Here is a 72089-nt window from a genome sequence, read left to right on the forward strand (position 1 = left end):
AGGTGTCAATGCGGGCATGAACCCACTATCGAGCATAAGTACTCCCTCTTGGAGTTAAAAGTAAAAACTTGGCCGAGCCTCTACTAGAAACGGAGAGCATGCAAGATCATAAATAACACATGTATAATAACTTGATAATTAACATGACATGGTATTCTCTATCCATCGGATCCCGACAAACACAACATATAGAATTACGGATAGATGATCTTGATCATGTTAGGCAGCTCACAAGATCCAACAATGAAGCACAATGAGGAGAAGACAACCATCTAGCTACTGCTATGGACCCATAGTCCAGGGGTGAACTACTCACTCATCACTCCGGAGGCGACCATGGCGGTGTAGAGTCCTCCGGGAGATGAATCCCCTCTCCGGCAGGGTGCCGGAGGAGATCTCCGAATCCCCGAGATGGGATCGGCGGCGACGGCGTCTCGGCAAGGTTTTCCGTATCGTGGTTTTTCGCATCGGGGGTTTCGCGACGGAGGCTTTAAGTAGGCGGAAGGGCAGAGTCGGGGGGCTAACGAGGGGCCCACACTATAGGTCGGCGCGGCCGGGCTTGGGCCGCGCCGCCCTATAGCCTCGGCCACCTCGTGGCCCCACTTCGTGTGTTCTTCGGTCTTCCGGAAGCTCCGTGGAAAAATAGGGCCCCGGGTCTTCGTTTCGTCCAATTCCGAGAATATTTCGTTACTAGGATTTCGAAACCAAAAACAGCGAGAAAACGAGAACTGGCACTTCGGCATCTTGTTAATAGGTTAGTTCCAGAAAATGCACGAATATGACATAAAGTGTGCATAAAACATGTAGGTATCATCAATAATATGGCATAGAACATAAGAAATTATCGATACGTCGGAGACGTATCAAGGGCGTCTCAGCGGGAGGTGGCTGGAAGGGCGTCTCAGCTGGAGGTGGCTGGCAGTGCTCAGAAATTGCAGAGAAATTTATGTGGACATCAAATCAAAACTTCTCTCGAGCAATTTTTGTAACATCACCGGCAATCTTCTCTTTGTGTGATTTAATGACAGAACCAACAATTTTCTGTACCTGAATGGAAAAATGAAGATAGTTACGACAAATTCTCTAGAGGAGAAAATATACTAAAGCAACATAGATACCAATTGCACAAAAATAAACTAGACAATAAAGATGCAAGCAGGAAAAGAACTAAAAACACATCTGCATGTAAAAAAGCTTCAAGTATTTAAATGTAGAAACATGCTACAAAATAAGGTGCATGAGAGAGAATATATCCGAAAATAATAGTAAAAAAATATGTAAGAGGAACTGACATGAGTATGCCTAATGGGAATGTCACGTGTATACCCGTGGTTTATGTTTTCAGGTATCTTAGGAGTTGAAGGCCTATGGACCCGAAGGTTTGGAGGCCCATGAAGCCGAAGATATGCGGTTTGAGGGAGTAGAGTCAATATAGGGAAACTTGTAGCAACATATGGAAAGGCCCAATCACGGCCCGATGTTTGTATACTTGTACATCACGAAAAGCCTTGGTTTCGCCTCCTATATAAGGGCGAAGCGGAGGTCGAAGAAAGGATCGATCATTGTTAAACCCTAGCCACCGTTTCTTTTTAGTTAGGCGCCTTTGTTCGTCTAACTACCTTCGATTTCTACTTGCCCTCTACTTCCACAAAACCCTAAGTCTACAATCTATAGGCAAGTTGAACTTGGCACATTTAAACCATAACCAAGCGAAGACAATACTAACTGCTGCCTCTTGGACTGCTTTTCCAAGAATTCTTTAAATTCACGATTACTGTATGGAGTACACGACTTCTCCCTAAACTGCACATTGAAAGAAAGGCTTACATCAATTGCTCCGAAAACAAATCTCCCTGAAGATTGAATTCTATCAAACTGAGTAACAAGCTTGAAGTCAACATTGTTAACATGGAATACCCTTGGAACACCATAGTCAATACTGTGCTGAATAGAACATGGGTTTAGTTACTGATTTGGTAGGAGAATATTAAGAACATAAAATCACCATAATTAGTGCCTAATTGCGCCTAGTAGAAAGCAAGCAAATACATAAACAACGGCTAGAACCCTAATTAACAATACATAAACAACGACTAGAACCCTAATATGCAACAAGTATGATAGAAATCTAACCTCCCATAGGTACCGGCGAAGAAAAGGAGAATCAATTCCAACTGCGACGGGAAGCAACGAGAATTCCGGCGAGACGGGAAGCAGCGCGGTGGAGGTGCTCGACGGGGACGGGAAACAATGCGACGCAGGACGCGGGGCCGCAGGAGAAACGCAAGAAGTGGGCGAGCGGAGGAGAAACGCCGAAAGCGGGCGTGCGGAGGAGACACGCCGGAATGCGGGGCGCGGTGGCGGAGACACGCCGGAAAAGTGGGGCGCGGAAGCGGTGGTGGCGGCGAGGAGAGACGCCTCCCGGAGCAGAATGAGCGGCGAAGAAAGAAGAAGGAACAAAGGAACAATGGAGGAACAAGTTCTGTCCGAAGGAAACAACAGAAAAGAAACATACCTCGAACACGAAAATGAGCCTATCCCACAAACTAAAACCCTTCAGCGAACCGGTACTCGGTAGCACGCGCACACTAGCGAGCAATTTCCAGGAGGACCCGTCTATACTCTCTACTCTTCACCAGAGCTAACGTGGCGAAAGTGTGATGGGCCTTCTCTTTGGTTAACAACAAGCCCGGCTTCATATTCTTTGTGGACTTTTGGAACATTGTTTTTTCTCGGAAGAACGTCTTGGACTCTCGGGTAAGGAGCAAGAATGGTAATGTCAAAATATGCAGGTGTCTTAGGTTTGGCTATTTAACCTCGCAAAACTGCACAACAAGCATGGTGGGAGCCTTCTTCTGGATCTGGAGGGGTGGTAAAACTACATGTTGCTCACCATAGGGATGCTGTTGGAGTGGTGTCTCGCATCATAATGTATGACAATGTGATTGATCCTGTGATATTGGAAGCTCAAGCGCCTACGGAAGTCCTTTATATTTTTAAATACAATGTATAGACACTCTTTTTTAAAGCAGTGTATTTTTTCTATCACAATACCATACAATCCAGCGTAGACACTTTTTCTAAATGCAATACCGTAGAATCCAACAAGACACTTTTTTTTTTGTAAATCAATGTATTTTTGTATGCACCATACAAATATATTAGCTCACCCTTTTTATCATAGTTATGGAATGGGTGCCTAGAGGTGTTTTACGAGGCACATTTGTAAGACAGTTCATAAACCAGCCTTATGCCTTATGTTATTACTATAGACATGTGTTGATGCATTATTTACAATGTAAAGAGGCATCTTCCATATCCCCAAGGTACTAAATGGACTAGATTTAGATGTGCGCCTTGGCGCACGACCCCGTAAAATTCACGCTGATTTACAGTTAGTTTAACAACGATGAAAATAAGGTGTGCAAATATAGAACTTTTTTTTAGGTTTTACAAAACAAAATTAATAGGTTGAAATTAGGATAAAACACATGAAGTTACGAACGAAGCAGCAAACGGTTCTATACAATCGGAGGAATTTAGGAATATATTACATTAACTAACACAGGATGGTTCTTTTCAAGAGCAATAGAAGTAAGGAAAGAACAACAAAAGCAACATCTGCATAAGATTATTGCAGCATGGTCTTTAGAGGCCACGACACTTACAAAATGTAGTTCTAATAGATACTTGCACCTCCAAATGTTAACACGGTTGCAAATGAGAAGATAAATTAACCAACAATTAAATGTGCGAAAAATAAAAGATAAAAAATGGTAAGAGTAGAAGATTAACTCATGTTCGGTACAATAAAATCACGATTATCTACGTTGGCTCTTGATCTGAGAGAAGTAATTCTTTCTTGTTTTCTCCAAATGCTTTCCAGAATGTTTAAGCCTCGAAACTCAAGTCTTCAAGTTAATAAGGAATTTGTTCCAAATTGGGTCAATGCGGTCTCATCCCCGGCACCTCACAACAAGAAACCCGCCTCTAGTAAGATTCTTTCTCTATAGTGTTCTTCTTCTAGCAACCTTGGCGCATGTTTCCTAACTTCCGCACCGAAAAAACGATTCAGAAATCGTTATATTAATCGTGCATGAGAATCTAGTGAATGTAAGCTATAAGTGAAGAACAACTTTGTCGTATGGAACTCAATGGAAGGAAGTACACGGACAATTGAGCACAAAAGAATGCCAAAAGCAACATGCATGTAGAGAACCAACCTGAGGTTGGGTGGTTAGAACGGTGGTTGTACCCCCAGCCCACCAGAATTCAAACCCCGGTTTGACATCTCGTGTGTCTCATAAGGCGGAAATATTCATTCGAGTGGGAGGCGACGTTCCCGTCGACAGACGAGATGCATGTGGTGACTTCGTCAATTTCAAGATTCAATCCTCATAGAGGTAGGATGTGTGTGCATTCATAGGGGTGAGTGTATGTGCATGTATGTGAGCATCTATGTCTGAAGTGTGTTTCTAAAAAAAGCAACATGCATGTAATAAAGTGTGAGTCGGCCTGGTGGATGCTGAATGTTTATATTAAAAATAACTAATTGAAGAAAAAAGAAACGAGGAGGAGGCCAGTTTTATTCTTTATCTATAATAAAGTGGCCTAGCTATAGTAATAATATTGGGCCTTCTTCTCTGTTGGTAGGCCATATTGATGGGGCAGGCTGAATAAAATAGTCTATACGTTGTTCTCCTCTTTTTTTTGCTTGGTCACTATTCACTTCTTCTTGCGTTCAGCACCGGAGAATCGAAAAGAGCTAGCCGTAGAAAAGGAACTAAAGTGTTGCAGCTTGTCGACAAATACTGGGAAGGGAATCCCCTCTTTTTCTCTAGCTAACCGACAATGCTTCCCATCTCCTTGGCGATGTGTTTTTCGTCGTTCTCTAGAACTCGTGTCGCCATGTTCAAGGCCTGGCCTCGTCGGCAAGATAGCAGAAAGGGGAGCAATATGCGGGGAGAAGCGGCATTGCGCCGATTTCCCGAGGCCGCCATGGAATTGCGCCGCCGTGCGGCCTCGTGAGGGTGCTGGGGCGGAGGTAGCTGCTCTAATGGTGGGTTTGCATCGTTCCTCCCATCCAAAGCTTCCAACGCTGCTGCACCAATGGTGGTGTCTCAGGCCTGCTCCGCTTCTATCACGGTCACCCGTTCAAGTCCCTGCTGCCAGTGGCTGCAAGCGTCAGCCCCGTCCACAACCGCGCCTAGTTCGTCTGGGGCCGGCAGATCCGCCCAGCCGTCCTCCTCCCCGTCGCCATGATCCCTTCCCAAGCCTCCAAGAGGATGCCGCTCCGCCCGGCCGCCGCTTCCGCCTCCTCTCGAGACCACCGGGTGAGTGCTCGATAGTTCTTTTCGGCGCATCTCGAGTCTAGAGATTAAACGCGTCGTCGGTCGGTTTGGTTAGACTCGGAGGAAGAGCGATACTGTTCGAGTCCTTGCAAGGCTTTCTAGACCTTTCAGTTTTGTTATATATTTCATAATTTTTTTCACCGATTTGATAAATCGGTTTGTTGATGCGGATGAGCAAAGCTTTCTCTATTCGTAGTATCCTGATTTTGCCAGGTCATGTCTTTACCCGAACATGAAACGCAACTTCCGTTCCACATTTTATATTGCTGTTGTTGGTCTTTACATGCTCACCAATAAGGTTATACTCTAATTCACACACCGATCATGTATTTGTATTACCGACCACCGATCCCCTATTAGTGTATCATGAATTTGTACACTATTTAGACTTATGCATTAATTACAGCCCTGTTTGGCGGTTAAGCATTTCCAGGAAACCTTCAGATGTGTAACCATTAACTTGTGATCTGAAGTTACAGGCTACACACTCGGGTACACGGATTTCAGATGTTGCTCCTAAAGAAAGCACTACATTTAATGAATACGAGAGATTTCTTGGCTACAGCAGCAACACTACAGGTACAGAGCTTGTTCTTTCCATTGATGTCACATGTTATAGATGCGTCTCAAGCTACGATCGGACATAAAAGTATGTTTTTTCTCCGAAACTTCCGCAAGACACAAGTATCTGCATAGTAGATGCATAACATAATGAACCAAGTTTTCACGAAAATATGCTCAAAATTCCACGACGTTAGAACCTGGAAGATAAAACGAAATCAACAATCATATGTATCAATGCAAACCAGCTCACTCTTATTTTTTATGAAACCAATCTGCTTCTTTAAACGAACAAAGATGAAATTTAAAAAACTGCTTACACTTGCAGTGTCAAGAACAGTCTGTTCAAACATGAAAATAGTACAACAATGTTCCGGAAAAGATGTACCAAGTGATTCATTGTCCGCAGAAACCCCTCCGCTTGAATATTAGTCAGTCGACAACGTTTCAACCTTGTGATATCACAAGGTCAATTTGCGATAAATGGAAAAGCATCCCATACTTTATTACAGAGTGGGGATATTATACATATAGATCTGGTGACTTGTGATAAACAATAGTGACTCACTTATATCCAGCATCAACATCCTCTCTGATTTATTGTATGAAGCGGTAGGAGACAACTCAGTAGTAGCAAAAAATGAATATTTGAACTTGCATAGTCAAGGACGCCTCGTGTGACCAGCATTGCCATACGTTGTGGCATATATGTTTATCCATTTCTGATTTCTCAGGCCATATTCCTCGGTTCCGACAGGTGTCGTAGTGCCGAGAACGCCAACATTCTAGCTAGGTCATCAGCCATATCTTCACTTGCATGATATATCCGTAAGCGGACTAATCAATATAATAGCACAACGAGTAATGTTCAACAAATTTGAATAACTCAGGCGGCATTAGAAGAACACGATGCTACAATTTAAAGGACACTAAAACATATAAAAACTGTATAGCTCCAAATATAGGTAAACAATGATAGTTGACATTTGGATGGCACTAAAACCAGCGATTCACATAGGAAAACAAAAAAATTATATGCGGAATCATTTGCCAAATAATTATGGCTTCCATGACAAGGTATTATTAATTATCCGACACCACTTTTGCTAAATCAAAGTCTAAGTCAACAAACTAATAGTATTTGCAACTTCAGTGTAGCCTAAAACAATGTAATTAACATGTGAAACTAATCAGGTATTTCCCCTTTGTTTCTTGTGTTGCAGCTCTAGCTGACAGTTCTATTCTTACTTCTTTTTGTGCATAATTGGTCATGTTGATTTGAACATAACATACAATGTTGACCATGAGTGATAGCTGATCCATTGGTTTGTTAAGAAATTTTGGACTATCTTTGGGTCTTGGCTGTCAAGCAGAAGTGTGGAACTACAAGGACTTGATACCTAGCTTGCACACCATGAGTCTGGTAAGAAAACAACGTAAAACGCATACCTACAGTTCAAACCTCTCTTGATTAACGCGGTGGAGATGCCTATAGATAAACCAATGCTTCAAGTGACATGCACAGTCTGCAAATAAATCATGTCGGATAGTTTCTTCTTTCAGAACTGAAAAAAATATACCGGATAAGTACCATTCATCTCTTCTCCAAAGTTGCGTAGTCCGAATATGTGAACAGCCTCTGCCGACATAAACAAGTGCCCAAAAACCCCTTTAGAAGACCATAAAATTGTAAGGTTGGCTTCTCAACCTATCATTGCACGACACATGAAAAACAAGTATAAATATAGAAGGAAATACAATCCCGTAAGTAAACTAATGGAATGCTTATGATAAATAATAGATAAACATCCAATGCAGGAACCATAATAGTTGTTCAGTAAAAGATAAGTTACCAGGTGGAAACAGGAGTAGCTTAGAGCCTCGTCATCCACATGGGATCTAACTTTATCTTTGCATTCTAGGCAAACTTGTTGAAAGAAGCTATTACTCTTCCCTCCATACTTATGAAATACATCCAGTTGTTCCATCCACCCGATTAGACAAAATCTCATGGCCATTTTGGGGATGTCCATTCATCTTAGAGAATCGACGATAAACAGTCAACGAACAAGTATACTTAGAGAATGTAGAGAACTCTACTACACTCAGCAATGGCCGACAAAATCCATTGTAATTTTAGCACATATATAAGCAGGTAATACGCAGGTACACGAAATAAGTAGGTATTTTTTCTTCGAAGAGAACAAGATGAATAATTCTTAGTGCTTACCGATGTGCAAGAACCCTGGTCTGGAGCATAAGTATTTCATGCATCAGTATACGCTTTATTGGACAACAAAATCACAACCCAGAATTTAGCAAACAACAAAATGGAGAAACTAAATATCCAAAACTGTGTGTATCCCATTTATCTGTATTCATATGAAGCAGACCGAGGTGTGGAAAAACAGAGTTGATGAATTCTTTTTTTAACCATAAAGAATTTTGTTACTTCGCAAACCAAGCAAGACATTACAGAGTAAAAACAATAAAATCATAAATAAGAGTGGTTTCTCGCTCTTCTTTCAGGACATACTAATACACTGGTCGCATAAAGACACTAACTATTAAGCTAGCATTCCAAAGATAAGTATGCATCCTTTGATTAGCTTATGAAGTGCGGAGTAGAACACTCAACCTTTATATACATCTTTCCAATATGAACTAACAGACATCCTACCACATATGAAAACAAATAGTTTGCTCATCCACTATTTAATTAAATGAGATGTACCTTTACTGTACCATTCATATCCAGTATCTAGAGTAAATTGTCCATGTTGAAAAATTTGCACTTCATCCATGTTTTCGATGATATATAAAGGAGCTTTGATGATATATGCTGTTATAGTTTTCGTTATCTAAAGGATGAGTTAGTATGAATAAATAATTTGATGATAAGGCCATGCTAAGTTGCTAACTCATGGACCTCATGTGTAGGTAATGATGGAGGGATCGAGTATCTCAATGTTCAGAAGGTACCAGTTTGCTCCACAATAATGAACCCTAGTTCAGAGACATTTTGTTCTTGATCCATGTTCTCCCGGATCTGGGATATGCGCACAACAACATTCCTCTGAGACCCTCGAGGTATGAATTCTTTCACTCAGATTGCTTGCATTGCCACTTTCCTAGGTTTCCGCAGCATAATATTTTCGGTCGGTTCCAATAGGCATGAACACTGGTAGAAATTGCATCCTGGAGAATGCGGAGAATCGACATATTAGAGTGACTAACCTAAACCTACGCATAAGCCACCAGAAAGATTCAAATTACAAAAGAAATGCAGGTAAAAAGTAAATAGAAGAAGAGAAAAACATTGCGAGAACAAACAACCTAAATCGGTGCATTGGCTAGTAGCTAGATAGAGCCAAACTAAGAAAGAAGTGTAAGGCAGAAGGCAAAGAAATAAGCAAGCCAATGGAGTTGGAAAATAGGAAGAAAGACCCATGGTCAGTTCCAGTAATTCCATGATAGATTTTCAATTACGTGTGCAACGGAAACTTGGATCATTCCCTGTACTTAAGTTGGTCTCGAGATAATTTAGGCAATAGTTCATCCTCCCGATAAATTGCATGAGGTGTCTCAGTTTAACAACGGCAGCTTCGAATGTATTTTTTGAGTCGGTTATAGTAGGGGGAAAGGAGAAAATATATTTGCATTAAACCAAGAGATAGCTTGTCACCTCGTCGACACATGCATATCTAGCTTGACTTTGCTTCCACCATGTAGAAACCAAGTCAGAGAAATAATATATGCCTTTGAGCATGGCATACAAAGAAATATGGTGTCCCGAAAACATAGTATATCATTGACATTATATATGCTTGAAATGTAATACACAACATGCAAGATTGTACAGAGAATTAGTTAGAAGATTTTTCTTGTACCAAAATAGGAAACAAATACCAACCACTTTCCGTACTTAAAACACTTTACGTACTTAAACAACGTACCTAAAACGATAGAGAAATGGAAGATCCATCAGTTCAGTATTATCCAGCTGATAGAGCCCACATTTATGTATGATCTAGAACACAAACAATCAATGATTTTGGCAACCAATAACCATATCTAGGTAACAACCAGGTAAATCAGGTCCGAAAATAATCGGAGATGAGGGGAATGGTGAAAGAGATGTGCTATTTGTCTCTGCAGTCAAGGGGGACAACGAGGTTGGGGAGCAGCAGCGAGTAGAGAGGCGCAACTAACCCCAAATACATTATATGCCAACTTATTCTCAATCAAAATTCAAACTAAGGCGTGAGCTACTTATATAAACTATACAAACAGGTCAGAAATTGCTCTAGTAACAAAGCTGTGATACGGATAAGCTAGCATATAGATAGGAAGAGCTCATAAAGCTCGTAAGTGAAGAAATAATAACATATAAGTAAAATTATAATTAGGTCGCCCATTTACCTATACGAATATCAATAGCTTTGAAGGGTCATATCTGAATAACCATTCATTGTAATTCTTTTTATGCACCTGAAAAATAAAATAGGGCAAAGAAGTTTCTCAAAGGGGATCCCCATAAATTGGAGAATGCAAAACTTGTACAAAATAACAACCATGATTCACGAATCTTAATGATTGAATTACCGGATTGTAATTCATGCTATTGACCAAACTGAAACTTTCATATAGATGTGCATGCTCTCATCTACTGTCTATACCGACCATACTCGTAATATAAACTTCAGAAATATAAGTTCAATCTTTGTCGAAGGCCTTGATGCAAACATCAGCAGAAATATAAAGAATAGGTCAGGTATAGACATTATATTTCTGAAACCATATAAGTACATGTCAGCAGGTCGGAAGGCCTTGGCGAGATCATTGATTGGAGTTAGAGCATACATTCATAGGGGGTAGTCCATAAGGCTATCATTTATCTCCTGTGCAGATGTGTATCTGCCATATCCAGTACAAAACATATTAGATGGTGAACAATATTTAATTACATTCAAGGCAAATTATCACTTTGGAGGGCAAATTTCTGGGAAAATCCTTTACAATAATAAATAAGTCTCTGTAATCAAATGACCCGAACAAAATTAAATATCCACCAAGAGGGAAAAATTATCATACTTTAACAAAATTAAATATCACCAAGATAGAGCGCAGCAGCAAAGCATGGCCTCGGTGGCCAAGCAAATAACCATTTTTCTAAATAGATCATGCATGTATACCTGCCATATAGCAGAGAGAATTAACAATAAAATTAGATCTAAAATTTTAACAAATATAAATTGGTCTGCAAAAGGTAAACAATCCTCAAAGTTGCATGGATAATCTTATGTAAACACCCAGGAAGAAATCATATGTCAGCCGCTTTCTAAATTTGTACAGTATTACTGTATTAGGGAACAAATTGTATGTAATTTCAGAGATGACAAGCATTGAAAAGATGGAACTCACCATAATCATAAATTAACGCTGGACTTGCGCACATCACAACAACAAACATATTCTCTCCCATGTGGTAATGTAACCATCCTACAACTGATTAGTTCTTTTCTTCATAGCCATCTTCAAAGGAGAGAGATTCATCTCGTGCCAGAAAATATGACTACTAAATATATTTCACGAGCCAAACTTTCCAACACATTAAGCGGTACAACAAAACTGTATGGGACATGATGTAAATGATACTTGCAACAAATTTCAGAGAAGAATGAAGCTCTCAAATACAAATGGAGAAGGTCCACTTGGATCAAACAATTAGGAACTTCGAACAAAAATCATGCACAAAAAAACAGCCAAATAACCAATCTGGATTCATGACATGTGAGAAAGAATGGAGCTAAAAACTTATCACGAGAGTATGTAACCTGCATATGCAAAAGTCATGTCGAGACATGGTATCAAAGACTAAGAGAGGCGTCGAGGAGCTCCTGTTTGTAGAAGCTGGGGCCATGATGACAGGTGATAATCTCTCACGGTATACAATATGGCATAAAAAGAACCAATCCGTACTGCAGAGTGCTTGGATTTTACTCAAATACCTTATATGCATAGATACAAAACATCTACACAAGCAAATCTGAGAAATTATGGGGAGTGGATGGGAGAGGGAGGAGACAAATCAACAAGCAGAAAAATTACACAGGAGGCTACGAGTGCCCTTACCCGGCTTGTGTTGGTCGAGTATGACCTTGGCGGGGAGAGGGTGAAAGGGATGGGTTTGAAGGTTGGCCGCGCGAGCGGAGGCGGCGCTGCTCCCGGTGAGGATGACGGCGCAAGATCAAGGTGAAGCTCGACGCGGAAGGCGGTACGTCGAGGCGCCGCGCCGCCCGCGCGCCTTCGCAGGGCCGCTCCATCGCCGTCGCCGTCCGCCATCGCCGTCGAGGGCGGAGCTCCGGCAGCCCCTCTTGCCTCGACGAGCTCGGAGGTGCCTGGGAGCGCGAGAGAGCACGTCGACGCCCTCCCCGCGCGCTCGATGGCCTGCGGAGGTCGCCCTCGCTGCCTCCCCACGCCGCCCCTACAAGGACCGGTCGCGCCGCCCCTTGCCCGCGCCGGCGGCGCCTCGCCGGAGGTCGCCCGCGCCGGGGAGGAGCCGGAGCAGGGATCGGCGGCGCCGTGAGGGAGGAGAGGCGCGCGAGATGCCATGTCGTCCTCCGCCTCGATGGGGGGATGGAGAGGCGGAGCACAGCAGCGAGCCCGCCGCGCACGAGCCCCTCACCACCGTCACCCGCCGGCCTCGCCTTGGTCACCAGCCCGCCCCGCATGCCCTTGCACGCTCGCGTGCGCGCCTCGCTCGAGGAACCGTGGAAAGGGGAGGAGGCGTCGCGTCGCCGGCTTCGCTCCATTGGAGCCGAGGAACGAGAGGGGCGGGAGCCGGCGGCGAGCGGGGTCGGGATTGGCCTAGGGTTGAGGAATTGGGAGAAGAACCATGGGGATTGGGGAAGAGGAACCGTGAGTGGGGATTGGGGGAGAGAGAAACGTGTGAGTGGGGATTGGGTGGGCAGCCAACCCCTTACGCCCGCAGCCACACGTAACTAATCGGAAACCCACCCAAGCGACCGACGAGTGGACCGGACGAGCTGCGGGTCCCAAATACGAAGGAGGCGGGTAGAAATTGGCTGTTACATGGCTTCATCTAGGAAGGTCTCGGCCCGGAATGAATGGACGAGATCGACTAAGTGAACCCAGCTAGCAAGATCCAACGGCCACGAAGCTGAAATCGCTGTGAGAGCCCCATGGGGGTGCAACAATCATACCTTTAGATGCCTAGAGGATGTTGTCTTGTGTAGTTGCGAAAAGATCACCAAATCGGGTGGTAATGCACTTTACAGCTATAGCATGCTTCTGAAAGAGATACTAAAGGAGAGGAGGGCACTTCACTTCATTGTTGTAGAGAAGGCAATGGCAATGCTCATAGTGTTGCCTTGGGTCAAGGACTAACACATATGTTCATTGAATGATATCTAAAGTACCTTGTATTCGCCGAAAGTGTCTGCAACCTATAATAAGTGAATATCTTCGTACCATTGATAGGAGTGAGTTCCCAAGGGCGAATCTTCATAGGTAGAGGAAACTTGACAATAGTGATAGCTGCCGTTAGAAACAAAGATGAAGAAAGTGACTACCTGATATAATTGAACATGTTAGCATAATGGTGAATCCGATAATACCAAAACATACGCGCACACACTCATGGAGAAATCCAAACAACATATAGATGATGGATGTGCATGTCGCGCGAACCTTAAAAACCAAGCACCAAAATGTGACAGGTGTGGCAGCCGCCTGATATTGCATTGACACGGTGGTGGTTAGTTCCTGAAAAACACGAAAATAAGAAAGCATTTTGCCTTGAAATAAAAAGAAAGGATTTGCTAGTTCTCTAGCTTCGTGCTCAGTCAAGTCTTACGTCATTTGATTTACATCGTGATTCGAGTTAGTCATAAGTTCCAACATGACTTGCAAGTGAAATTTAATGAAATTATCTAAATAAGAACGAAGTTAGTTCTGACTTAGTCTGAGAAATAGTACACCCCAACAAAAATAAGAAAGCGACGGAGATATATATCTACGCGCACGTTCGTCTAGAAACGAGTTTCTTAATAATTGAATCTGACCAAATTCGAAGCATTTTTCTTCCGAGTTTTGTTTGGACGATCCATCGTCTCTCCCCGCGGTTCTCACTTCTCACACGCGATACACATTCCCATTTCCCCTCTCTCTGCTCGGCCACTCCGGCTTCCCCCACCTACCCTGCCCACCACCACCAGCACGATGGACGCACCCGGCCGCCGCCTCCGCGCCGTCTCCGCCCACCTCCAGCCGCCCGAAACCGCCGCCCGCCGCAGCTCCGACGGCCTCGCCGCCAATCCCACGGCAGGGGAGTACGCCCACGGTACGTACGTAATTCCCGTCCTCCTTTCCTCCCTGCCGTACCCGCGCACGGTACTGCCGCAGTAGCTCCCATGCGAGCAGGCATGGATCACGCCCCAATTTTGGAACCTTTCCCCTTGGTAGTTGGTACTTTCTTCCAAAAATAGCTTAGTGAGAACAAACTATCATCAGAATTCAGAAACTCACTGCGCATACTTTCTCCAGTTATGGGCTACAGCGCCGTCCTCCCTGAGAAGCTGCAGACCGGAAAGTGGAACGTGTACCGGTATGTTACAGTGTCTTATAGCAGAGGTGTATTATCATGATGCATTTTGCTGCCATCGTGGCTCATGGTTTCTCTTCTCGTCCTTTTTGCAGATCTGCAAAGTCGCCCATAAGCCTGGTAGACAGGTTTCCAGACAATCCGGACATTGGGACGCTGCATGATAATTTCGTGTAAGGCTCCTCTCCAATCTCCCCTGAGCAGAACCTGGTATAATACTCCGGTTATTTATAAGTAAAAACAGAAATGAATGGTGGCTACGGGGAACTAACCAACCGGTTAAATTAAGCAGGAGTGAGGATTTCATCCCATTCCCAGGCCGGCTAGCTCGCCACCCATGGTGCTAGCCGGTAGAACTATGGCCGTAATTTCACTTCAGTTATTTTTCGCTGCAGTTCTTCCATTAGTTTTATACAGAATGTATGTTGGTGCGTTTCGTAGAAAAGAGTCTTACGACTAGTCAACTACACAGGGTGACATAGAGCTCACACGAAGCGTAAATCCCGAAACTGCCATCCAAGTGATTCTCACTTGCTTTTGTCTGTAATGACTAATGATTAGAAAATCTATGAGTTTGGCACAACCAATGCAACTTGAAACTGTCTTTATCTTTGCTTTCTCATATTTTTTGTTTTGCCAGGAGGGATTCCTGCCAAAGACCTAATAGTCCAATTGTATGGAAAATTTGCCTCTGTAAAAAACAAGACCTGCAAAATAACTTGAACATAACGTAGAAGCTTTCATCTGATGGTTTTTCTTAACACTCGAAGTTAAAGAGTTGGTGCAGCATAAGTGGTTGATAAGAAAATAAATATTTACAGAATGGGATGATAATTTTAGTCGTACATGTTTCTGAAAACTTCAGGCTGGTGAGCTGGTTGGCTAGATTGACCTTCAGTGGGATAATCAGTGTGCTATGTCAAAAATTCCTATACGGATTACTAGCCCAACAGATGCTCCTAATGTGTCTATATGGCTGTATTTAATATTCTTCCAGTTGTACTACTGTAAATCTCCTAATGTATGGTGTCCTTGGTATATCAGGTACGCAGTTGAGACTTTCAGAGATCATAGATACCTAGGTACAAGAGTCCATGCAGATGGAACAATTGGAGAGTAAGGATTGTTTATCTGATTCATGCCTTAGGATTACCTTCTGCAGTGTTGTTTTGTCTAAACCCTTGAGTGACAAAATAATATTACAGCTACAAATGGATGACATATGGTGAAGCTGGTACAAGCAGGACTGCAATAGGCTCTGGTCTTACTTGTCATGGAATACCTGAGGTGAGTCATCAGGGTCTGGAAGTCTTTTTCTTTCTAATCATCTATAAGCAGAAAAGGTCTCTAGATATTAATGTGTTAAAATAGACTTACATTCTCGGAACTTGTTTCCACTTACCATTGAGTATTCTTTTGATCTGAAACAGGGCGCACGTGTTGGTCTGTACTTTATAAACAGACCTGAATGGATCATAGTTGACAATGCTTGTTCTGCATATTCTTATGTTTCTGTGCCACTTTATGATACCCTTGGTATGTCCATGTTGCAGAATGATCATTGTTCACCCTTTAACCATTAGCGATTGATTTTATTCGTCTTACTTTCTGTAGGTCCAGATGCAGTTCAGTTCATTGTGAACCATGCAACAGTGGAAGCTATTTTCTGTGTTCCTCAAACCCTAAGCACTGTGAGCTTCAATTCCGTACCCCAATCTAGACAATTCACAATACTTAGCACTCATAGCAGAGCACCGAGTAACATATAACGTTACCATGTAATTGTGATATTCGTAGGAAGTGACCCTACCTTGCTTACTACTATTATTTTATTTTATTTTATTTTGGGGGGAGGGGGGATTTGGTGCTTTATGTATAGCTCTACTGAGACTCTCAGGAGTGCTTCATAGTCAAATGCTGTTAGTTCTGAACCATATCCACCTAGACACATCAATGATGTGGTGGGTACTAGGGTCCGGTCTTGCAATAGTCTTGACATGTGCTTTGATTCTAATTTAATTCTGCTCCGTAATATAAGATGCTAAATCATTATACACACTGTCTTGCATTCGACTTTACATTGCACCATGACATATACTCTGATAAGAAATTGCAATAGGCTTGACATGTGCTTTGTTTCTAATTTAATTCTGCTATGTAATATAAGATGCTAAATCATTGTACACACCGTCTTGCATTTGACTTTACATTGTACCATGACATATACTTTTATAAGAAAGTACATATGAACTGCGACTTATATTTGTCTGCTTATTTCAGTTGCTAAGCTTTATAACTCAAATGCCTTGTGTTCGCCTTATAGTGGTAAGTGTAGATCATTTATAATTAAGATATTTAATTTGGAAAACTCATGATTGTTAAAAATCTATGCTCTTTTTTTCCCTTTCTTTTTTGTATAGGTAGTTGGTGGAATCGATGAGAATTTGCCATCTTCACCTGCAGCTGCTGAAATGGAAATCATAACCTACTCCAGGCTACACAGTCAGGTGGGCTATCTGAATAACCATTTGAAATTTCCTGTACAAAACCATGGATGTGATGATCCTTAACACTTCTCATGAAATGTTGTAAGTCAACATGATACTATTTAAACTTGTTTGTAAATCATTGCCTATGTGTACATGGACTTGGGAAATCTTAATGTTATAGGCATTGCTGCTGACATCAATCTGGAATGTTTGTTAGAAACACTTTGCAGACAGGTGTAAAACTGACACAACATCTAGCTGGTGATTATGTTAGAATATGCATTTATTACGCAATTATTATGTGTTTATGCATTTGAGATTTTCGACCGGTGTCTTATTAAGCCCTGCAGTTGGCACATGATATGTGGTACTATTGTATTGGGCTCAACCAGAATGTGCAATTTATATCCTGATTAAACTTGTGTAATGTAATATGTAAGTGTGTGGAAACTGCAAACATATTGACTCTTTACTTCCATTTTGTATGTAATACACATGACCACATGAGTGTCTTGTACTATCTTTGCATGACTACAAATTGTGGTGGGTCTGTATATTAATTCGGCTGCAGATAGAGTTATATGTCTATGGTAAATTCTTTAAAAAATTCATTGATTTGTATCTGTGCATGCTGGACATTTGAGCTTCATTTAGTTTAGTATGAAATGTGAAACCTATGTGTAAAAAATATCTGTACATTATTTTTCAGTGGCTTTGATTTTGAATAAAGGATTTCACCTCTTCTAGTTTTCTGGTCATCTCTATCACTGTGCCCCATTTTTACTGTTGGACTTGTTTTATGCTTTAACTCAGGGACATATGAATCCCCAACCTTTTCGGCCTCCAAAACCTGAAGATGCTGCCACTATCTGCTATACAAGTGGCACTACTGGCACACCAAAGGTAAGCATTCATTCTTCTGATTATTTCATATTTGGGATTCTTGTACCCTTGTCTTTCAGATCTGTAAAGCTGGCTGCCTATCATTTTTTCTCAGGGAGCTGTTCTTTCTCATGCGAATTTCATTGCAAATGTAGCAGGATCAGACTTTGGAATTAAGTTTTACCCCTCCGACGTGTGAGATTTTCAATTGAATTTATAACTGTTGCTTTCGTATGTAGCTTTTAAGTTACACCAGTTCATATTTTTGACAATACTACTTGACACTCAGGTACATCTCATATCTACCTCTGGCACACATCTACGAGAGAACAAACCAAATATGGTTGCTTAATCGCGGTGTTGCCATTGGGTTCTACCAAGGGGTATGCAGATCTGGAATACTTAGAATAATATGTTTATGAATTGCTTTGTATAATCATTTAAATAACTGTGTAACATGTAGAACAATTATGGTAGTTCTTCTGTAAGTTATTGCCAGACTTAAGTTAGGATCGGATTATCCAGTTTCCTGTTTCACATTTGAGTAATTTCTAGTTTGTATAGTTCCTTAAACCAAACTTCTTGGCCATTCAATTATTAATCCTTAGAATGACCATTTGGCTTGAAGATAATATTTTAGTTGTACCTTGTCTGTTGGTTGCTACATCACCACCTCCATTAAAAAAAATCTTTTTTTCAAACCGTTTCACATTGCTATCCAGTGCCGACTTCTCTTGTCTGCACCAATCAACTGCCAATCTGTAAGAAGTGAGCACTTTTTGTCGCAGTTACAGATATGTATATTTATTTTACAATGCCATAATAATCTTATACCTTTAACCGTGAACTTCTTTTCATCTTTTTATGAGTAATTTCCATTAATTCCAGGATAGTTTGAAGCTGATGGATGATCTTGCTACTCTGAGACCAACAATATTTGCAAGTGTTCCCCGGTTATATAACAGAATTTATGCTGCGTAATACAGCTCTACTAGTAATTCTGAATTTTTGATATTTTCCTCTTTGGTATCATAGTGATAGTACCCTCACATATCTTTCCGGCTTATTTATGTAGAATTACAAATGCTGTGAAGGAGTCTGGTGGGTTGAAAGAACGGTTATTTAATGCTGCATATAATGCCAAGAGGCAAGCTATTATTAATGGTAAGGAATTAGCTAAAGTTTTTTTTGGTACTCGCATCTATAAATCTTAGCGTGGCCCCTTCAATTATCCATTATTAGTTTAGAATTGAGTTAACCGATAAATTGGGAGTTTACTGTTAATATAAAACAACCCGCTATGAAAATACATGTGTCAGTGCAGCATCAAGTCACCCTAAAGTTCTGAACTCAGAATTTGTATTTTCTCTTTCTCAAAATTAATTTTCGTATGACATAGTTGTAGTGATTACGGATTGTCAAATAAATTTATCAGGTAGAAACATAAGGTGCTGCACTGCTGCCAGTCATTTGGACTCTCATGTACAAATGATCTTCATGTAGGTCACTATTCGTAAAATGAAATGGGTTTATATGTGCGAGAAATGGAAGCTGGAAGCTTTTCAAATAACTTGAAAGTTTCGTAACATACATCACATATTATTAACTTACTATCTCATCTACATGACATCATTTGATACAATCTTTTTACCACCATTGTGTATAATGAATGAATATTTTATTCTTGATATCATTAGGACGGAATCCATCCCCAGTGTGGGATAAGCTGGTATTTAACAAAATAAAAGCTAGGCTTGGTGGACGAGTAAGACTTATGTCCTCAGGCGCTTCTCCATTGTCTCCAGATGTAATGGAATTCCTCAGAATGTAATCTAACTTCCTTTGCCCTCCATTAGTGCTGCATGATGATTACTTAGAACCTGTCTTTCTTAATCATAGTACTTTCTGCTATAGATGCTTTGGTGGTGAAATTCTTGAAGGCTATGGAATGACAGAAACATCTTGTGTCATTACTACAATGGATGTTGGTGATAAATTAATTGGTCATGTTGGATCTCCAAGTCCTGCTTGTGGTAAGCTCCATTTTGCAGGGACAGAATCAGATATGCTAGGCTGAAGTTCTGCTTTTAATGATGCCTCATGAGATCAATTTTATCCCCATATCATCTTTATTATGTAGTTTATGGTCCACATTTGTTTTGGGACTTATTTTTAAGTTTCTCAATTTGTTTGATTCTGCCATTAAGCAAGACACAAACATGCAAGTCAATTGGATGATGTTCTTCATGAATAAAGTTGGGCTAATTTTTGTGAAAGATGTATATATTCTTCTGTAACAAATGAAAATATGTTCCATCTTTATTTCATAATATTTGCATGGGAAAAAAGGCTTTGATGTTGTTTGTTGCACTGTAAGATTACATGCTTTCATGATGCAAATCTTGTTTTCATTTCCAGAGGTTAAACTTGTGGATGTCCCTGAAATGAACTACACATCTGAGGATCAACCATATCCTCGTGGAGAAATTTGTGTCCGGGGACCTATAATATTCCACGGTTACTATAAAGATGAAGTTCAAACGTAACTTTATATCCTCTCACCTCTTTTATGCATTTTTTAAGATTTATCATGTACCTTGTCATTTGATATTTAAATGGTGTGTTCTGTAAAATGCAGAAGAGAGGTCATTGATGAAGATGGTTGGTTGCATACTGGGGACATAGGTTTGTGGCTGCCTGGAGGTCGCCTAAAGATTATAGATAGGTAAAAATGAAAGATACACTCCATATTTCCATGATGCCTTTCTTTTGTAACCAAGATGACAATGTGTGATCTGTGCTTTTTATTTGGAGTGGTATATCTATTGCATCTGTCTGTTGCTTCTATACTCCATTAAATACCAACCATAATTATACAGAAGTTTCCATAGATTCGTCCAAGTTGGAATGGAGTGAATCCATTATCTAGCGAACTTTCAACTTGACTTGCACAATACATGATGAAAAAGGACAAGATAGCCAGTGCATTTCATTTAATATATACCCCCACCCCCACTGGACTCTGTTTGCTCTCTATAGTTCTCTGGCTTCTCTTCTAATTACTAATCAGTATATGTCCCTTCCTCAAGGAAAAAGAACATTTTCAAGCTAGCTCAAGGAGAATACATAGCTCCAGAGAAGATTGAGAATGTCTATGCCAAGTGCAAGTTCATTGCCCAGTCCTTTGTATATGGTAATACCACGATTTTCTATTTTTTGTTAACTACTAGGTCGTCCATGCATATTTTTAATATATTGGTTTTTGATGCAGGCGATAGCTTTAATTCTTCTCTAGTTGCCGTTATAGCAGTTGAGCCAGAGGTGTTGAAGGCTTGGGCTGTATCGGAAGGAATCCAGGTAATATTCTTTGATTGTTGCATGCATGCATCACTTTCTCTTCATCCCTTGGGAACACATAATAAGAGGAATCCTAACTAGAAAATCCCGGTTATATGGAAATGTAAACTGTCTAATATGTATTTCCCTCGTATGTCCGAAATTCCGGAATGGTGAATTATGTCTAATCCAGAAAATACTGATTCCACTTCAGTAAAAGTAGAACAACAAATAAGATTAAATATTTGCATTGCATGTGTATGCTCTAATCTGTCCTTGTTAACCTGTAGTATGATGAGTTAAGACAGCTATGTGCTGATCCTAGAGCAAGAGCTGCTGTGCTAGCGGACATGGATTCTATTGGGAAGGAAGCACAGGTCTCTCTTAACTGCTGATGTTGCATACTCTCTCCATCAGTAAAAAACTTTATTATGGACATGGTCGAATGTTCCCTAATAATACTTCTATGTTTATTGTTGTACCAGCTACGAGGTTTTGAGTTTGTCAAAGCTATTACTCTTGTCGCTGAACCATTCACGCTAGAAAATGGTCTCCTGACACCAACATTCAAGGTAGGCTCATCAATGCTGTTCGAGGGGATTGAAATACAGAAACGCGGACACTTCATTTTCATAATTTTATAGGTCAAAAGACCACAAGCAAAGGCGTATTTCGCAAAAGAAATCACCGACATGTATGCACAACTGAATGAGGCAGAGTCAGCTAGGCCCAAGTTGTGATTACTCAAGTAATGAACTAATGATCAACATAAGCAGTTAATCAAGGTAGGCTTCACAATTGTTCACTCCATATCATGAAAGGGCTGGTTGCCTTCTACTGACTCGGCAAGTAATTGTGATGGTAACTCTTGAACACATCTTCCCATGTGCAGGAACAGCCTGAGGCAGTGTTGGTGCAGTTAATTTGGTAATCGTGGTCAAATATAACTTAATGCCCAGCGTATGCATCTTTTAACTTGTTTTCATACAATATACACACATGTAATCCTCCCATTGTAAAGATACATATAGAATAACAGATTGGTGCCCTAAACAGTTCATAAGACATTACGTGCAAACAATCTTGGTATGCTACATGTGTAATATTACGAGAAAAGCAAGTGTATGTAAAATCTGGAATTAAGCTGCTATGGATTCTACATGATAACACTGCACTATATTCTAACAGCTAACTTGTTTTCTCCACATAGTGCACAACTAGTTACAACTTCAGTAATTCTGAATGTTGCTTCTTACCATATGACCTGACATCTATTTTAAATTTGAATAATCTAAAATATCTTGCAAAAGAGAAACTCTATAGTTTAGGCAATTAAAAAAAATACTGCTTAATAATACAAGACCGTAACTGCAAGATGGATGCAGTGTCCCATTAGTTTACTAACCTAGACTGCTAAATACTTGTCGCAAGGTGAATGAACCTAGACAGACTTTAGCCTACATTTTGCCAAAATCTACGACAATTATTTAGGGCCTGAGAGGAAGTAATAATACAAATATCACTCAAGTCTTAGAGATAAACGGCAGGCATAGTATTACTGTTCGTGCGTGAGCACAAAATGCAAAAGAGAACGATAAAGTGTTACTCTTCGTGCGTCTGCCAATAATAAACGCAGGTACTTCCCCTCCTAATTAGAATGATACAGTGCACATGTGGTGGCACAGCGGAAACAACTTTCCATATCCGCACCTTGATGTTCCCCACACACCCACTGGGCGCCATGCGGGCGCATGTGCAAAGCTTGGTTGCGCTCTTGATCTGGCAATCCCATTGCTACATCCCCATTGCCTGCAGGGTTATCATCAAAATTATGACCCAAGGTATCAAATGGATTGAACTGATTATCAGCAGCTGAACCATCATTTGTAGCCATTGTTGAGGCGCCACCATTCTTCATGCCGGCATCGCTGTGAGGGTTGTTTTCCGACGGTAGCGCAGGATCTGGCCCTCCGAGCACAGTGTCAGGACTTGTATCTGGAGGTTTACCCGATTCTGGTAGGAACTGTGGTAGGTTTTGCAATGTTCCCGTGATATCCCCGTGAAATCCTTGCGTTCCAAGCCCATACTGAAACTGGTACGGCAAAAACTGGAACTGCATGCTACCATATTGATACATGTGCAAAGTTTGGTTGTTCCCTTGATCTGGTAATGCCATTGCTGCATCGCTGCTACCACCGTTGCGTGCCAAATGAATTGGATCGAACTGATGATTAGCAGCTGGATCATAACTTGTCGCTTGGGGCACTACTGGGGAGGCGACGTCATTCATCGTGCCGGCATCACTGTCAAAGTAGGGATAGGCTTCTTCCGATGGCAGCCCAGGATCTGGCCCTCCATGAGGAGGCAACAACTCGTGTGTGTTGCATGGTTGCTGCTGTCGCTGATACTGGAACATTGGGTACTCTTGCTGCACTTCCTCCATAGCAGCGAACTCGTGTTCCAGCATGCACTCTTTATCTAGGGCGTGGAACTGTTCTTCTTCCATTAAAGCTTGGTAACCTTGCTGATGGTGCGTCATCAATGGTGGCTCACCAGGTCCATCCCATGGCGTTGTCTCCTGCGGCGTGGAGGCGTCGTGGCAATAAGGCTGATCTCCACCAATCGGGTCCCCATGTGGGGCAACAACTTGGATCACCGGGCTTGGCCCCTCAAACGCCATGACGCCTTCTTCAGCCTGCAAAGCTTGGTGATGATCACCTTGCTCGTGTCCTAGCAATGGTGGCGGACCGGAAGATATGGCAGGTGTGACCTCTTGCTGCTGTTGCTCTTGAGTTTCCTGTGGCTGGGAGGTGGCAGTCTTCTTCCTCTTGGTCGTCTTTGGCTCCACGCAAGTGTCAGTTCCCCTCTTGCGTTTCTCGTCTTTGCCACCACTGGCGTTCTTGTCTTTGTTTTGTTTTGCATTGCAGCGTTCCTTCTCCTTTATTGTGCAAAGGACCCACTGATTCGTCTGCAACCATTTAAAAGAACTGTTAGTAGTACCGTAATGTGATTAGTACGGCGCCACTATACTCCTAGTCTATCACTAGTAAGTACTTCTAGCACCTTAATGAATATCCATCCAGTTTTGTTTCAAAAGGACACCAGTTTGGATATTCATTGACATGGTCCACCAATATTATCATTGTTAATATTTTTTCAAAAGTTCAATCGAAGTTTACTTAGCTTGACTTTTTAAAAAGAATATGATAATATTGTATAAGATATCATATGAAAATATATTGTATGGTGTATCAAAAGATATTGATTTTTTATTGTACATGTTACTAATTTATTTTTAAAACTTGGTCAAACCTTACTTTGTTTGACTTTTCAAAAGAAATATAGGCCTTATTCAGCGCAGGTAGTACTACTTGTGAAACTCTGTAAGATAGAACTGTGACATAGTACAGCTAAAAAAAGGACTTTGACATAGAACAGCTCAAAACAAGGACTATCATACTGATACAGAACGAACGTGCCCGCATTAGGCATTAGCCTCTTTGTGCCGATGCATGCACACATGGGAAGAATAGTGGAGAGAGGGCATGCACACACAATTACTGACGCCTTAATCTCTGAGATCTTTTAACTCAAAACCTGATTTAGGCTTCATTTTCACTGCCGCCTTACTCACACGAGATCTTTCAAACTAAACTCCATTATGGTATGTTTCAACTGCTCTCTTTTTTCATCTTCAAAGTTGCCAACTGATGATTTATAAAGTTACCACTTGGAAAATTGTGCAAAATAGATTAGCAACTTCTATGTTACCGTTGTAGTAACAAAAGAGCACAAACATGTTAGTCAAAATTTTCCGATATGGATTTAGACTTGAAATCCTTATTGATACGAAACCAGCCCTGAAAAAAAAGGACTAAAAACAGACTGTAAATCGGAGAGATGATTTGAGCCACCAGAACTTCTTTGATTTCTATAATCATTAAATTTATTTTCTGTCTTTTCTCCATGTGCAAATAGCAATGTCATATTCCTTGTGTGCACCTACCAATATTAGTCTCCTATGCAATATTTATTTTTTGCTGCAAAGGGCCGTGCGTGATCACTAACAATGTAAGCTCATCATAATTTTGGCAACCCAGGTCAAAAAAATAATAATTTTGACACTTGATGCCATGGATGTATTTTTTGAGACAAATTGTAGTACATGTTATATTCCAAATATGTAACTAGTTAGACATTTGAAATCCCTAAAAACAGAAGGTATGTATTACATCACTAACAAAGCTTATATTTCTATTTGGGGTTGAAAAAAAAAATCGGTTAATCACTTCATCAGAACACAAACATTTGAAGAAGAGGCTAGACCAACAGAATTACACTTGACAGAGTTCTTGTTCTGGTCGATGAACTATGATCAACCGGACCCGGGAGATGATTAATTGTATGTGCAGGTCGGAGGTTAATCCCTCCACCTCACAATATAAGATGTTATTAAGAAATTCAATTCGGCTCCCGGACCCTATGGTCCCTCTTCCAAAAAGAAACATTTTTTTGAAGTATCGAAATTTTTTGATAAAAAATTCTACATCCACATCTCCATAATATATGTGTGTTTCGTTAAGTTTCGCAATAACCAATATTCTTTGTGGTCTATGTAAAAAAAAGTTATCTGTTAAAAGCCTTATTTTCAGCACCGAATTTGTCTTTTTTTACACACGCCGCTATAGGTCGAGTTTTCATGAAACGACTTTGTGGACGCTTAGCATGTGAAGATGTTCGTGCGAATTTTTTGTTTCACATTTTTTACATTTTAAAGTGTGTCTAAGATGCATTTCAAAATAGAGGAAGCATATGCTCAAAATTTGTCAAACATCTTATGTTATGAAGCAGAGACTAGTATATATACTCTATCTATGGTCCTCCCTCCGTCCCATGAAACTTGTCTGAGTTTTGTCAACAATTTAGATGTATCTAGATGCTATTAGTGTCTACATATATTCGAATTTAGACAAATTTTAGACAATTTTCATGGGACGAACTTTTGATTTCAAACGCGGAGGATAGGAATGCATGTTTAGCGTACGCACCTTGGATCCTTCCAAGACGTACTCCTTCATGGTGTACTCGTCCTCGTTGGGGCGGTTGGAGCTGTAGGTGAGCATCCTCATTGTCCCGACGGCCTCGTCCGTCCCAGGACGGTATATATTCTTCACGCCGCCCGTCGTCTTCCAGCTAGCCGCCAATCCCTCCACCCGCAGCTTCCGGCGCGGCTGGCCATCTTTGTTCGACGGCCACTCCTTCATCGTGAAGAAGAAATACCTATCCTCGCCGTAGGCCCTGCGCTCGGCTATGTTACATCAAAAATCAAATTAATCAACCACGTAGTAGATTCATTCAGCCTGCATTTGACTAGGTATATTCGGGTTTAGATCGACAAAAGAAGCCTGCATTTGACTAGGGTTAATCGGGAAGGTTATTTAGATGGATGAAAAAAGTAAGATCAACTCAATTTCAGTCAAGATTTAACTAGTACTAATTGCAAAAAACATACTAATTAAGACGGGGAGATCAATCTACCGTAGTCAATCAATTACTAGGAAGTATCTATGCATGAATCTGTACATGTTGCCGAATTGCAAATAAAGATCGTTCAATTCATCCAGCATTTAGCTAGGATCAAGATAGATGGATTCATCTACTAGGTGTGGGGGAAGTAGCATTTGAGATCAAATGATTCAGTACTGATCGGTTTGCTTAATTACCGATGAGCTTGGCGGGCTCCCACTCGAGGAGTTCGACGTCCATAAAGATGTCCAGCGGCAGCTCCTTCCCTTCAATCCTTCTGCGGAGGTAGACATCGACGAGCTCAAAGTCGGTCGGAAGGAAGTGGTATCCCCGGGGGAACCGCAGCTGCGGCACTAGCTCATGCTTCCCCCTGCTCTTGATCATCTTCTCCTCCGGCGCCGTCATGGTCAAGTCACCGTCGGGGATCATCTCGATTGCAGCGGAGGAGCCGTCGGCCTGCTCCATTGGACGGAAAGAGATGGGATGGTGGGATGTGTTTACATGGGGTTACGACAGGGACACGGATGTATGTTTAGGTATGCCGTTGCTGGTAATGACGCAGGGAGTTGTAATAATAATCGATTAAGTCTAGTAGTTGTATTTGCATCCGGTTTCTTTCTCCACAAGAGTGGGCAACTTCGAACTTGGATGGGCCGCGCTTGTGGAGTTGGTTAAGCGGCAAGGCCCATAGACTCCTCCCAATTGGGTCCAATTGCTGCGAACGTTTTCCTACGAAATTATAGATTTTTTTGAAACAATAGCATTTTCGCCATGCGGTTGACCAAGGTTAACTCCTTCTCCATCCTGTAACCTTAGGTTTGCCGGATCTTTTCAGTTTACTTTGTATCTTAAACCGTGTCGTTGGATGAAGATAGACTAGAGTTGAAGTTTCACCTGCAACTAAGCATAAATATGAGATACAAATAAAGTTAATTATATTTATATGTGTAAATAATCTAACATAGATATGATTTGTGATCAGCACATCCGAAAATATTATAGCCCCTGCGAGCTATAGGCATATCATATGGTCTCTTGGTCCAACCGTTATACCACAAAGCCTCTGGCTATGTACAACTATTAAGTAAAATACATATCAAAGCATTAAGATAGATAATGTTGATATTGTTTCCAAGTGGATCACTAAGTAGTGGCGCCCTACTGATCAGGTGTGTCACTGGTAACAAGGCTAGCAGTGGAGCATTTCTGCTAGTTATCTTACTTACGACTAAGTTTTTTTTCTAGTAGTGTACAATTCTAATAAGAGAACAAAACATTTGATCAAGAGCAGGGGGAAGCATGAGCTAGTGCCGCATATAGAGAGACATGGGGATCGCTAGAACGACCGCCCCGGTTCTATAGAGTTAAATAAAAATAAAGAGAACTTGGTGGAAAATCACGGAAAATAGTGTAAGAAACATAATGGTGTCTTTTATCATGATGCAAATATGTTAAAATGTGACATATAAAATACAAAGTTTATGAATACAATTTAGATGTATCATGGACCACCTTGACATGTTGAGATTAATTGGCCACTAGCCAAAGGTAAAAAAGGAAAATGCAAATAGGAATGACAACTCGAAGGAATAACATAAATGAACCATATAGGCTCACTGTTTAATCTTATAAGCAGGACCTCACACAAAAGTATTGGTTTTTGCAAAGATTCCACAAAACATTTAGGGATTTATAGTCAACTTTCTCCAAACTTGGTACGAGGATTTTAATCCCAAACACACACCGTGTCTATTTTATATAATTCAAAACAAAATTTTACAATGCACGCACCATGGCTTATATAACAACCGCACACCCTAAACTAGCTTGGAAAGCAACCAATATATTACGTATAAATGGAAAAAAAGTAATTCCCTCTTCAAAGGAAACAATCCTCAGTTTCCAGTAAGCCTGCAAATATTTGATTGTACAGATGCTAGGAAAATTGTAGTAGCTGCACACTCTTTTTATCCTAAATTTTGCTCCTTCATCTTCTGCAGCTGTTTTTTTCTCCATGTTCTGAAAATCTTCTCTTCCATAGGCTTGAGAATATACATTCCTCCCGCTAGACAGTGTATGTGTTAGCGTGGTGGTTGTATGATGCACCCTTTTCCTTGTACCATAGTTCTCCTAGCAGCAGATGACATAAAACCAGTCGCATTGAAATCATATCGCACACAAGTTGGTGGGTGACCTTCAGTTTGTCGTGCCACCGGTACCTCCTCAACGAGTAGGGCCGCGTATGTGGTGTCATCAACAGCTCAAGCTCTCCACCATGTCGATGCTGACAATGTTGATTGAACTATCATGATCGATCGTCGTGGCACAAGCTTTCTCTCCCACTTTACAGTAGGTATAAAAAAATAGCTAGCCTTCTTCCTCTAGCAATAAGTCACTAAACAGTCAGCCTCCAGTAGCTTCTCCTCGGTGATGACGCGCCCATCATCTCCTTTGACGTGTCATGAGCAACACCCTGCTATGATACCACATGATGTGGAGCGACCTTCGAGACAAGAGTCGATCCGTTGTTGGCCTGATCTATCACGGCACAAACCTTCATTGTAGCAAGTAGCAATCACAGGTTAACAAAGATATTCACGAACTCACGCCAACCCTTCTATTGAAGGAATAACGCCGGTGATTCGTATAGGCTTAGCTTGTAATCACCTACGCGGCGCTGGACCTCACACACTAGTAGAACTTTTTACAAAGATTTCTCGAAAAACTTAGGAGTTTTTAGTCACCTTTCCACAAACTCAGTATGAGAATTTTAACCCCAAACAAACATAGAGTCTACTGTACTTCATATAACTCAAAATTGAATTCCTCTATCCCCTCAATTCCTGGCTCCATGCCATGCTGCCGCTCATATGTGACGTGGCAGCATCTTTAAAAAGTGACATGGCAGCATCTTTTAAAAAGTGACGTGGCAGCATCTAAAAAATGTGACGTGGCATCGTAGTTACGAAAAACCGTACACCGTCCTGACCCAACCCAAACACGCAGCTCGATTCTCTCCACAGACTCGGGCTCCAACCATCCAGGCCGACCACCGCGCCGCCGCCGGAGCTCCAGTCCGCCGCCGCTAATTCGGCCCAAACTCCAGTAGTAATTCAAACCCTAGGTGCCAAGCACCAACGACGACCTCGCATCCCGTCGCCCCCCTCCTCCCCTATCGCGGAAACCCCCTCCCCCTTCGCCTGTGCTAGGGTTGCAGCCGTGCCCCGCCGGCTTTGGTTGCCAGGGAGCACGAGCCTGACCGGACAAGATGTCGACGACGCAGAAGAAGAAGAGTAACTACAAGGAGAAGATGGCGCGCCGGAAGTGAGTCCCTCCAAACTGCCCTATCTCTGTACCTGTTGTTTTCAATTTGGTCTGCGCAGTTGTTACCCACTACCAGCACGCTTGTTCGAACGTGTATGAGGGGGAGTTTATGCGTGTTCGGAATTTTTAATGAGTATAGTTAAGGGTGGAAGATGGATCGAATAAAGCTGCAAAACTTCCATAGCATGGTTAGTAATGTTTATGACATGTAGTTTCGAGTTAGAATGCCGTTTATCACCTAGTCTGACTTCTGAAACACATAGAGATGACTTGTAGCCATGGTTCTGGTCATAATTTGAGGGAAAGTGGCACAAACCTACTAATCCTGTTGTACGTATTCTCGTACTATGACTCTCTGTGTCATGGAGCTGGTGCTGTAGTAGAACCACGATTAAATGGCAAGAGGATTAAATAAATAGAGTCCTGAAGATCTCTAGGATTTATATTCTTTCACACACTTTGGGGGACTGTGCATCTACCAAAATTTGGAATCTTTGTCCATGTAGAAACAGGAAACTGTAATGGATACATGTTCAACAACTGCAAAAGTACCTTTCCTGCTATTAAGTTCTTTCACGCATCAGCAAACCTAATTCTCTTTGATTTCCCCATGAAGAGAGGAGAGCAAAAAAGAAGAACCAGAGACACCGAGGTACCGAGATCGTGCCAAGGAGCGTCGTGAAGATCAAAACCCAGACTACGAACCTACAGAGCTTGGTTCATTTCATGCCGTGGCACCTCCTGGAGCAGATTTGAGGTAACAGATCCCGTGATTCACGTATCTGGCACTTTCATTTTGCTCTCACTGTGTATTCTATATTTAACTTCTCCAATTGTTTGCGTTGCAGGCTAGCAGATGCCCAAAAGATTTCAATTGAGAAGAGCAAATATCTTGGAGGTTGGTATTATTGTGATATCTTTATTTATTTATTTTGGTAAAAAAGTATGTTATGCTTGTATTTTTTGTCTATGTTTTCTCTTGCATTCTATGTGTGTGCACACCAGTGCAAGGATGTGCATGAAGTGTCTTACTCGTGAAGAACACTTTGCTTCAGACCACTAATAAAAATGAGAAGCGAAAAAATATTCATGTGCTTTTAGAAATGCCTTATGTCTATAAACCTACCACAGTTTCAGATTTTTTTTCCCTGAATGGTGTATAAAGAGCAAAATCTACTTGATAATTGATCTGGTCAATCAGTAATATGCAGTTATCAAAACATGTAGTTGATCAGAGGCCAGCCCCCCTCCCAAATACAGCTATTTTAATCTGACACTCTCTAGGTACATGCAATGCTAATTTTTTTTTGTCTAGACAAGATCTGATATGCAACATTAATCCTTTTAATGCTCTTGTAATTGAAAAGTAAATTATTTAATTTTGAGGGACATATTTTCTAAGATAACATGGCATTTTGTGGTAGAAACTGTAACTTAAGTCTCTGGTGCTATTTTTGTGTTCTTGTGCAACTATTATTCTAATTAGTTTTCCATTTCTAATTTATGCTTTCAATAGGCGATTTGGAGCATACTCATTTGGTCAAAGGGTTGGACTTTGCTCTACTAAACAAAGTACGAAGTGAAATCAAGAAGCCTGATGCAGAGGACGGGAAGGATGCCAAGGCTAGGTACTTTCCACCACAGTTTAGTTTGAGTACTAGTATAACATTTCATTGTACTTTTTCCGTATATTTTGATACCATGATACCACTCTTCAAAATTTAAATTTTAAATTCAAAAAATTCAAAACCAAATTTTGGGTGTTCACAAGATGTGTGTTTTCATGCCCTGTAACTTTCACAACCAAATTCAAAATACCCTAAGAGAAACAAAAATGAGAAATCAAGCATGAATAGTGTCACATAAAGACAAAAACACAAAAGGCCACTATTCACATAGCATTTGTCTTTTTTGTTTCTCCTGGTGTATTTTAAATTTGGCTGTGAAAAATCTAGAGAATGTAAACACACATCTTGTCAACAGCCACAAATTTGTTTTGAAATTTTTTGACACTTACAATTTAAATTTTGTGAAGTGGTATCATGGTATCATGTGAGGCGTGTTATCACTAGATATTTTCCCCTCTTTGTTGGATTTTGACATGGAACATAGAGGAGAAATCAAATACCCTCCTGTTGGGATCTTGGGCAAGAGTTTTCTTATGTGGAATGTAGTTCCCTATTTATGTTAGGAATGGTTACTTCATCTTTTGAGGGAGGCCAATGCACTTGTCTATTTCTATTGAGACAGACCAAAGTAAATTTGCTCTGTCTGTCTGGTAATAAGATTTTTGCATTTATATATTCTAGCACTTCAGAAAAAAACTAAGGGGAGCCAAGCTACTGCTTGTGTTTTAATCCTATGTTGTGGAACAAAAAATAGATGGTTTGATATGCTAAACATGTAAAGCATTATCAAGGATTTTTCAGGGGATATAAGGAGCACGCACTCTCCCTGGCCTATACGAAGCTCCGCTATTGTCTATTAGGGCTCTTCATAACTTTAACAGCCTATTTTCTTGATGCTGTTATACATAAATGGACTTCTTTGGGTATGTCAGTTTATGTTTGTTTGTGTCTTACTCTCTCCCTTTCTTCTTATAAGGTGTATTACTTTTTCGGAAAGTCGAACTTGACTATCTTTGACCAGGTTTTAAGAAAAAATTATCAACATCTGAAATACTAAATATATAAAATATGAAAATACATTTCGTTATGAATCTACCAATATTGATTTGGTATTGTCAATGATAATACTATCATCTATAAACTTGGTCAAAGATAGTCAAGTTTGACTTTTCCAAAAACGAGTACACCTTATAGCAAGGAACAGTGGCAGTATTAATTTGCAAACTCAGTTGCTTTAGAGTAGCTGTAGAGTATCTTCTCAGCTGAATATTATTTCATTTCATGTACATCACTGTCAGGTGTCAGCAATCACCAGAACTACCTTGTGTTATTAGAATAAAACAGAACATGTAATTTAGTTTTTTTTTTACTGAAACAATAGGGGAGAACCCTGCTGAAGTATGAAATTACGCCCTTACTCCATATGCCCTTGGTATGTTGAGAGCATTCTACATTGTTTTTTACTTCCCTTTTTTGCAGGGAAACAAAAGAAGATCGTTCAATCTCATTCCGCACTGCAATTGCAAAGGTATAATTCATTTTGGTTTAATATAATTTACTTACTTTGTACACACCCTATGCTATATAAAATGGACGTTAACTGACACTCTTCATTGATTGCAGTCTGTCTACCAGTGGACTGTAAAGCAACAACAAAGCATGATAAAGACGAACGAAATGTTTCTTCCTGGCCGGATGGCATTTATTTACAATATGGTACTGTCTTTAAAAATTCTCGTGTTAAGACCTTTCCTGTGCTTAATTATGTAATGGTGGTGATTATACACATCTCACTTGTTGGAGAAGGGTCTTGTGGCGTAGACGATGAACGCTTTCCTTATTTCCTTACTGGAAATTTTTGTGTCTGCCTCACTGGTTTTTGCCAATTTTGCTTTTTCCCAGTCAGTTCCTCTCTGGGGCAAAAAGAAAATGAAAATGGTGAAATTTTGTTTTGCTTTTGCCGATTTTGTTGATGTTTTGCTTTGCTTTTGCCCCTCCATGGGGGGAAATGGGGCAAAAGCAAGATGTCAAAATTTAGAGTGGCAAAAGCAAACTGGGCAAAAACAAAATTTCCCCTTTCCTTAATCTAAATGATCAGACTGCATACAGATATTTGCTAATTCTCGACTAGAGTGCTGCACTGCTGCTAGAGTGCTAGTTATGGTCTTTTTTCAGCTAGTTTTTTTCTACCTTTGGGCATTTTTATGCTTTAATTACGTATAGTTACGCAATTGCGTTTACGTATGTAATTGGAAATTTGTGATTTATACGCGATTACATGTAGATGCGCAATTACGTATATATGTGTAACTGAAAACTCTTGACTTTTTTTATATATGTGTTTGCACATAAATATGTAATTGCACATATATATGCTATTACACATAGATGCGTAATTGCACATGTGTATGCAATTACACATGGATATGTAATTACATATATACGCGTGATTTTAAACTTTGTATGCAGTCTTTTTTTAGATTTTTTTTAAAACTTGTAACTAGGTTTGTAGTTGTGGCTTGGTATTAGGCTTATAATTATACATGAAAAAAAAGCCCACAAAGAAAAGGCTGACGGGATTTCTCTTCAATCTTGGAGGACCTGATCGGGACCGAGAATTAGACTAATTCCCGGTTGGTAGGCGTTTTAATGGAATTGTATATGCATGCATTTGTGTTCAATACTTGAATACAGTTCGGAAAATTAACTTAATGCTGCTGTGATGTCAAAAGGAGTACATGTTGCCATTCGCCGTTTAGCTTATATTTCCCCTGTGCTAGCATATAAATGATATTATTCTTATTTTATGCTCATTTTTTTGTTTTTACAAGTATATGTAAGATACAGTTAATCAAATTTCTTTTTCCAACCAGGAGGATGGGCTTAACAATGATATCCCAACAACTGTTCACAGGAGCAAAGCTGATTGCCCTGTTCCAGAGGTATTTGGACAACAACAGTATCATTGTTTTTGTGTCTTTGTTTTTTTAGTTCAAACAGTCATCTTGCTTCTGCAGGAAATGGTTACTGTCAGTGTGGATGGTTCTGTACTCGACAGAATCGCCAAGATCATGTCATACCTTAGACTTGGATCATCAGGGAAGGTCTTGAAGAAGAAGAAAAAAGAGAGGGATACAAAAGGTATGTGCTTCAGATGAAACTGAATGCTGTATCATAGTAGAAGCTAGGTGGTGTTAAGACCGAGTCACCAAGAAACCAAGAACATGATTACATGCAAAATTTCTCGGCAAAGACAGTGAGAAAACATGTTACTCCCTCCGACTCAAATTAATTGACTCCATTTTGTTAAGATAAGGATGTATCTAGTCAACAAAGACATCTAGTTAGACCCGTATCTAGACAAAGTGGAGTCAATTAATTTGGATCGGAGGAAGTGATCTGTTTTGATGAGTAAGTGATCTGTTTAGATTAATACTTTTTTCCAAGATGGTTTAGTTTTAGTTCAATAGCTTTTTCAAGATTTAACTTCTGGAGCTTGTGTTATCTATACTAATATTGCCTTTGTCAACGCTAATTCAATGATATCAGTAGTTAAATTAGTGATGGTTATATACTATATATTGCTATATACCCAACTCACCATCTTAATATTGCCGTCAGCACCAGTTAATCGCCTGGCTTAATTAATTTGTTAGGTATGATGTGATCAAATTTTCTGCACTATTCTTATGTTAGTTATATCGCAGGGAAGAATAATTTGGCAGGCGGTGACTATGATGAGGCAGTAAGACGCCAAACAAATGGTTCTGCTCTTAAACAGCATTCAGAAAAGGAACTTCTACCACCTCCACCCCCACTCCCACGAAAGAGTAACTTCAGTGAAAAGGAGAAACATAAACCTTCTGTCCCTATTGCTCGTGAAGATGATGATGACATATTCGTTGGAGATGGAGTTGACTATACTGTTCCTAACAAAGAAATGAGTCAGAGCCCTATCTCCGAAGATATGGATGAATCCCCACATAACCATCAGAATCAGTCCCATTTGACTGAACCTGCGTATGGCCCTATTCGACCATCTGAACCTGCGTATGGCCCTATTCGACCATCTGAACCTGCGTACGGCCCTATTCAACCATCTGAACCTGTGTATGGCCCTATTCAACCATCTGAACCTGCTCAAGCTTGGCAACAACAATTGGTAAATCTATTTATGTTCAGCGACTTCAGTTTAAGTGAATAGACATATGAATGGTGCAGTTCAGGTTGAACGTGTAAAGGAAGAGTAAAACATTATTATCTCCTTGTGATTAATATTTTGTTGGTCCACGTTTGCAGTATTGCTATGAAACTGGATGTTATAGCATTATGTTTTCCCTTCAATTCAGATGTACTGATAGTTTATCTCTTGTGATGTTAGGATGGTTATGATCCAATTCAAGCTCAAATGGCAGCTGCTGGATATCAAGGCGAGTGGCCAGGCTATCAGTATCCTGAACAGCAGCTGGCTTATCCAGAGCAGTACATGCAACAGGGTACTCTGGGATATGATGTCTTAGCTGACCCAAATATAATTCAGGATCCAAGGTTGATGACTCAAGCAGACAAAGATAAGGGTCTAGGTTCTGTTTTCAAACGTGATGATGACAGGCTCAAGCAGCTGAGGGAAAAAGATGCTCGAGAGAAGGACCCAAATTTTATTTCAGATAGTTACTCCGAGTGCTATCCTGGTTATCAGGGGTACAATCAAGAGATTGCAGGGAGTGATGATGAAGATGATTTGTCCAAGATGGATATGGGTGGAAGGGTAAGTGAAATTGTTTCTGACCTTGCAGTACAACCCTAAAATATGGGTTTGGATTATCATTTAACATAGTACTTCCTCCGTCCCGAAATATGCGCCCTTGATTTTCGCTGGTCAACAACTTAGAACTTTGACTATGATTTCTACTTATAATATGTTCAGAAAATTACTGTAAAGATATATGAAATGAAAGTATTTTGCAAGAGAAATTCAAAGATCCGGTACCATTTATACATTTTCAATCCATATAATTTGGTATATATTAGTGGTCAAAGTAATGCATCAAACAAACAACAACATCAAAGCCTTTTTCCCAAGCAAGTTGGGGTAGGCTAGATATCAAACCCGAAAGAAATAAAAGGAAGCCAAAACAAAGTGTCCCTTCATTTTGGGACGGAGAGACTGAGAGAGTATAACTATGACAACCCTGTATGTGAATTGCCACTTGCCATATTTTCATCTCCTGTCCAAAAGTTCACTCTATGGATTCTTGTTCTTGGTTCTGTGACTGTATTTCATACTTCATTCTAACTATGACAACCCTGAGCAGGCGAAGGGCCGTCTTCACCGGTGGGACTTTGAGACGGAAGAGGAGTGGGCAAAATACAATGATCAGAAGGAAGCCATGCCGAAGGCGGCATTCCAGTTTGGGGTGAAGATGCAAGATGGCAGGAAGACCAGGAAGCAGAACAAGGACCAGAAGCTCAGCAATGACCTCCACAAGATCAACAAGATTCTGGCGAGGAAGAAGGGTGATAAGGATGGAGGTGAAGGGCATTATGACGACGATATGCCTAGCGGGAAGAAACAACGTGCTTGATCTCACTGTTTATCAGTTTTTATTCATCCATCCTGCTGGAACTGTAACATGGCCTTGCTTTTCTAGCTGAAACAGTGCAGATCTGTAGGTCAGTGTTATTTACATATGCATCAGTAGTTTCATTTGTTAGCAGAGCCAGCCTTGCATGGCATTTGTTGTAGAATATGTAACCAGATGGTTTCATAAATATGGTCAGGCTGGCATGAAAAGCATGTAACAATATACCCGAAAAAAGGAAAATATGCTGAATTTTTGCCCATGTCTATGTTGGTCAGCAGGCAGCAGCCATGACAAAAGATGTGAATCCTGGGAACTTAAAACCAGTATTGCCACAACCAGAAAAGAGAAGAGAATCAAAAACAAGAATAGCATATCATACCTGCAGGATAGATCACTGATTTAAGTTTCCCAGGATTCACACATATCTTTTATCCTGGCTGCTGACCAACATAGCCTATGTTTTCCAGGATTCACACATCTTTTATCCGGGCTGCGCCCTTCCGCGAATAACAAGATGAATACTTTCCCAGTACCCAATTATTTTTTAGATGAGTTAACATTGTGAATAATAACTTTTTTTCGTTGTTTTTATAGAAACTTTTCTTATTTGCCCCCTGCACTTTTTTGTTTCGGCCCATGACAGAAGCCCTCGACGGCCCATTAATTACAAGCTCTATACTCTGATTCGTAAATTTCCTCCATGGATGCATCGTCGTCGAGCAATCCCCGAGACGAGGTCGTCCCGTCGCCGGCAAGGTGAGAGATGAGCCTCTCCGCCACCTTCCGGGCCACCAAAATTCCTCGCACCGCCGCCCCTCGCAAGGTCTGCAAGGTTGCCCCCTCCACAGCATCGGCCTCGGCCGCCTCCGCGTCCGGAGATCCACCGTCCGAGGCCGCCGCCAAGAAGAAAAAGGAGGCTGCAGCGTGGTGCGTCTACCTCATCGCCTCCTCCCAGGTCCCCCGCACCTACGTCGGCGTCACTACGGACTTCCCTCGCCGGTGATTCATCCCTCTCCTCCGTTCCCCTCTCCTGGTCTCTAGCCTGACGCAACCTCAGGTACAAGTTAGTTGGCTGATGAATCCTGGAGCTTGATTCCACCCAAATTGATGCCTCTGTTTGCTTGAATTCCTCTCGCGATAACTGAGATTTCGTTCGAGCTCGACAAAGATTCAGCCATTCTACTGCAAACACCAATGTTGTTAAAAGACTGAATAATGATGTAGGATTGCAGAAATTTCTAATTTTTTTCATGTTCTGTCTTATAGCAGTGTAGAAAATGCATTTTTTTAATGTTCTTTCTGTGTTGATGTTGGTGTATATTGACGGTTCTAAAAGGTTAGAATGTGTCCCGGCGACACGAAAAAACGAACGTGTTTAGTCATATCACATAGTTGTATTAATTTTTAATGAAAAGATCGTTTTTTTATAGCTTGCGACAACATAATGGGGAGTTAAAAGGTGGCGCAAAAGCCTCCTCCTCTGGAAGGCCGTGGAATCTTGCTTGCCTTGTTGAAGGCTTCGTCAACAGAAGTGAAGGTTAGTAAAGTAAAAAATCTCATCTTTTTATAACTTAATCTGAGATGTTTCTAGAATTGCATTCCATGCTCTAGATTACCCTGTCAAACTATGTTTATTTAACCATGCCTAGCATAACTCCCAACATGAATCTTCATCCCAATGTGTAATGAGTGGTTCACCTATGTTCTACACTTCCATACTCCCTCTGTCCCGAAAAGTATGTTGCTGATTTGTTTGTGTGAGTTCTTCAGTTGGTTTAATGATCATTTATTTATGATTTTCAGATTAATCAATCTTTGGGTGTAAACTATTATTATTTCCCCCACTCTTTTCACATTTTCTTTTGGCAAATTGAGATTTTTATTTATCAATATCTTAGGCAAAAGTAGAGCCAGAATTCTTTCAAAACAGATATTGAAATGTTAACATGGTTAACAAATTCCAATCTATACCAGAATGCATACTTTACGACATATATACTTGCAAGATGCATATGCAACTTACAGTAATAGAAAATGGCTGTTTCCATATTGAAGTTGAACTGAGCAAGATGGCCTATTTGTCTTTCACATACTTGCAAGATGCATATGCAAAATTTTCATTAATAGAAAATGTCCATTCCCCTATTCAAGAGTTGAGCAGAGCAAGATACCCTATTTGTCTTTTTTGCAGCATGTGAGTTTGAATCGAGATGGAAGAACATCTCGAAAAAGATGACACGGAAGAGAGGTGAGCCGGGAATGAACACAGTGTTGCAGCACCGAGAAGTTGCATTGAGCAGAGTGAAATCCTTTTTGGATTGCAGCCACCTCAGCATCAAATGGCACTCAAGCTGAGGTTGTTTCTCCGCTGTTGTATGTACACACTTTTAACTATGCAAGGAACTGCTCCACCAACTGATAAAGTTCGTCAATATTGTTGTTTGAAGAGGCTTTTTGACTTCCATAGTTATGTAGTACAAAAAGGTTCCCATGTCTTCCAGCTCTCAATTGGGCATATGTATGAAAAGATGTGCTAGCAGAATCATCATGCTGGCCAATTGTATCTGTTGTATATGAGGACATCCTGATGATGGAACTGGTTACTGGTACATGTAATGTATTTCCTCCCCATTAGCAGCATTGGCCATTGTTTAGGGAAACTCTTCCTATCAGTATACAAAGAAGAGTGTTTCTACAGTATTCATGGTGTACTTGGATTCAGTATTATAATGTATGATCTTTAACAGGCTTCTCTGGGATCATCCTTTTTGCATTTAAGTTCTGGTGTGGTAGTGGTAACTGAACCTTGCAAGGTACACCAGCAATGTCCTTGGCAGGTCATCAAACACACAAAATTATCGCTGCGGGGTTTCACTATCGGGCGACATCAGCATAAGGAATACCCTTAAACATGCATAAAATATAATTTATTGTCGTTTGGTTTTTATACAACGAATATGCTTAAGCTGTTTTAGAAGTGAAAACTCTTCTCATAATCTTGCTGGTAATATATAGGCGGTGACTGGTAACTGATGAGGACACCGGTAGAGGTAGGGCGTGTCTGACGACCTGGAGGTGAACGTCACGCTTGGCTAGAGCTGGATGATGGCCAAAAGGGAGAGATGGAAATCGGGCGTGCTACAGGTAGAGGGACTTCGGGCTCGGACGATGACCAAACACACAACACAATGTATCATTGCGCGGAGTTCACAGCCCGACGATATAGCATACTAATATGTAATTTATTAATATTCGGTGGGCATTACACATAAGAAAAGGGCTTTAAAAATATGCCTAAGAAAGGTGAGCATTACACATAAGAAAAGCTAAAAATACGCCTAGGAACAAAACGTAGATAGTGATGAAAAGTCCTATTTGCTAATAACTACTAAACCAACATAAGGCAGACAGCTTGACCGAAGCAATGTAGAATTATAGACAGCCAACTCCTATGTCCGTGTAGCTACACCGACGTAGGGCCCATCCATGGTTCCTATATAAAGTTTGCCATCGGCTCTCTCCATTATCTCGGATGGTTTAACTCTTTTGGGGCCTCTCATCTCTTCAACTATCTTCCCGTCGCGTCCAACCCTCACAGCGAGCAGATGGTTGTCGACGCCAAAGGGCCGCTCATTCTTCTCGCCGTGTAACGCCACCCAGTACCCACCTTTCCTATCCGGCCTCACATTATCAGGGTAGCCCGGAAGGTCGGCAAAGGGCTCTGTTGTGCCTGCCTTGGAGCCTCTGATCCAGTGCCGAAGTAACTTGCACGGTCCAGTAGACGCGACCACGAGGTGTGTCCGGTCGTAGCTTATAGCAACGCCGTTCGGGTATGCCAAGCCAGCTTGGAGAACCTGGACATCTCCCGTTTGGGGATCGTACACCAATAGACGGCCTGTTGCGTCATGCGTGTTTGTAACCAGTTCGTGCTGCGACCTGTCGTAGTTCATGGAACTATCTGTGAAATAGACTTGGCCGGTGATCTGGTCGACATCAATCCCGTTGGTGAAGCGAAGAGGTAGACCATCAATCTCGCTGACCAGCACCGTGGCCTCCCCTCCATCAGGTCCGACTCGCATGAGCCCCTTGTAGGCGTCGGCCACGTATAGATTTCCGGACTTGTGATGGAATTGCAGGCCGAGCGGCCTGCCGCAGAGGGTCTCCGGGTTGGTCGCCGGACGGAGCTTGGCAAACCTGCAGGCATCGCTGTTGTAGTCCGGACTGGAGGTGAAGGTTGTCCAGCCGAGCTCGTCGCCGTTCCACTTCAGGACGCGGCCGTCGGAGACGCTGCTGTACGGACCCTGGCCTTGGCTGTCGAACGCAACGCTCTCTGGTCCTCTGACTGATCCGTCCGGTAGCGGTATGCGCTGGCTCTGGGTGGCGTCGAAGCTCGCGACGGTTGCCGCCATGGCAGCGGGCATGAACAGCATCGCCATGATAACTACCGCGATAGTTGCCTTGACGAGACGGCTCATCGCGCACCCCATGTTTGGCTAACCTTAGCTCTTCAGCCGGTCTCGATCTCTTTTTGTTGGAAGAAAGTTTCGCTAGTGTTTTGGCTGAGGATCTTGCGATGGCTTGTTTTGGGGCGGAAGCACTGCAGGCGCCTTGCTCTTATACACGCCGTCCGTACGTAGCCATGGGTGCTTCTCATACCCGACTCGGTGGAGGTGTCCGGTTTATTCCCTTCTACCGAGTCTCCTCCAAGTCTAACTCACACACGAGTACGATTTGCCGCACAACCAGAAACATAGTGCATGACGGGAAGGGCATGGATGTCGTTATGGGCACAGAAGAGGGGAAGAAAGGGGAGGCGAACGGCAATACGGAGCCATCCATGCGGGACGCAGGGGAGGTGGATGGAGATTTTGTAGAACATTCTGATGGTAAAAAGAAGGATGGGAAGAAATATAAGAAAGTGCCACGAGAGAAGTTGCGAAATGACGAGAGTGTGCCTAATCCAATCGAACTGTCAGGGAAGAAACATAATTTATCGGATGATGGTGATGAGGAGAGGCAGAGTAAGTGTAAGAAGAACAGGAAGGATGAGGTGGGTATGATGGTGGTGATAGAGGAAAGTCTTGCTAATTCATCGGCCGGGCTGCAGGAGCAGCCCCGCCGGGACCAATGATCGCTGCAAGTTTGAACTGCCGGGGACTCGGGAATGGCCCGGCAGTTCGTGGCCTCTTGTCTTTCAAGAGGGAGGTGGACCCGGATGTGCTCTTTCTTGCTGAAACGAAGCTTTATGAGAATGAGATGGAGAGGTTTAGGTGGTTGCTTGAGCTTCCTCACATGTGTGTGAAGAATCCAGAGGGGAGAAGTAGAGGCGTTGCTTTGTTCTGGAAGAGAAGTGTTAATGTGTCCTTGAGATCTGTTGGTAGGAGACATATTGACGTTGATATCACTAATGAGGATGGAAGAGTGTGGCGTATGACAGGGATATATGGTGAATCACAGGGAGATAGGAAACCAGAAACATGGCGCACGATGAGAACACTTAAACAGCAACATCAAGATGGAAGACCGTGGCTTTGTTTTGGAGACTTCAATGAGATTCTGTCAAACTCGGAGAAAGCAGGAGGTATTTTACGCCCACAAATATGTATGGATAATTTCCGTAATGCACTACAAACATGCGAGCTGGCTGATCTTGGTTTTGAGGGTGATCTGTACACGTGGAGGAACCATAGTAAGAACGTTGCGACATATATTTGCGAGAGATTGGACCGGGCAACGGCTACAAGTGAATGGTGTGCTTTGTATCCAAATTTCCGAGTGGTGCATGGGGATACCTACCACTCGGATCATAGACCTATAATAGTGCATCTTGATGAAGAAGCAATGTCATACCAACGCTCTGCGAAGGGTCCGTTCAGGTTTGAGGCGCGTTGGTTACAGGAGGAGGGGTGTGATCAAGTGATAGAAATGGCGTGGAAGGAAGGCTGGGATAGTGGTGGCCAAAATGTGTCGGATGCTCTAAAATCGGTGGCAAACCAATTGCAGGCATGGGATGAAAATGTGATCGGCGATCTAGGAAGGAGAATAAAAACAACAAAGAAGGAGTTGAATAAATGTATGAGGAAGCCGATCTCGCAGGAGAAGGTGACAGAGGAGGCGAGGCTGCGGTGTCGTCTAGAGTTGTTGGAGGAAATGAATAACACGAAGTGGAAACAGCGTGCCATACGTGGTGGTTAAGAGATGGTGATCGTAACACGCGATATTTTCATGCAGCTGCGACGACACGGAAGAAAAATAACATGATAAAAGAGTTACGAAAGGAGGATGGGACGGTGGTGGCGGCGGGGAAAGAACTAACCGATTATGTTATATCTTATTTTCAGGACCTTTTTACCTCAAGTGCGGGTGATCGACTTGAAGAATTAATTGGGAAGGTGGTGCCTCGTGTGTCCAATGAAACAAATAATCTTTTGATGGCAGAGTTCACACGTAGTGAGGTTAAGGTGACTTTGGATTGTATTGGTAGTTTGAAGGCTCCCGGTCCTGATGGTATGCAATCTCTAGTTTATAAGAAATATTGGCATTTGATGGGTGACCAGATCGTCGATGAGGTGCTATATGTGCTTAATGGTGGTCCAATTCCGGACGGGTGGAATGATACTTATGTTGTATTGATTCCTAAGGTGAAGAAACCAAGTCGGATTAAGGATCTGCGGCCAATTAGCTTATGCAATGTGCTATATAAACTTGTCTCTAAGGTACTTGCTAACCGGTTGAAATTAATTCTTCCTGATGTGATATCAGGGAATCAAAGTGCGTTCGTGCCGGGTCGCTTAATCACAGACAATGTACTGATTGCTTATGAATTGTCACACTATCTGATGAACAAAAGGAGTGGAAAAGAGGGTTTTGCGGCGGTAAAGGCTGATATGAGCAAAGCTTACGATAGAGTGGAATGGAGTTTTTTGGAAGCAATGATGATTAAGTTGGGATTTTGTAGAGCGTGGGTGAAGTTGATTATGAAATGTGTGACCACTGTCAAATATCAGATTAAGGTGAATGGCGAATTGACAGGAAAATTCATGCCCACAAGAGGTCTAAGGCAGGGGGATCCTCTTTCTCCCTACTTGTTTGTGATTTGTGCTGAAGGGTTGTCTGCACTGTTGTATGATGCAGAAGTCAACGGTCGTATTAGTGGTGTCAAGATATGTCAAACGGCACCCGCTGTGACACATTTGTTCTTTGCAGATGATTCGATTCTTCTCATTAAAGCTGACAATGAGGAGGCTTTAGCCCTTCGAGAAATTCTTGAACTGTACGAGAATTGTTCTGGACAGTGTATCAACGCTGAGAAATCAGCCATCATGTTCAGCAAGAATTCAAGTCAAGTTCAAAAGGATTTGGTGAAGGGTGTTCTTGCAATTCATGGTGACGCGTGGAATGAGAAATATCTCGGGTTGCCTGTCTATGTTGGAAAATCGAAGAAAAAGGCGTTTGCTTATCTAAAGGATAAAATATGGGCTCGTATTCAAGGGTGGATAGAGAAGTTATTATCCAAGGCGGGTAAGGAGGTTTTGATAAAAGCGATTGCTCAGGCAATCCCGACGTTTGCAATGTCCTGCTTCTATTTGACAAAGAGCTTTTGTGATGACATAAGTAATATGATTGGCAAGTTTTGGTGGAGTCAGCAAGATAAGACTAACAAGATCCATTGGATAGGGTGGCAGATGCTGACTAAGCCGAAATCGATGGGAGGGTTAGGCTTCAGGGACATTCACGACTTCAATATTGCGATGTTGTCGCGACAGGCTTGGAGGTTGCTTCAACAACCTGACAGTTTATGTGCACAGATTTTGCGAGCCCGATACTACCCTGATGGTGACCTTCTTGCTGCTGCACCCACGGATGGTATATCATATGCTTGGAGGAGTATTTTGCATGGTGTTTACTTGATAAAAAAAGGGTACATATGGCGTATTGGTAATGGAGAATCAGTGAGAATATGGTCTGACCCATGGATCCCTAAGGTATGGGATAGGAAAATATCTACTCCTCGGAACGGAAATTTGCTTCAGAGGGTTTGTGATCTTATAAGTCCAATAACTGGTACGTGGGACGAACAGTTAGTCAGAGACACTTTCAGTACCAATGATGCTAGCTTAATTCTGAGTATGCCGGTTCGTGCTGATGCGGAAGATTTCATAGCATGACATTTTGATAGTAAAGGACTACATTCGGTGAAGCAGGCTTATAAACTGCAGGTACAGCTTGGTGAAAATGAAAGGAATGGTGGCAGGGCTGGGAGTTCTACGGATGTGAGTAATCTTGATAGCGGAGGTGATGATCGTTGGCGACGTATTTGGAAAATCCCATGTCCTCCGAAGATCCAGATGTTTATTTGGAGACTGGCACACAACACTCTTGCTTTAAGGCCAAACCTAGCAAGACGTGGTGTCATTTTGGATAATGTTAACTGCTTGTTCTGTCAAAGTTGCATGGAAGAGGGCGCTCATCTTTTTGTTAAGTGTACTAAAGTAAAGGAAGTGTGGCGTTGCCTTGATATGGAGTGGATGAGGCAGGAGCTTGAACGTTCAGTATCAATTTATCATGCAATGGATATTATATGGAGGAGTCCCGTGGAAAAACGAGTTCAGATTCTGACTTTTTGGTGGCTATGGTGGAACAACCAAAATAGACTCAGGGAAGGAGATAAGGTCCTTGACGCAAGTGAGATTGCCCACCAGGCTCGCTGTTATTCGATGGAGTATATGGAAATTTTGGGGAAGAAAACATCAATTACAGTATCTGAACAGATCTGGAGACCACCTGCACTAGATGTGATTAAGTTTAACTTCGATGGAGCGTTTACTCCAGGTCACTGCCATGCAGGTTGGGGTGTCATTGCTCGCAATCATAAAGGTGAGGTGGTGGCTGCTACTGCTGGACGTAGCGAGAATGTGACGGATGCTTTTCAAGCTGAATTGATGGCGGCGGTGCAAGCGCTACGTTTGACCGAGCATTTGGGAGCTATCCATGTTATTCTAGAGATGGATTCGCAACTGCTGATGTTAGCGCTAAACAGAAGAGAAGCTGATGCATCTTCCCAAGCTCTGATTATTGATGATCTCAAGTTTCAAATTAGAACTAATTATTCCCTATGTGATGTCGTTGCTTGTAAGCGTGAACTTAACAAACCAGCTCATGAACTTGCTAGGATTGAGTGGTCTTGTGATGTAAACAGAGCCTTGCTCTGGGAGTACGAAGTACCAGCGCACATTGCTGATCTTGTGTCAGGCGAAATGCCTTAATAAAGCTAATGCTTTCCCTCAAAAAAAAAAAAAGAAACATAGTGCATAACTTTTCCCAATTTCTATTACATGCTATGGCACTATGTAGTCTTACACGGTGCTCCCCCGTCCGCTCCGTCCGATTGAAATCGTGCGTCCCAGATTCTCCCCCTGCTAACGTCCAAATCGTGGCTTTTTTTTCCCGTCGAGAGAGCCGTTTCTCCTCATTCTTCCCCGTCGCGTCTCTTCTCTTCACCGTCTCCGCCCCAATCCTTCCGCTCCCGATCTCCACCGCCGTATCTGGCTCGTCGGCGGCGAGTTCCCCTACCAAATCGTGTAGTAGCATCCGATTGTCGAGTCGTGTAGCAGCTTGGTCGGTGCGGAGAAGCAGATCGAGGCGTTCCGGTGCGGCGCGGCGCTTGGAGGTTTCGCTCGGCGGCGCTGCGGCGCGGCGCTGCGGCGCGGCGCTTGGTGGTTCGTTCGGCGGCTGGGCGGCGGCGCGGCGGTGCGGGGGACGCAAATCCGACCGGTCCGTGGAGTACATCGTCGAAGGAGAGCATCCCCGTCGGTGAGTTCCTCGTCCATGCGTTTTTATTGTTGTTTTTTGGGTTCGATTTCGCTCGTTATGTAGGTCAATTTCCCCTCGTTTAAGCTTCTTCTCCTCCACTTAGGAGTCAATCGGAGTATCGTACGTGCTGTTGCCTTCAATTAGACGATTCTTCGCGTTTTACTTACGTTCCTGGATGCGCTAGGTTTTAGGCACAGAGGAGGTGGATGTAGTTTGTTTGCTTCATTTTTTGTTGTTTATACATCCTTGGTCTATTTATCAGTAATTTGTAAATGCTCTGTTGGATTTATTGTTCTACACACGCCATGTGATCATCTGTTTTAGGCACAGAGGAGGTGGATGTAGTTTTTTGCTTCATTTTTTTGTTGTTTATACATCCTTGGTCTATTTTAGCAGTAATTTGTGAATGCTCTGTTGGATTTATTGTTCTACACACGCCATGTGATCATCTGTTTTAGGCACAGAGGAGGTGGATGTAGTTTTTTTCTTCATTTTTTTGTTATTTATAAACGCCATGAGACTTGTAGTTGCTGAACCTCGTAGATGATTTTCTACAAGATGTAGTAATTGTTTGCAGGATGTAGTATTTATTTGCTGAGGTTCTTCATATAGTAATTTTTTTGCAAATTATGTGAATTGCATGTAACTTTTGTTCTATATGACTTATTCTTTTTTTCAAACCATGCAGTATGATGGCAGTCATAGGAATTCATGATATATACATCCTGTACAATGTTCATGTCCATGCAAATGTGTTGTATAATGTTAAAAATTGTCATATAATTGCCATATACTTGTTGTTTATGTATGTATATGTTTTGACATATTGCTTCGCTTTTTTACTTTTAGGATGTAAAAAATAGTAACTATATACTTTTGCTTTTTTACTTTTTCTGATGCTTATGTTGTATTTTTTTATCCAGTGCATGCAAAATGTATATGGCACTATATAATGTATTTTTCATAATTATTTTTTGCAGGTGTAATCATTTCCGGTCATTTCTACCAATCATGGTATGAATGTTTTGCCTACATACCATGTGTGCTTTCACTCCATGATGGTTTTTCCCTATCACAGCTTACCCAGATGACTAAACAGTTACATCTTCTTTTTTTAAGAAACCTGAACATACTCCAAAGAGTTCAAAACCTGAGAAATCAAAGTACAGCAGAATGAGGAACAAATTGCACTTAAAAGCAACTGTGCAGGGTGATGGAGGTGATGAAATAGGGGTGATACCAAAGACAGATGTTGTTGGAGACATGCCAAGTGCATCTTTGCCATCTGCTGATCTGGAAGATATTGCTGTTGATGTTGCTGTCGATGATAAACATGTTGATGAGGATAATGATCAAGAGGGGATGGTTGTTACTAAGAAGAAAAACCAGGTACTTCTCCATCCATAATCTTTTTTGATTCTCTATGATTATGTTGGAGTGAAAATTTGTTAATTAGTCATAGGTCTGACAGGGTTCACTACTTTTCTTTTGCTGTTTTTGTCAGAGTTGTCTGTTCTATCGTTCATCTCCTATGAAGATTGTTCGTGTCTGGAAGGGCATGACCCCAGAACAGAAGGATTTGATTTCTACATCAGTTTTTGCTGACATTGCTCAGATGAAGTGTTCCAAGCTTGTGCCGGAGCTTTGCCGCTTCCTAATGTCTTGTTTTGATCCTGTAAGATGCTGTCTGGATTTTGGAGGAAGAGGAATAATCCCAGTCAATGCTGAGTCGGTTGTCAGAGTTTTAGGTGTCCCTGTTGGCAGCGCTGATGTTCCTTATCACCCAAACGTTGACGCCACTTGTTTGGTTTTGAAGATGTTTGGTATTCACAATGGAGTACACCCAAATGTTTCAACTGTCGAGAAGGAGCTTGGTCCAGAATATCCTGCAGATGATTCATACATGAGGAAATTTGCAATATTCCTTATTAGCTCAGTCTTTGCTCCTACTACTGGGATAAAAGTTAGTCCTAAATGTTATCCGTCAGTTGTGAATATACAAGACATAGGTACTTTGAAATGGGCTCAGTTTATTGTTGACATCATATGCCAGACTGCAAGTGCAAAGGATAAGAAGAATTGGTTCAAGGCTTGTATGCCTTATCTCATGGTCAGTATTCTTTTCGTATCTTAACCTCTATCTTAATCATGTTGAGCACAACACTTAGATGTTGATTCATTGGAAACATCTTCAGGTCCTATATGTTGATTTTTCTTTTCTGAATGTGCTTTGCAGGTCCTATATGTTGATTCATTGGAAACAGACGCTCTAGATGTTCCACATGATGGAACTCGTTGTTCAGTTTGGACAAACAAGATGATCACCACTGTATGTGATTTGGACACACGTAGTGATGGTTCATTTGGTGCCTTACCGGTACGTTTTCGTCATTCTAATTTTACATTTCGTGTATTGTTTTTTCATCTCTCAGCTAAATGTCCCTTAAATTAATTTTTGTACTGATATTCTTCCTTTTGCAGTTGAAAACTTGCTTCAGGGTTAATTTATCATTGTTCATTTCTGAACCTTCGCAAGTTGACATGTTTATAAAACGCCATCTGACCGGCAATCACACAGAAGAGGTGAGCAAATAGTTGCACTGCAGCATTTTTTTCCACCCTAATGTTCTCATCATATGTTCTTAAATAGCTTCTTAAACATGTCTATCATTTTTTGTGTCAGCATTTGTTCTTTTTTCGCTAATACTGACAAGAACTTATGTTTTTTCAGTTGGTAAGATGTATATTTCTTTTGATGCGACATAAAACTTATGTTCTCCATTTTATTTTTTTCTACACATGTTTCCAGGATATTGTGAATTGCAGAAAGGCTGTCGTAAGCATGTACACTACTTTCGAAGATGGGTTGGTTACATTCATTCGCTCTCTGGGAGGTAACGAAGGCACGACATCAAAACACAATCAAGAAGAAGTGCCATGCAGTAAGAAACAGAAAAGGCGAAGAGTTACTCGTGCTCCAACCAAGGAGGTGCTGGGAGGCCACAAGGAAAACCAAATTCAGTCACATGCAGACATGATGGATGTTGACAACGTTGTACCACAAAATGCAGATGAAGTGGCCGGTGATGTGGCAGACCATAATGCTCAGGAAGATAATTTGAACAAGAGCATTCTTGGACAGGAAGTTCCTTTACATGAAGATGCTGTTTGCTTGGATGATCAGTTTGTACATCCACAGTCAAGTAATGTACCTCAATGTACTGAGCAAGCAACCCCAAATGCTCTGAACCAGCTGCAGGTTATATATGGTTCTGCCTCTCAACACACAACTTCCAGCCAAAATGCACAGTCCAAAGATCAAGATTATAATGGTAGTGGTACCAAGTTTGTGTTAATAGGCAGTTCAACAGGGAAAAAGAAGTCTGTGTCATTAAGTAACAGTAAAACGTAACCAGCTAGGAGCCACCACAGTGATTTTGTGTCGTCGGCCGTCCGATCCATATGTTAACGGCGCGCGTCCCAGAACATTTTCTCTCGTCACTGCACGGAACGGCCTGCCAGACGTCGATGGGCAGCTATTCTTGGGACCGAGTTAGAAGCTTCCTGGTGAGTCGGGCCGAGATCCAGTTAAAGTAGCGTTGAATTTTCTTATAGCCCATTTATTAACCATGCCTTCGTTCGATATGGGCACCATATGCGGCCCCTCTCTAGAGTCCATATTCTGTTTCTCTCCCCAGCGAACATTGACACTGGCGGCGCAGCCGTTTCCTCGTTTGATTAACGGCGATTAATGGCCTGGAAGGTGAGCCTCCACTGTTCTTTATGTTCCCTGCCGTTTCTGTTGTATCGGATGGCTATTTCTGGCCCGCTCAACTCCTCTTCCATAAGCCATGCTTGATGTTGCAGGAATTTGATTTTCCCCCTCCTTATCTCGGACCATTGGTGCTAATCCTGTTGTTTGTTGGTGATTATCCCAGAGCTACGGCCGCGGCGAGACGGTGAGGACGGGCGGGAGAGCGGTCGCGACGGTGGGCGATGAGGCGGAGGCATTAGCGGCTCGAGGCCGCATAGGATGCTGATGAGGAGATGGCGGCTGTGTCTCGCCAGTGCAAGAGGAGACGTGGCGTCTCGCTGGTGTAGAGGAGGCGAAGGCTTTTGCCGGGCTAGCTAGCATGCTCGACGACTCTCTCGGGCTCATCTTTTGTTGTTCGTCTGGGTAGCCAGGAGTCAAGGACGAAGAGGGGATGGTTACCGCCTTAGCCTCTTCGTACAAGAGTTGAGGAAAAATAGGACGGCAGCAGTTCCTAGCCACCCGCAGGTACAGCTAGCACACACCTTCATGACTCATGAGGAAGATGAAGTCTTTTGTCTGCTCTGCTTTCTTACTTTGCTAATAAGGGTTATACGCTTGTTATTTGTGCGTCGTTTGTACTCCAGTCTCCAACTCTCCACTGAATTATGTTGTCCAACGATTATTCCCAGCAGTATATTCGTTCATGTGTCATGACTCATGCGCAGTATGTGGTACCAACTTATCATATATTCGTTCTGTGACACGAGGACTAAACAAACTGACTTCATCGAATTATCGTGAAGCATTATTATTATTGTAAATAATTCACCTTCAAGCTTTCAGCTTCCAAACCAATTGGTGTGTGCAATCGTGAATCGTGCACATGGGAAATTTTAACACGTATTGTATGTGCTTGATTGGTATCTTTAGCTGCCAGCAGACTTAATCATTCTCATATCAACTTTTCCTTCAAGTGAATTGAAATAATTGTTATGAATAAGAAGACAATGCCCCCTGATTTTTCAATTGCAATGACTTGTCTTTTTTCTTTTTGAAACAATTGCAGTGACTTGCGTTTCTTCTGTCATGAGTGTCACATCTTGTATGCCTTTTTTACTGCCATTTACCGTCTTACAAAAAATATGGTGTGTCTTATACAATATCTCTGAAGTGCTTTTGTGTATAATATAGAAGTTTTAAAATTTCTCGCTTTTTTACTTTGACACAGAATAATCTTGGAGAAGATATAAGAGAAATTTCTTGGAATGAAGTAACTTGTGTTCGTTCAACTTGCACACCTGAGCCTACCTTCTACAAGGTACAAGATCCCAAACTCTAAACAGGTTGGTACACAGAGATAGTTTGTGCTCAGCTCTAGACATCAGTAGTTCAAGTATTGCACTTCATTTTGACATTCAGTTTTAGCTACTAACTTAGGTTGTATTAGTGCATCGTGCACATCAACGCTTCCAATATTCATTTAAATCTGATAAACTGGTAATAATTGTCCTGCTACAACTATTACTACTTTCCACATTGTTCCTCTTATCTGCAACTATACCAATGCCATACAATCTTCACAGTAATCTTTTTTTTTCACCTGTGTGATCTTTCTTACAGTATAGAGCTTACATATATGATCCAGACTAACTGTTGCATGATAGCTACTCGGGAACATCGGTTAAGTCGAGAGGATACACATGTTCTTTGCCGGTTAGTTGATGCCTCCTCTAGAATTTGAGGATATAATGCCCTCCTTAGATATGGATGATCACATCCTTCAGCAAGCCAGTGTACTTACTAGATCAGCTGGTTTTATAATATGTTGTCAGTTCGTTTTCGAATATATAATTTAGTATTTTAGTCCATACAAACTTGAGGAGGCAGTTAACCTAATGCAAGAGTACAATTTCTTGTGAAAGTCATTGTTAGTGGTATATTTATGCTGGCCTTTGGCATTCTACACTGTCTTCCTAGAGTTGAATTGTGTGGAAGAGTACCAGATGCTAGCCTTTTAAAGGATAGAATGTTCTAACTTTTTGCTTAGTGCCATCACATGTATTAAGGCATGCTAATTCCAATTATTCAGATTTTATAAAATGTCTCTATTGTCCAAATTTTTCTACCATTTCTATCACTCATCCCTCGAGAAGGACGGGCGCGGCAACGCGCGCAATCTATGGTCTAGTTTGATATACAGGGAGAAAACCCTTTCCAGCAACCAAAATTGGGTGAAGACACTGTAGCTTCTCCTTCAGAAATAGTTCAGCATAGTCCATCTGTTAGGAGACCAGTGACCAGGTCAATGTCTCCTAAGAAGCCAGCAATAACTTCTCAAGGAAGTCCTCAACAATCCAGAAGGCAGACTAGGCTTGCTACATCTGAATTGAGGGCAAGTAGCATCAAATCAGACATCATCGAACATGAACCAGTCAATGTTTGTTTGCAGAAAGGTTCATCCTCTTATTCTGTGAACAACACCAGCAATATAGTGTCAGAGCATGAAGCCCGGAAATCTCCAGTTCTTGTCGAAACAGAAACGCAGAGGAAACGCAGAGACTTAATTGATGATTGTCCAAGCTTTGATCTTGGATTTGAAACCCAAGTTAACCAAGAACCGTCAAACCGTCTCGACACAAAGGAGGAGGAGCTCATTGTTATATCTAGTAACGAGAGTGGCGACTCGTTAGATAAGATTTATGCCACAGTTGATATTCCTTTGAGGACTCCTCACAAAGATCAGTGCCAAGTTCCTGTTGTTACATCTGTTGGACCCAGCAGCTACACTCCTGTTCCTGAAGCTCACAGAAAGAGAATTGTGAAGCCAGCCGCAAACCAGAAGTCGCCTTTTGTACGAAACGATAAAAAATCAGTTGCAACAAAATTTGCCAATGATGTATACAGTAGAGTTTGTTCCTATGGAGGTCAAACTGAAGATGCGGTGAACAAGCAGAAAATCATTGACTATGGATCTTTTTTTATCTATCTTTGGGACTTGGTTGATTCTGTTAGGCCCGGTGAATGGCTAAGCAATTCAACTTGCCAAATAGCACTACATGTACTGTCAGCTGAGTTGGCGGAGCAAAAGAAGCATGTGATGCCCCTAAGGCTCGCGGTTAGTCACATACCACTTCTTTTTCACTTTTCTGTTCATGTATGTGCCATCTCTGTTTTCTGAATGCTTACACTTGCTCTTTTTCTGCACGTAGGACAAGCTTAGGAACGCTAACTGTATTCATGACCGTTTTGTGAAGAAGCAATTTAAATTTGATCCTCAGTGTCGCCTAGACCATAAAGAACATGTAACTTTTTTTTTGCTTCATGTTACATGTACTATTACTCACAAACTACCATCACTACTTTTTTGTACTAACACTGAAATACATGTTTCTTTTGTTTGTTATGGTCTTGTAGATATCATTTCCAGTGCTCCAAGACCTAACACCAGATATTAAACAGTTCAATGGGCATTACTATCTGATTGTGATGAATGTAAAGGCTGAGAGGTTTGAGGTGCTGGATTCTCTCAGAGGAAAAACGGACCGGGCTTTCACTAAAGATGTAAGAAACATTATTGGATCAATCAAAGGATTGTGGGCTGCAAACTATAGTGAATCCAACATTGACATTCAAAAATGGCCTACTGAGTTCATCGACTGTCCAAAGCAGACTACATCGTAAGTGCGTAAATATCCTATCTCTTCTTTTTTTGATTTTACATAATACTTTTATCCGCCCATTGTTCCGAAGATTCATAATACTTTTCTCTCGTCCATTGTTTCAAGGTACGACTGTGGGTTTTTCATGCTAAAGTTCATTGAGCTCTGGAACGGAAGGAACATTCTTGGTCTAATCAACCCAAATGACATGCCAACCATTAGGAAGCAATTGACACTGAAGTGGCTGGAATGGTGCGACAACAGCATTGCATGGCAAGAAATGCTGTACTGATTTTATGCATGTAACAACAGGAGGTACTCCCCTGTTAAATTCACTTGTATCCACAACATGTAGATTGTGCTTCAAATGATTATTTTATCATCTCCTACTATTTCCCTTGCATTTATCTTTTTCTTTTTTTTTGGTTTGACATGGCTGCTGCAAAGATCACAATGTTATATCGATCACATTTAGGTTATAAGTACAAAGAGCAAGCAAAAATTTGACAATCAACCAAATTAAAACACATCAAACCATAATACATAGTCAGTGCATCATATGCCCAATTTATTACAACTAAAGCATAAACTTTTCAATATTGTTTTTCCCTTTTCCATCCGGTCCAGGGGTGATCCTATCTTACACAACACAACTAAACCATGTCACGGAAGAAGTTGATTTCCTTTGCCTCCTTGTCAGGGGTGAGCTTATCTTTGCATGTTGCTGCCGTATGTCGAATAGAGCCACACACACTGCACTTGACAACCTTTGTAGGGTTCAAATGGAGCCCAGATTGTTTTCTTTTTTCTGTTGGGCGCCCTTGTTTTGCAATTTACACCGGATCCTCAACATGATCGAACTTTGAAGAACTTCCTTGCCCAGAATCACCTATATTTTCTCCTTCTTGTTCCTCAACATTAGGTGTAGTTGCTTTTTTCCTATTCTTCCGTTTTGCGGATCTACGTAGCTTTCATCTCTTGCAATTCTTTCTCCAAAGCTAGCATGTATTTATCTGCCAAAGCCTTTCCTTTGTCAGATGTAGATGCAATTTTTGCTACTCTAGAGTATTCATTGCAAAGAGTCCCATAACATAGCTGCTGCCTTTCCTTGTTACTCATCTTCCTATCTGTTGGCACCTGAGGTAACTCCATTTTCTGCTGCACAATCGTTTCCTCCGGTTTCCTCCACCTGGGGAGAATGTACCGTTCTGGAATATAGTCAGTAGTACCTAACTGCACCATTACTCTAAATATATGGCAGCACAACAACCCATCCCTACTGAATTTGCAACACTCGCAGATGTAAGTTTCGGCATCCAAGTTAGCTTCAACCTTGTATCTTTTATCGCCATAGCCATAAACATAGGTTTTAATTGGCATAACCACATAAGTTTGGCCACCAGTTTGCTGCACATTGTATGACGTCACTTTCCGAAGCTCAGCCCTGAAACGGAGGTATATTGGCAGCGTATACACTGTCAAAGCTTGCTCTTCCAGAGGGTAATCTCCCCATACTCTAACAGTCTTATCCTCATCTTTAAACTCAACTGAATCCTCTGCTACATCTATTTTTTCCTGTAACTTCAAGTACTGCTCGAAGAAATGGTGCAGGTTGTTGTGTGGGTCGACGTAACTTTTCAATACTGCATTGAACCCCTCGCTACGGGCAGTAGTTTGTAGGAATGGAAAGAAACGATCCTTGAAGTAGGCAGGGACAAAAGTGGCTCTAATATTATATAAATCACTAAGATTTGTGTTGTCCGCCACATCATGCTTGAAAATCATTTCTGCCCATCTACTTTCAAACTCTTCAATAGACATGCTGTAGTCAATAATTGCATTCAACTCCTGCCTTAGCTCCTCATGTTTTGACAAGAAGTTGCCCAACACAGCCTGTGCATTTTGCATAATGTGCCACCTACAGTTTCTGTGACAACAAAGTGGTAATGATGAGAGAATTGCACATCTCATTGCCGCATCTTGGTCAGTTATGAAGTTATCTGGCTGGACACCACCCATAGCTTCAAGAAACTCCTTGAACAACCACTCAAAACTCTCAATATTCTCGTTCTTTAGGAAACCACAACCTAGCTGAATTGTTTGACAGTACCTATTTATCCCAATGAATGGGGCAAACGGCATATTGTACATGTTTGTGATGTATGTGGTGTCAAATGATAGACAGTCGCTGTAGTTCTTGTATGCGGCAATTGCTGGTCCATCTACCCAGAAGATGCGGTCAACCTTGTCCGCATGATCCGTATGTAAGTTGAAGTAGAAGTCGGGATCTTCCTTCTTCATTCTGGCAAAGTGAGCAAGCAGCATTGACATGTCTTTGTGGGCATGTTCTTCATCGATTTTAGCCATGTAATTGCTCACATCCTTGCTATCATATGGTACATTTGCAAGACCACCATACACTTCTCCCATAATACGCATGACCCTACCAGCAGATAAATTGACCTTGTGCAAAAGCTTGACAAAATCTTTCTCTTCCTTAGGGATGCCCTTATGAGACCTCAAGTACTTCTTCAAGGAGAACTTCTTAATCAACTTGTGATTGTGCTCCTCTATGAAATATGTTACATGCCACTTCTTCCCTCTCCTCTTTATTCGTAGTCTAGCTTTGCATTCCGTTTTCTTAGTGATGCTACGGTTCCTTTGCCTAACAGGTGGTGCTTCAAGTTCATTTATGTCTGTATTTTTCCCACTTTTATTACAAACAAACAATTGCTTGTCCTTCTGTCCATCTAGAGTAGAGTTCTTTGATGTGCTGCACTTGATTGAAAACCCAACCATTTTAGCATATCTGTTGTAGTGCATCTTCGCTTGCTCCCATGAATCAAACATCATTCCTTGGAAAGGTGTTTGGACATCACCTTGGCTGCATGGTGTTGAATGCACCTCATCATCATCATCTTCTTCTCCTGAATCATCAGTTGACAGTGTTTGACCTGTTTGAGTATCTGTGTCAGCGGATGCACCTGTATTGCTCCCACTTGCAAGCTTGCTATGTTCAGAACTTTTTGTTACATCTGGGTTGTTTGACTTTCTGCCTGACATATCTTCTTCTTCTATTTGCTCTTCATTTGCTGGTTCATTAAGATCCAGTCCTCCAGCAGAATAACTTCCATCCATAACTACTTGAGAAGATGCATTGTAATTAGCAAAAAGAAAGCAACAAGTACATGTCGAAAAAACATGAAAATTTGGTCATAGTTGACATAGAATGTGTCATACTCAGATTTGCAAACAAAATGACTGTTGGTTGATGTTTTCATGTTCATTGTCACAAAAGTACATTTCCTATACTTTTATTTTTACATAACTCAATTATAAGTTAATTAAAACTAACAAATTTATTTCTTTTCCTACCACAGAAAGTTGCAGGGAAACTATAATGAAAAGTACATGCTGCTACTACTGCGCTACGAGGTTCCTCCATGTTGTTCTTCTTTTGCCTTCAAAAAAAGTTTCTACATGTCTCCAAGATGGACATTCAACTGAAAGTTACATGATTTCCCGAGGGTTTCAATCATGTTTCATGCAAAGGCACCAACTTTTCGCAATATACATGTGGTTCCTGAAGGTTTCAACCATGTTTTCTTTTTTGCTTCATGTTACATGCACGGTTTCTAGTCAGTGCTGAACAAATCTGCAACTAGTCAATGCGGTGCAAGTACTTGCCTTAGACATGATTCAGAGTTTGCATGTCAGTTTATGGCTTCTTGCTGCTAAACCTCTACTGAATGTGTGCAAGGAAACCTGTACTGAATATTGCATGTCAGTTTTATGGTTCCATGTACTGCTTTTCCCAGTGTGTATGTTTTTCCAGCCATGATTTCCATGTTTTTTTATCTTGCACATGTTCTTCCTGAGCTCTAGATCATGTTACAAAGCAGTAGTTCTTACAGATCTGGTGTTACAGATGTAAGAATATCATGGTGCAGGTCAAAGTTCTAGTTTGTATTTTTCATGATTTCATCACAAATCCCTGGGTTATTGTAAGAGATCAAGGTTCCTCTAGGTATATGTTTGATTCTACTTCCATAGATGTAAGAAAAGTATGTAAGAACAGTAGGATTGGGGGAAGAGGAGTCAGGTGAAGAAACTAGGATTGGGGGAAGAGCAGACAGGGGAGGAAGCATCTGTTACCTGTTTCTTCGTCCTGAAGAAGGTAGGCGTCTGATCTATGTTATTGTTGTTCTTGGAGAGCTGGAGATGTAATTTTCCTTTATGTTCCAGCCATGGAATTCTTGATCTATGGCGGCTGGAGAAGGAGAGGAGGAGGGAGGAAGGAGGAAGAAGGAACAGAGGTAGGGTTCTGGAGATATCTGTCTCCTACTGATCGATGTATTTCTGCTTTTGTCTTAGGGGATGTATTTTTTGCCTGGAAGATGTAGTTTCCGTGGGTTTGGGGCACGTGATGGTGGTCCACGCGTGTGAACGCGACAGGTTGTCCACATGCGATGGGACCACTTTCTATTTCGGGAAATTTTTGCCATTTCGGGAAAGTTTGTCATCCGGACAGGGGGGGCACTCCGGTAGACTAACCGGTGCTATGGCACCACGTAGCAACGTCCATAACTTTTGGAGTTGCTAATTCTCCAAGTTCAAACTCACACACAAGTACGATTTGCCGCACAATCAGAATCCTAGTGCATCATGAATTAGGAACACTCTTTATTTTTGGAATTGCTAATTCTCCGAGTTCAACCCACACACGAGTAAGATTTGCCGCATAATCAGAATCCTATTGCATCATGGACTAGAAACACTCTTTTATTTTTCAGAATTGCTAGTTCTCAGATTTAATAAATCTTAGACGACTCCTTAGCCATTGGATTTGCCCCGTGATCATGCGCCCTGATATGACGTTTGCAAGTGGGTTGTAATTACATTTTCCTAGTAACACCTAGGTTGTAACCGAGAAAATATCTAGACCGTTAAATTTGCGTCGAGATTCATGTAAGCCTATGAGTTGCACATGAGTTGCAACTTGCAGCTAGTTTGTAAGTTGTAACCAAGACTTGGATGACTGCCACTTGACTGAGATTTAGTTAAATCTAACTCAGTTGAGATCTGGACATGCCTTTAGTTGTTTTGAAGAAACAGTCAGTTGTGCTTGATTTTCATTAAGTGAGAGAGAAATGCGTTACGAAGCTAGAGCTAGCTAGCAGAGCGCAATACAAAGCGAGGAGAGAACAAGCTATACATCAATTACAGGCGAGAGAAAGAAGAACCCTAGTCTTGCACTCGGTTGTACTCCTACAATTTTGTCCCAGACCAGCACGAAGGGACAAATACAATTGACAATTCCATCAATCAGGATGTCCTCAGAGCATCTCTCTAATAGAGCCTGTAAACACGCGGAAACTGTAAAATAACCGCCAGTTTAAGGGTTTGATTCGATCCGTAAATTTTGTTTACAGGCTGCGCCCAAAACCCCCACTCGTCCCGTAGGTGTAGGGGTTGGAAGGCCAAACTGAGCGCGACCCGATCTCCACCCTTACTTTGCGCGCGAGGTAGTTTTCGGCTCCTCCCCTTCGCGCCCAACTGCCGCCGCCGCCGATCTACGCGCCCCACCGTCTCCTGCCACGCCGCCGCCGGATCTTGGCCTGATGAGCCTCAGTTTATCTCGAGCCATGTCCACCTAGTGTCTTCCTCCTCCTCCTCCTCCTCCTCCTCCGGTTCGTCGGTGATGTCGTCTTCCTCTGTCACGTGGGGATTCTCCTCCTCCTCCGGGTCGTCGGTGATGGCAGTGTGCGCCTCGGGTCGTAGGCCTCTAGGAGGCTGATGAGGTCATCATTTGGTGGGGAGCTTGAGCTCCTCGGAGTTTGTCCATTTCCCACCAATATCAACACCCATGCAACTTTCTCTCGCTGTTGGAATCGGACGGCCACGAAAGGTCACTCATGGCGGCTGGCTGGTCGTCGATGGGAAATTGTAGAGATAATGGTGGTGGCTAGTGGGAGACTGCAGCAGAGATGGGCAGCGCGCACTCAGGGCGTACGACTTTTATGTCGACACACTAGAAGCCGAGGAGGTGCCGCAGAAACCAGAGAAGGTAGCGGTTGCTATTCTGCGGTTGTTGCCGTGCACGTGGGTAATGCATCCTCGCGGTTGCCATTGCGGCGGTTTCCATTCTCCAACGGTTGCAATTTTGTGGCCGTTGCCATTCCGCATGGCATTAATCTATCCTCGCCATAGCATTTCCTTTTCCGTTCCGCCGATGTGGCCGACACTGGCGGGGTGCGGAGGCAACGATTGAGTGACGACGCCCGTGCCCGCGAAGAGGCGCAGATTCGCCGCGCCGTTGAGCTTTCCCTCCAGGCGGCGCAACAGGGGAGGGCAGGCGACGACGCGCTGCTGGAGCAGCGGCGTCTGGCTTCCGCCCTACGCATGGAGAGGCGGCGCGCGCAGCAGGAGCTGCGACGGAGGGGAGGCGACGATGGGGCGGGGCCGTCGAACGCACCGTCGGGCGGCCAGTAGGCTAGGATTTAGATGAAATCTAGCCTTTTCATTCAAACTTTGTAATATATAATCAAATTTGAATGAAAATCTTTATTTTCATGCACTAATATTTATTTGGGGTGGGCGTTTGGGGAACGCTGCTGGGGAGCGACGTCACCCAAATGCGACACGAGCAAAACGTATCCCCCAGACGCTCAATCCAGCGCCGTTTGAAAATGTTTTGGAAGACGCCGCTGAAGATGCTCTAAGAGATCGTGGGTGCTCGTCGCCTCGTCCTGTTCGATTCGGTGGCAAGTACGAGTCCACATTGGTTTGCTTCATCTACGGAGCAGTACAATGCGACACGCCTACACCTACGAGCATACACAATCCTGTTCTTTTTTTTTTCTTCCGAAAATACAGAATCCTGTTAAGAACCGATGTGTGAATCGCATAGGTGACGATAAAAAAACTAACTTCGGTACTTTGTTTGGTTGTCCACAAGGCATTTTTGATGGTCCACGAGAGAAAGGGGCGCGGTTGTTTGGTGGCCTATGTAAACGTGATTAGCTTAATGCTGGTCACCCTGTTCTACAACAAGAACATGAAGAACAACGAGAACAACAATACTAGCAAATCATTGTAGTAGTACTAGATAATGATGAACGACAATACTTAACATACTCATACGACCAACTTAGGATAGCTAGATTACATATATCACTAATCAGGACAGCGTCAATCATTTCTCATCCTCGTTAGGCCTCTTCAATCTGTGAGGGTGTTGCGGGCACCTGCCAACAACCTCAGAGCATGAGTAGTCGAAGACGACCACTCTATACTCCTTTGCACCTAGCTTCTTGAAGAAGAGCATGTAGGCAATCTTCAGGTTGTGGGCGACGACGAAATCTCTGACTAGCCAGCTTCTAGGACGGCCTTGCCACTAACCTTCTTGATGTTCATCTCCCACTGGCACCCTGTGGTGGTCTTGACGATCATCTTCCCTGGCACTAGGCCAAGGTAAGGTCTGAAGGCTTCTAGGAGAAGGAGCACCGGGATCATAGGAGCCATGAGAACCTTGTAGAAGTGGGTAGGCGACACATCCTCATGGAAGTGGCCAACAGTCGGTAGCTGTCCCCTAGGCCGCTTGCTTGAGCCCTCTTCACCAATGCAACAATTAGTGGCCACCATACCAAGAGTACAATATGTCTCATACTGGTGACGTAGCGGCACAAATGATCCTTTCTAACCAAGTGCTATGCATATTGTTGAGTAACTGTACAATGTACAAGGTCAGAGGAGATCATTCTGCCACCAACATCTGACCATGTTTTAATCATTGGCTTATCTTTACAGAAAAAAACATTTATTAAGAGTACAATATGACTCAAAACAAATGGCCTAGCAGCACGAATGATTCTATCCGACCAAGTGCTATGCACATTGTTGAATATTTGTAAAATGCTCAAGGTTAGATAGAATCATTTTGCTGCCAATATATCGCTACATTTTTCATCATTGGAATCTAATTTTTTTTGTCGGTTGGCCTCATACATGCTTTCAAATGCCACAATTGATGCCATTCAACCAAGTTCATTGAGCGATGATTTCTCCTTATTCAACACCCAAGGTTGGATAGAATCATTGCGTCACATTTTAATCACATGCCCAAGGTCATTTTAATCTAAGCACTGTCATAGTTCAAATCATCGCTAGAAGCATGAAACTGAATAGATCTAACTGACAATCAAACTAAAAGGTCTACTGAACCAACAAAGCATTGCACAAATCACTCAGAACACGAAGCACATGAAGAAAAATATGAATGTCCCAAAGGAAATCAACCTTAGGGAAATAGTTCGATGGAACCCTAACCCTAGTAGATCTGCTATGCATGTCATCAATCGCGCACATACAAACCATATACGGGCAGATCTACGGTAAACAAGGGGTGGTGAGCAGGGCCGGCCCTGAGATATCGGGGGCCCGGTGCAAGGTAAAAAGAATGGGGCCCTTGTATACAAGTAGTTATAGAGCTTTTTGTTATACATTTAAATAGCAACTTTTGCACAAATAACCCTTGTACATGATTCTCTCTAAATTTCATACACAAACAGACAAACTACATATGGTCTTATTGACAATTATCCCTATACACATAAACTTCAAAAACACATAGACAACACAACATTAATCTGCTCTTTCATCGCTTTTTACAAGCACACATATGCTTTCTGGATGATATTTTAACATTAAAGTAGAAACATAGACACTAGAAGAATAGGACATGAGAAAAAACTGAAAGTTAAAACAAAAGCACCTGGAGCAAAGATAAAACTTACTACTAGTTGTTTTTTGGGCCATCGTTCTCGTATCTTGCCTGTCAAGTGCTACTGCTGCCGATCCCCTTGCCACCTCTCGCTGGGCACTGGACGCATGCCTCTTGGCTGCCGCTGCCGCCAATCACCTTTTCCCCTTGCATTTGATCTCTTTCTTCAACTTATATGTCTCTCAAATCTCAAGTAAAACCTATGGAGAATGAATAAAAATTGATCAGATGAACAAAAACAGACTAATCTAAGGAAGATATTTAGGAGGGGATTCTACCGACTCTTGCAGATCAAGGAAGGAACTATTGGAAATAACAAATTAGAATATCCTCCTTTATTAATTCCTTCAAAGAGGTTAAAAATCTTAACAGAAGGGTGGGGCCCCATCGTCGGCCATGATTGGGTAAGAACAAGGAGAGGACGGCAGGAGGCGAGAGGAGAAGACAGATGCGACGGGGAGAGAAGATATGAACTGGAAGTGATGCGCGTATGTTCGATCCTATTTTCTTTAGCGAAATCTACGTTGTTTGACTGCCTTATTTGCCAGCGATTGGGCTGATTCAGTTGAAGTTTTTTTCCTAAGCTAATGAACATGCATGTATGTACCTGGATGAGGGACCCCAGCAGGCTGGGGCCCAGTGCGGCTGCACTGGCTGCACGTGCTCAGGGCCGGGCCTGGCGGTGAGGGATTTTGGAAGGCTTACCGATATTGCCGAGCCGCCAAAGGTGAAAGTCGAAGCGGTGTAGGGTTTTTTGCTCTGAGACGATGATGCACGGTCGAACTCGAAACAGTGGAGGCGGATGAGAATCGATATCGGTGATGGTAGATAAACTCTAGTATCGATCTACGACTTGGCGCCGGCAGAGGAACCGCGACGAGTTCGGGGGAAGGGAGCGAGATGAGAGAGAATGAGAGGAGGAAGAGTGCGGTGAGGGGAATTTATGGCGCGTGACATAGACCGACGCAACTGTCTCGTGCTGCATCCCCACGTGCAAGGGAAGCCTCACATTGCGCTCCACAGGACCTCCATCTGTGGAAATGGCCGATTCAAACGTAGCAGCTCGGCCTAGCGACAGACTGCTTTGACGCGTGCGTGGGCCATGATTTTGTGGTAGCCCAGGCATCCAATCTCCTGGTTTTTGGTTCCCCAGGGCCTGTTTAGAGGTCATGCGACCTACCAATCATGCCCATAGCTGCCGGCTGCCGCGACAGATTTCTTAGTCCACTCATCCAACACGGTCAATGTGCCATGTTAACTCAAACACGGTTTTCCTTCCACTCATCTAACACGGCCAATGCTCCAGGACAAGTGCACTTATTTTCTTCCGATCACCCAATTCCGTTCCAATGCTGCCGATCGAGTGATTTAGGTTTCCCTCATCCGCAGAAATGATACCTTAGTCCACTCATCCAACACGGTCAATGTGCCATGTTAACTCAAACACGGGTTTCCTTTCAAAGTTTGAATTCCCCAAAGTTTGAATTTTCAAAAAATTCAAGTTTCACAGTTTGGAGCTTTGACGGTATAATAGAAAATACTGAGTATAGACACGAACTATGGGTCTAGTATTTTTCGAGATTGACTGGTGGAGAGAGATTCCCACCATTTGTTATATTCGAATCAACATGGACTTTGGAGTGTTTGGATTGATCTAAGCATTAACCAACCTGAGAGAAAAGATGAAGTAGGGCTCCCCACGTACGTGCCTTGATAGGGACGCCCCGATAACCATTTATGGTTTCGGTCTGTGACCGTTGGCACCATAAAAACTAAAGAGGTGGTTAAGTACCTGAGAGATATCAACGGATGGTAGTTATACGGGCTATCTTCATCCACGGTGGTTGGCTGCATTCTAAACGTCTATATTAGGCATAGATGGCTTTTATGTTCGTTGTTTAGATGGCTTGTTTATGTCGCCACTTTCAACGATCCTTGAGTTCTAAACCTTGATACTATCAACATTGCAATAAAATTGAGGATGTTCCATCGTTTCAGTGTAGATGCTCCCAATTCAATTTTTTTTAACCGATCATAGTATAGTGACACGAGGGACCAAAAGGCTGACTCCACTCGCTGGACACCAGGATGGTAGTGCCAGTGGTGCCCCCGCTCCATCTACATCCCATCTTCCACACCCAGCGCCATGAGCCCATGAGTTACATCATGCCTATGTCAAGTAGGAACGGGAGGTACTTACCCACTGTTACACTTTAAGCAAGTCCTGCTTAGGTTAGTTCCAAAGCTTTTGAAAGATTAACAACGATCATGTTAATTTTGGTTAGAACCCTAATTAGATCCTAATAGACGATAAATACTTATGGTATGGGTATAATCACATTCAATTTAGTGCTAATTGAAATTTATTATGATCTAATGATATATCATGGAAACTAATATTCAAGTTTATGTGTATTTTCCTTCAGTTAGTGTCTAGTGATAATAATGGTTAAGTACTAAGGTGATTTCGGTTAATGCTAGCAATCAGGTTTAACTTTATGGAATTTCTAATTTCAGGGCACCCTAAAAATAACCAAACCCCGCGGACTCTAAGTATCTGTTCGATCTAAAATCTGGCTAAACCCTATTTACCTCTCGCTCGTGTGGGCCACCCATTTCGCCACCAACAAATACTCCCGCGAGCAGGCCTCTATACGGCCAGCCCCGACCATGCAAGCCACATGCCACCGTCCCTATCAATTGAGGAAACACAAGATGTTAAAATTCCTGGATTAGAAATACTATGTGATTTCTATGCTACTGATCATGATTTTGATGAACCATATCGCTTGTGTGCTATTGGTAAAGCATGGGAGAAATATCACATACATGACGGGTTCTTGTTTAGAGCTAACAAACTATGTGTTCCAGAATCGTCTGTGCGTTTGCTTTTATTGCAGGAATCACATGCTGGAGGTTTGATGGGTCACTTTGGGCGTGAGAAGACGCTACTCATGCTAGCTGACCACTTTTATTGGCCAAAGATGAGGCGGGATGTGGACATGTATGTGAAGCGGTGCATTACTTGCAACAAGTCCAAGTTCAAGCTGAAGCCTCACGGTTTGTATACTCCTTTACCGGCACCTACTACACCTTGGGAAGATATTAGTATGGATTTTGTGTTGGGTTTGCCGCGTACTAAGAGAGGCCATGATTCTATATTTGTGGTAGTGGATAGATTCTCTAAGATGTCTGATACGTCTCCGACGTATCGATAATTTCTTATGTTCCATGCTACATTATTGATGATATCTACATGTTTTATACACATTATATGTCGTATTTATGCATTTTCCGGCACTAACATATTAACAAGATGCCGAAGAGCCAGTTGTTGTTTTCTGCTGTTTTTGGTTTCAGAAATCCTAGTAAAGAAATATTCTCGGAATTGGACGAAATCAACGCCCAGGGTCCTATTTTTTCACGAAGCTTCCAGAAGACCGAAGGGGAAAGGAAGTGGGGCCACGAGGCGCCGACACGCTAGGTTGCCCTTCCGCCTACTTAAAGCCTCCGTCGCAAAAACCCCAGTACCGAGAGCCACGATACGGAAAACCTTACTGAGACGCCGCCGCCGCCAATCCCATCTCGGGGGATTCTGGAGATCTCCTCCGGCACCCTGCCAGAGAGGGGATTCATCTCCCGGAGGACTCTTCACCGCCATGGTCGCCTCCGGAGTGATGAGTGAGTAGTTCACCCCTGGACTATGGGTCCATATCGGTAGCTAGATGGTTGTCTTCTCCTCATTGTGCTTCATTGTTGGATCTTGTGAGCTGCCTAACATGATCAAGATCATCTATCCGTAATACTATATGTTGTGTTTGTCGGGATCCGATGGATAGAGAATACTATGTTATGTTAATTATCAAGTTATTACCTATGTGTTGTTTATGATCTTGCATGCTCTCCGTTATTAGTAGAGGCTCTGGCCAAGTTTTTGCTCTTAACTCCAAGAGGGAGTATTTATGCTCGATAGTGGGTTCGTGCCTCCATTAAATCTGGGACGAAGTGACGAAAGTTCTAAGGTTGTGGATGTGCTGTTGCCACTAGGGATAAAACATTGATGCTATGTCTAAGGATGTAGTTATTGATTACATTACGCACCTTACTTAATGCAATTGTCTGTTGTTTTGCAACTTAATACCTGGAAGGGGTTCGGATGATAACTCTGAAGGTGGACTTTTTAGGCATAGATGCATGTCGGATAGCGGTCTATGTACTTTGTCGTAATGCCCAATTAAATCTCACTATATTTATCATATCATGTATGTGCATTGTTATGCCCTCTCTATTTGTCAATTGCCCGACTGTAATTTGTTCACCCAACATGCTTTTATCTTATGGGAGAGACACCTCTAGTGAACTGTGGACCCCGGTCCTATTCTTTACATATGAAATACAATCTACTGCAATACTTGTTCTTTACTATTCTCTGCAAACAATCATCTTCCACACAATACGGTTAATCCTTTGTTACAGCAAGCCGGTGAGATTGACAACCTCACTGTTTCGTTGGGGCAAAGTACTTTGGTTGTGTTGTGCAGGTTCCACGTTGGCGCCGGAATCCCTGGTGTTGCGCCGCATTACATTCCGCCACCATCAACCTTCAACGTGCTTCTTGGCTCCTCCTGGTTCGATAAACCTTGGTTTCTTTCCGAGGGAAAACTTACTGCTGTGCGCATCACACCTTCCTCTTGGGGTTCCCAACGGACGTGTCATCTACGCGCATCAAGACTGTTTTCTGGCGCCGTTGCCGGGGAGATCAAGACACGCTGCAAGGGGAGTCTCCACTTCCCAATCTCTTTACTTTGTTTTTGTCTTGCTTTATTTTATTTACTACTTTGTTTGCTGCATTATATCAAAACACAAAAAAATTATTAGCTAGCTTTACTTTATTTACTGTCTTGCACTCTATATCAAAAACACAAAAAAATTAGTTACTTGCATTTTACTTTTGTTACTATGTCTAGTTCTGCACTTGTTACTTCTTCACCTGAGGAATTAGTCTTCACTTTTAAACAAGGGGATGAGGAGAGTTTTAAAGATGCTTGGTCCATAATTTTTACTTCTTATCGTAAAACTGAACCTCAAATGACTCTAAGTTTGCTCCTTAGTAATTTTTATTTTGGTCTTATGATTCGCTATAGATATGCCTTGGATGCTGTAGTGGGAGGAGATTTCCTTCATTGCAATGGGGATCAAGCTTTTAATGCCATAAAGAAGTTGGTTGCATCACATGATTCAGTAGCTTTATGCAATGTCCAGAAGTGTTAAGAATGATTGTGTCACCTCTGAACATGTTAATTTTTATTGTCCACTAACCCTCTAATGAGTTGTTTCGAGTTTGGTGTGGAGGAAGTTTTCAAGGATCAAGAGAGGAGAATGATGCAATATGATCAAGGAGAGTGAAAGCTCTAAGCTTGGGGATGCCCCGGTGGTTCACCCTTGCATATTCTAAGAAGACTCAAGCGTCTAAGCTTGGGGATGCCCAAGGCATCCCCTTCTTCATCGACAACATTATCAGGTTCCTCCCCTGAAACTATATTTTTATTCCGTCACATCTTATGTACTTTGCTTGGAGCGTCGGTTTGTTTTTGTTTTTGTTTTTGTTTGAATAAAATGGATCCTAGCATTAATTGTGTGGGAGAGAGACACGCTCCGCTGTTTCATATGGACAAATATGTCCTTAGGCTTTACTCATAGTATTCATGGCGAAGGTTGAATCTTCTTCGTTAAATTGTTATATGGTTGGAATCGGGAAATGCTACATGTAGTAGTTCTAAAATGTCTTGAATAATTTGATACTTGGCAATTGTTGTGCTCATGTTTAAGCTCTTGCATCATATACTTTGCACCCATTAATTAAGAAACACATAGAGCTTGCTAATTTGGTTTGCATATTTGGTCTCTCTAAAGTCTAGATAATATCTAGTATTGAGTTTTGAACAACAAGGAAGACGGTGTAGAGTCTTATAGTGTTTACAATATGTCTTTTATGTGAGTTTTGCTGCACCGTTCATCCTTGTGTTTGTTTCAAATAAACCTTGCTAGCCTAAACCTTGTATCGAGAGGGAATACTTCTCATGCATCTAAAATCCTTGAGCCAACCACTATGCCATTTGTGTCCACCATACCTACCTGCTACATGGTATTTCTCCGCCATTCCAAAGTAAATTGCTTGAGTGCTACCTTTAAAATTCCATCATTCGCCTTTACAATATATAGATCATGGGACAAAATAGCTTAAAAACTATTGTGGTATTGAATATGTACTTATGCACTTTATCTCTTATTAAGTTGCTTGTTGTGCGATAACCATGTTTCTGGGGACGCCATCAACTAGTCTTTGTTGAATATCATGTGAGTTGCTATGCATGTCCGTCTTGTCTGAAGCAAGAGAGATCTACCACTTTAATGGTTGGAGTATGCATATTATTAGAGAAGAACATTGGGCCGCTAACTAAAGCCATGAATCATGGTGGAAGTTTCAGTTTTGGACATATATCCTCAATCTCATATGAGAACACTAATTGTTGCCACATGCTTATGCATTAAAGAGGAGTCCATTATCTCGTTGTCCATGTTGTCCCGGTATGGATGTCTAAGTTGAGAATAATCAAAAGCGAGAAATCCAAAATGCGAGCTTTCTCCTTAGACCTTTGTACAGGCGGCATGGAGGTACCCCATTGTGACACTTGGTTAAAACATGTGTATTGTGATGATCCGGTAGTCCAAGCTAATTAGGACAAGGTGGGGCACTATTAGTATACTATGCATGAGGCTTGCAACTTGTAAGATATAATTTACATAACTCATATGCTTTATTACTACCGTTGAAAAAATTGTTTCATGTTTTCAAAATAAAAGCTCTAGCACAAATATAGCAATCGATGCTTTCCTCTTTGAAGGACCATTATTTTTACTTTTATGTTGAGTCAGTTCACCTATTTCTCTCCACCTCAAGAAGCAAACACTTGTGTGAATTGTGCATTGATTCCTACATACTTGCGTATTGCACTTATTATATTACTCTATGTTGACAATTATCCATGAGATATAGATGTTACAAGTTGAAAGCAACCGCTAAAACTTAATCTTCCTTTGTGTTGCTTCAATACCTTTACTTTGATTTATTGCTTTATGAGTTAACTCTTATGCAAGACTTATTGATGCTTGTCTTGAAGTACTATTCATGAAAAGTCTTTGCTTTATGATTCAGTTGTTTACTCATGTCATTACCATTGTTTTGATCGCTGCATTCATTACATATGTTTACAATAGTATGATCAAGGTTATGATGGCATGTCACTTCGAAATTATCTTTGTTATCGTTTACCCTGCCGGGACGAGCGTAACTAAGCTTGGGGATGCTGATACGTCTCCGACGTATCGATAATTTCTTATGTTCCATGCTACATTATTAATGATATCTACATGTTTTATACACATTATATGTCGTATTTATGCATTTTCCGGCACTAACATATTAACAACATGCCGAAGAGCCAGTTGCTGTTTTCTGCTGTTTTTGGTTTCAGAAATCCTAGTAAAGAAATATTCTCGGAATTGGACGAAATCAACGCCCAGGGTCCTATTTTTGCACGAAGCTTCCAGAAGACCGAAGGGGAAAGGAAGTGGGGCCACGAGGCGCCGACACGCTAGGGCGGCGCGGCCTGGCCCCTGGCCGCGCCAGCCTGGCGTGTGGGCCCCTCGTGTGGCCCCCCGCGTTGCCCTTCCGCCTACTTAAAGCCTCCGTCGCGAAACCCCCAGTACCGAGAGCCACGATACGGAAAACCTTACTGAGACGCCGCCGCCAATCCCATCTCGGGGATTCTAGAGATCTCCTCCGGCACCCTGCCGGAGAGGGGATTCATCTCCCGGAGGACTCTTCACCGCCATGGCCGCCTCCGGAGTGATGAGTGAGTAGTTCACCCCTGGACTATGGGTCCATAGCAGTAGCTAGATGGTTGTCTTCTCCTCATTGTGCTTCATTGTTGGATCTTGTGAGCTGCCTAACATGATCAAGATCATCTATCTGTAATACTATATGTTGTGTTTGTCGGGATCCGATGGATAGAGAATACTATGTTATGTTAATTATCAAGTTATTACCTATGTGTTGTTTATGATCTTGCATGCTCTCCGTTATTAGTAGAGGCTCTGCCAAGTTTTTGCTCTTAACTCCAAGAGGGAGTATTTATGCTCGATAGTGGGTTCATGCCTCCATTAAATCTGGGACAGTGACAGAAAGTTCTAAGGTTGTGGATGTGCTGTTGCCACTAGGGATAAAACATTGATGCTTTGTCTAAGGATGTAGTTATTGATTACATTACGCACCATACTTAATGCAATTGTCTGTTGTTTTGCAACTTAATACCGGAAGGGGTTCGGATGATAACCTCGAAGGTGGACTTTTTAGGCATAGATGCATGCCGGATAGCGGTCTATGTACTTTGTCGTAATGCCCAATTAAATCTCACTATATTTATCATATCATGTATGTGCATTGTTATGCCCTCTCTATTTGTCAATTGCCCGACTGTAATTTGTTCACCCAACATGCTTTTATCTTATGGGAAAGACACCTCTAGTGAACTCGTGGACCCCGGTCCTATTCTTTACATCCGAAATACAATCTACCGCAATACTTGTTCTTTACTCGTTCTCTTCAAACAATCATCTTCCACACAATACGGTTAATCCTTTGTTACAAGCAAGCCGGTGAGATTGATAACCTCACCGTTTCGTTGGGGCAAAGTACTTTGGTTGTGTTGTG

The 72089-nt window shown here is 42.0% G+C and overlaps 4 protein-coding genes across 4 annotated transcripts; 3 read left to right on the forward strand and 1 right to left on the reverse strand.

Moving 5' to 3' along the window:
* Positions 1-12551: 12551 nt before the first annotated feature.
* On the forward strand, positions 12552-22446 carry LOC124696262 (long chain acyl-CoA synthetase 6, peroxisomal-like). Its single transcript, XM_047229013.1, has 25 exons — positions 12552-12912; positions 14011-14277; positions 14481-14541; positions 14634-14711; positions 15583-15654; positions 15744-15825; positions 15969-16074; positions 16153-16229; positions 16819-16863; positions 16959-17045; positions 17841-17930; positions 18025-18104; positions 18199-18292; positions 18798-18886; positions 18985-19073; positions 19607-19736; positions 19824-19942; positions 20328-20451; positions 20548-20634; positions 20999-21102; positions 21181-21266; positions 21536-21622; positions 21731-21817; positions 21890-22030; positions 22138-22446. The coding sequence occupies exons 1-24, from the start codon at positions 12552-12554 to the stop codon at positions 21983-21985; spliced, it is 2598 nt and encodes an 865-aa protein (XP_047084969.1). The 3' UTR covers positions 21986-22030; positions 22138-22446.
* A 7348-nt stretch (positions 22447-29794) lies between these two features.
* LOC124703213 (suppressor of mec-8 and unc-52 protein homolog 2-like) lies at positions 29795-37567 on the forward strand. Its single transcript, XM_047235439.1, has 11 exons — positions 29795-30095; positions 30712-30852; positions 30944-30993; positions 31612-31723; positions 33203-33251; positions 33347-33439; positions 34597-34665; positions 34741-34864; positions 35431-35885; positions 36105-36491; positions 37039-37567. Exons 1-11 carry the CDS (start codon positions 30040-30042, stop codon positions 37306-37308), a joined length of 1806 nt encoding a protein of 601 aa, XP_047091395.1. The 5' UTR covers positions 29795-30039; the 3' UTR covers positions 37309-37567.
* A 460-nt stretch (positions 37568-38027) lies between these two features.
* On the forward strand, positions 38028-40081 carry LOC124703214 (structure-specific endonuclease subunit slx1). The gene is made up of 3 exons (XM_047235440.1): positions 38028-38307; positions 38739-38845; positions 39500-40081. The coding sequence occupies exons 1-3, from the start codon at positions 38072-38074 to the stop codon at positions 39661-39663; spliced, it is 507 nt and encodes a 168-aa protein (XP_047091396.1). The 5' UTR covers positions 38028-38071; the 3' UTR covers positions 39664-40081.
* Positions 40082-40757: 676 nt separating this feature from the next.
* LOC124696263 (protein STRICTOSIDINE SYNTHASE-LIKE 10-like) lies at positions 40758-41795 on the reverse strand. Its single transcript, XM_047229014.1, has one exon. It carries the CDS (start codon positions 41793-41795, stop codon positions 40758-40760), a length of 1038 nt encoding a protein of 345 aa, XP_047084970.1.
* Positions 41796-72089: the final 30294 nt, after the last annotated feature.

The sequence above is a fragment of the Lolium rigidum genome, chromosome 3, assembly GCF_022539505.1.
Source record: "Lolium rigidum isolate FL_2022 chromosome 3, APGP_CSIRO_Lrig_0.1, whole genome shotgun sequence".
Taxonomy (NCBI): Eukaryota; Viridiplantae; Streptophyta; class Magnoliopsida; order Poales; family Poaceae; genus Lolium; species Lolium rigidum.

Coding starts and splice junctions, on each gene's coding strand:
- LOC124696262 (XM_047229013.1), top strand. CDS start 12,552: ATGGAGAGGCGGAGCACAGCAGCGAGCCCGCCGCGCACGAGCCCCTCA. Junction 16,864..16,958: donor CTTGTGTTCGCCTTATAGTG/GTAAGTGTAGAT, acceptor TTTTTTGTATAG/GTAGTTGGTGGAATCGATGA. Junction 20,635..20,998: donor CGCCTAAAGATTATAGATAG/GTAAAAATGAAA, acceptor CCCTTCCTCAAG/GAAAAAGAACATTTTCAAGC.
- LOC124696263 (XM_047229014.1), bottom strand. CDS start 41,795: ATGGGGTGCGCGATGAGCCGTCTCGTCAAGGCAACTATCGCGGTAGTT.
- LOC124703214 (XM_047235440.1), top strand. CDS start 38,072: ATGAGCCTCTCCGCCACCTTCCGGGCCACCAAAATTCCTCGCACCGCC. Junction 38,308..38,738: donor ACTACGGACTTCCCTCGCCG/GTGATTCATCCC, acceptor GTTTTTTTATAG/CTTGCGACAACATAATGGGG. Junction 38,846..39,499: donor CTTCGTCAACAGAAGTGAAG/GTTAGTAAAGTA, acceptor TCTTTTTTGCAG/CATGTGAGTTTGAATCGAGA.
- LOC124703213 (XM_047235439.1), top strand. CDS start 30,040: ATGTCGACGACGCAGAAGAAGAAGAGTAACTACAAGGAGAAGATGGCG. Junction 30,853..30,943: donor CCTCCTGGAGCAGATTTGAG/GTAACAGATCCC, acceptor TTTGCGTTGCAG/GCTAGCAGATGCCCAAAAGA. Junction 30,994..31,611: donor GAAGAGCAAATATCTTGGAG/GTTGGTATTATT, acceptor TGCTTTCAATAG/GCGATTTGGAGCATACTCAT.